General features: G+C 35.3%; 5 protein-coding genes across 12 annotated transcripts; 3 read left to right on the forward strand and 2 right to left on the reverse strand.

The window, feature by feature from the left end:
- Positions 1-1027: 1027 nt before the first annotated feature.
- Positions 1028-7877, reverse strand: LOC133292221 (diacylglycerol kinase 1). 4 transcript variants are annotated; one of them, XM_061490606.1, is made up of 8 exons: positions 7693-7877; positions 5921-7445; positions 5238-5607; positions 3851-3927; positions 3071-3190; positions 2410-2574; positions 1834-1971; positions 1028-1407 (listed from the first exon to the last, which is right to left on the reverse strand). In XM_061490606.1, the coding sequence occupies exons 2-8, from the start codon at positions 7088-7090 to the stop codon at positions 1258-1260; spliced, it is 2190 nt and encodes a 729-aa protein (XP_061346590.1). In that variant the 5' UTR covers positions 7091-7445; positions 7693-7877; the 3' UTR covers positions 1028-1257. The 4 variants fall into 4 exon arrangements, with proteins under 4 accessions (XP_061346590.1, XP_061346589.1, XP_061346588.1 ...); XM_061490605.1 differs by lacking the exon at positions 1028-1407 and having other exon boundaries at positions 1432-1971; positions 5921-7120; positions 7211-7445; XM_061490604.1 differs by lacking the exon at positions 1028-1407 and having other exon boundaries at positions 1432-1971.
- A 13305-nt stretch (positions 7878-21182) lies between these two features.
- On the forward strand, positions 21183-29575 carry LOC133292269 (uncharacterized). 3 transcript variants are annotated; one of them, XR_009748890.1, is made up of 9 exons: positions 21183-21477; positions 21734-21818; positions 25191-25232; positions 26385-26553; positions 27453-27505; positions 27606-27827; positions 28725-28771; positions 28874-28996; positions 29078-29575. XR_009748890.1 is itself a non-coding variant. In XM_061490664.1 (8 exons), exons 1-8 carry the CDS (start codon positions 21248-21250, stop codon positions 28926-28928), a joined length of 903 nt encoding a protein of 300 aa, XP_061346648.1. In that variant the 5' UTR covers positions 21183-21247; the 3' UTR covers positions 28929-29575. The 3 variants fall into 3 exon arrangements, 2 of the variants coding, with proteins under 2 accessions (XP_061346648.1, XP_061346649.1); XM_061490664.1 differs by having other exon boundaries at positions 28874-29575; XM_061490665.1 differs by having other exon boundaries at positions 27681-27827; positions 28874-29575.
- Positions 29576-30846: 1271 nt separating this feature from the next.
- LOC133292225 (uncharacterized) lies at positions 30847-41322 on the reverse strand. Of its 2 annotated transcripts, none has more exons than XM_061490616.1 (9): positions 41217-41322; positions 38759-39084; positions 35942-38574; positions 35686-35813; positions 33599-35296; positions 33192-33240; positions 32857-33101; positions 32413-32514; positions 30847-31592 (listed from the first exon to the last, which is right to left on the reverse strand). In XM_061490616.1, exons 2-9 carry the CDS (start codon positions 38949-38951, stop codon positions 31358-31360), a joined length of 5283 nt encoding a protein of 1760 aa, XP_061346600.1. In that variant the 5' UTR covers positions 38952-39084; positions 41217-41322; the 3' UTR covers positions 30847-31357. The 2 variants fall into 2 exon arrangements, with proteins under 2 accessions (XP_061346600.1, XP_061346599.1); XM_061490615.1 differs by having other exon boundaries at positions 33599-35392.
- Positions 41323-47638: 6316 nt separating this feature from the next.
- LOC133292270 (protein LEO1 homolog) lies at positions 47639-54221 on the forward strand. Of its 2 annotated transcripts, none has more exons than XM_061490666.1 (11): positions 47639-47753; positions 48284-48624; positions 49908-50049; positions 50135-50320; positions 50808-50984; positions 52031-52162; positions 52245-52424; positions 52509-52640; positions 52745-52849; positions 52931-53182; positions 53954-54221. In XM_061490666.1, the coding sequence occupies exons 1-11, from the start codon at positions 47652-47654 to the stop codon at positions 54089-54091; spliced, it is 1887 nt and encodes a 628-aa protein (XP_061346650.1). In that variant the 5' UTR covers positions 47639-47651; the 3' UTR covers positions 54092-54221. The 2 variants fall into 2 exon arrangements, with proteins under 2 accessions (XP_061346650.1, XP_061346651.1); XM_061490667.1 differs by having other exon boundaries at positions 52937-53182.
- A 6558-nt stretch (positions 54222-60779) lies between these two features.
- Positions 60780-64858, forward strand: LOC133292205 (chaperone protein ClpB1). The gene is made up of 7 exons (XM_061490583.1): positions 60780-61007; positions 61411-62567; positions 62700-62881; positions 63004-63626; positions 63720-63999; positions 64093-64290; positions 64384-64858. The coding sequence occupies exons 2-7, from the start codon at positions 61418-61420 to the stop codon at positions 64681-64683; spliced, it is 2733 nt and encodes a 910-aa protein (XP_061346567.1). The 5' UTR covers positions 60780-61007; positions 61411-61417; the 3' UTR covers positions 64684-64858.
- Positions 64859-71412: the final 6554 nt, after the last annotated feature.

Consider the following 71412-nt stretch of genomic DNA (forward strand, 5'->3'; position numbering starts at 1 on the left):
TTAAATGTAAAAGACACGCTAACCCAATAGATTATTTTCAATTCCATATAAGATTATGTATGCCTCATTGATAGAAGTGTAGAGAAGCGTCTCACCTGAGCTTTTGAACTGATGTTACATAGGGGAAGTCATTGAATTTTTATATAGACCTAGTTGCTTCGATATATATCAAAGGGGCGAGAAAAACGGAGAAAATACTGCAATCACCTTGCCAAAAACATACTTATCGTTACTTTCAATGCAAGGCAACAAACTTCCACCTCTCTTGAACAGTACACATTCTGAGTTTTTAATACCAAAATACAATGAAAAGTAAGCCTGAATGATTTGGAAGTGGTTAATGGCGATCTAAATTTAACCCATTCCTTCCTCAGTCATGGAAAATTTAGAGAAAGAGGAAGCAGTGGCTCCTTCAAGGAGACTCAACTTTCAGTACAATGGCAGTGACTTGTACGACTCGTTTGAGTTCAGACAGATGACTTTACAACTCAACGAGGCCATTCAGGCTTCAAATGCATCTTCACCAGCTTACCAAGAGATGACATACAAGCTTAGCAAGGTCATTCAGGGCTCTAATGCCTCATCGTCAGCTTGTGTCTTCCACCTAAACTCCCCTTTCTATCGACGTCACCTGAACCGTATCTATAGAGAAAGCACAAAGACACCAAGAAGAATTTTAGGCCCACAAGTATCAGTCAAACAAGCATGCGAAAAAGGCTTTGTAACACGTCTGTGGTTGAAGGTTAAAGAAGGTTTGCTCGGGAAAATGCATGAAACCGATCCTAGCAAACATATTTGACAAGGTCTTCCTGTTGATAGTAAGAGTCAATCGCTAATCGTTATGCAAAGGTAATACTATAACCTCAGGTGAAAAAAGTTGCAACTTTGCAACTATTTACTATTTGTTCAATAAAATCTATGACAACTTGTAATCTTTTCCTTCATTAGAATCCGTAAAATAATAATCCTCTCCTCGCAAGGGAGTACATAAAAAAAATGGACATGCAAGATGGAAGCCACTTGATGCACAGCTCATGGTACAAATTACTGTACATGCTATATGTGTTCCAACACCAATGGAATTTGACAAAACCAACTGAAAAGCTATCTGATTTCATTCTTTCTCTTGATGTGTAAGATTGATATAATATACAAGCCTGCTTCAGAAGCAGCAGGTAGTTTAGACAAGAGTTTTGAAACTGAAAAGTAATACACGAAGCGTGCAAAATATATTCAATGGGTGCAAAGCCAAATTTTCTAGGACAGCCTCAGTGCCATTTCATGAAGAAGAGCTCGCTTTTGTGAGGCATTAATTACATTTTTTGTTTCAGCATTCTCAAGTACATCGGCAATTATAGCAGCTGCATGACCAAGAGGTTCTTCAGCCGCCCTCTTCAACATGAAGGCCTACGCAACCACAAAAAAGGACAATAAGCCAACAGTTGTTGATGCATTTTATTTAGTTGTTTGAACAGTTAGAAGGCAATAACTTAAGGGCAACAGAAAACAGAAACATTGAAGAAAAATGAGACAAGATCATGTTCCATCATACTAAAAATTCTTAGCACCATCAAGCATTTCCTGAGATATATGGAAGTTGTGAATTTCAGTGGCAGAGGTCATTTTCATTACGAAAATCATTACAAATGGGTAAACATGTCCCTGCCAGTCTGTACAGGATTATAAAACATGTAGAAATCCGGTTATATAAAGTGTAAGAAAATACAGATATAAGGATATCAAATGCAAAGTAAGATAAAGCAAGTGATAGTTAACACAAAGTAGGTGATGTACCACTTGTGATGCACAGTGGAGGAGTTTTAGAATAATAACCTGGCCATGATGGGTTACGGATATTGTACAGGGCTGCTGAAACCAAGGTTCTCCATCAATTTGTACAGGGAACATAGCAAACAATTGTACCTTAATTGACTGTCCTTGTGCAAGTCTTCGAGCTCGAGAAAGTCCAACCTGTTTTGACAAAGGCAATGTAAGAGGAATTGAGCATCCATGATTTCATAGTTCAAATAAAAACCTAAAACTCAATCTAGATAAAGAAATCATGTCTCCTTCTTAATCAAAAGCGTGTCCTTTTAACATCAAAGAAAACTTAAATAAAATAGGACACTGAACTAAGTCAAAAGCATCAGAGATCACAGACTAATTACAACTGAGATGTGGTTCCACCTCCGTGCAAAACAGGACTTAAACACACACACTTCCATGCTTTAGTTCTTAGTTCCACAGTTTTAGATTTAATTCGAACAAAGTAAAAAAAAAAAAAAAGAGGTTATCTCCTGCCTTTTCTTTATATCAATATCAAATCTCAAGTAATAGACCCTTTAATAGATATAGCATGACATAAATCCCAAAGTTGCATATCATGTGGGGACTAAGAATTCATTTCACCTGAAGCTTCCCGAGGTGCCATGTTCCAGATATGCTCACAACTTCAAGTACCTTATCATGCATAGATTGTGGATCAAAATTATCATAATTTTCATCCTCATTTTGCCACAAATCTACACCTCCCATGTAGCTTCCAATATTCGCAACAAGCACGCCTTCTGCATCCTTAATGAATTGAAAACCAAATAGAATAATTCAGCAAATGGACTTGCCATTATTTTTGGTGGGGTAAGGTTGCAGTGTATAAGAAACTAAAAAAGGATGTTCTGATATGAAAATTTGAGTAAATTACTTACACCTCCCCACCCCCAAACTTAAATAGGCCCCCTTTGTTCAAAACTTACAAATACAACCCATTTTGAATTATTACACAACAATCAGCCCCTTCCATTAAGTATTTGTCAAAAAAGTAACCCCATACTGGCATCAGAAAGGATATTAGAAACATAATGCCAAATTTAAACTTGTAGTTACGAACTCAGTATGCTAGAAGTAGAGATGGTTAAAAGTGTAGGTAATTTGCTCTAAAAATTAACTGTCTACCTTTATCATATAATTAGAGTTGGTCATGCAAATGAAAATAATAATAATAATTTGAGCAACTATGCCAGAAAGAGAAATGTGAACCAAAATAAAGGTTATTTATGCTTAACAGACTCACCTCAGGGACCTCAATTTCAACTCCATCCACCTCAACTCGAATCTGCCAAGGAAAATCTGCAAATGTCCTATCCATTATATTTTTAGCGCCTTCTCTCGCATATAGAACTTTATTCATAAACTGCATATGTTAGAGTACTTTCAGCGATGAATCTTAAAGTTCCAATACATAAGATCATCGTAAGCATATTAAGATAACTGTGGAACAAGACAGCAGCTAATATTAACAGCAATATTGAAACCTCTACTTCAAGGTTCTGAATGATAAAATTCACGTGACCACCAGTTCATGCAAATGTGTCAGATAATGTTCTAAGTGTGAATACAACAAACTTCAAAGGAAAGATCATTCATTACATGCAAGGAGGTCAAATGGCTCAAAATCATTGCTTGACAAGCTCAACAAAATGTCACTAGATTCAACCCAGTATAGCAACTACATAATCTTAGCCTGCTTATAAGATTTTCCTTAGAGTAGTCCCAGATCCTAGTAAATGATAATTAACAAAATAGGTCATTTAACAGCATATACCTTTCTCAATATTATGTCTTAAGCCAAGAGTCAATTTTAACATTATGCTAAAACTAATCCAATGTAATTAAGTTTCCACTGAAAGAGGAAGCAATCTTAAACCACATACCCATCCAACAAAATTAATAATAATAATAATAATTTTATACCACACAACCAGCCTCCTATTTTAAACTTCCCGTCTTGCTTAAATTGAAGCTTCAAAATGCCAAGCAATTCAAAAACCAATTCGATTTAGACAGTAAATACCTGGTTATAAAACTTATCTGGATTCTCTTCTCGCAGATTATGAATGTCCAAAGCAACCTTTGCATCACAACCAATTCCTAAAACCAAAAAGTTGTTAGATTCAGAACTAATCAAAAGTTATGCAAGAGATATTCATGACTTGATAACTAGCAGATGAAGTAATGTAACAAAAAACAGGGGCTATACAGATGATATCTAATTAAGTACTCAGAATCAAAGGCTGATGAAGAATTGCAACTGATTATAATTCAAGTAAATCCATGAGAACACAGATGAATTTGTAGTTGAATACTTGAAAGATATATGCTAAGCTTCACTTCAACTATCCAACACCGTCATGCAACCAACTCTCCCAAAAGCTTAAACTGTTATGTGAAGACAGATAAATGGTTTTATATTTTATATTATATTCCTAACATGCCCGCTTACACGAGCACATTAGGCTTGAAGGATGAACATTACAAAGGCCCACCTACTTGTGCTAAAAAATTCCACAATATTTATTAAAAAATTATTAGAAGAATGAGGAGCGCCAAGGATCAAACTCTGAACCACTTAGTCACAGAGGCTCTAATATCACATCATGCAACCAACTCTCCAAATAGCTTAAGTCATTAGGAGGAGGCACATGAATAGTTTTAATATATTTCTTAACAACACAATGTCAATAGAATCAGACTTGAGTACTTGACAGGATAAAGTAAGTTTACCATATTAATGCAAAAATCAATACAAACAAATCCATAGTAGTTAATAGCGCCGCAAGCCGAGCCGTATGGGCGTTGCGGTGCCTCTCCGCAAGAAACCGCGTCGCGCCGCATCGGAACGCAATAGCGACCATTCCGATCACATTTGCGGCCATATTGCTGTCATAAGGCAAAATGTCAATTTTGTCCTAAATTTAAGTGTAACAGAAAAATTTAAGGGTTTTTTAGTCTATCTGCGTCTCTCTCTGTCACTTCTGCTATCTCTGCCTTTAAAAATTGTTTCTTTTTGTCATTATTTCTGTCATATATCTATTCCGCTATTTCCGCAACCGCAACCCGCTATAACGCTATAGTGTTTTTCGGGGTTCGCCGCGACATGCCGCAATCCGCATTTGATAACTATGAACAAATCAACTCTTCAACTTGCCTCAACCAACTTTACATCAAACTAGTCAAACTAGTAGAGTGCCAGACCATGACATCAAGATCCAGACTCCTAAAGGCACCTGACTCTCCATCTATAACCCACCAACCCCCTATCCCCCACCCAAACAGAAACTAGTGCTCTATGTGTGTGTGCTTCTTAAAGTTTACCAGGCAGCAAGCCGACTTACCAGATGTTTAAACCTACACACTTTTATGAAATTTACATTAATCATGAGAAAAATGCATTCACATACCAAGATAGTTGTTCATAAACTTTGGTGGGTGGAGCTGTTGCTTTCCTTGTGGATTACTAATTGTTACCTTCCAGCGGTCAAGAATAGTAACCGCAGCATGTTCTATGTGATGCAGAAATGTGCTAAGACCCCCTTGCCTCTCCACTGGACCCAAGCCACCTCCCCAAGAGAGAACTCTAGCAAGATCATTTCCTGTACCAGCGGGAAGAATAGCAACTGGGGGAGGGGAAACAAAATTATGCTTGTCTATTGCATTCAAAACCCAACCAACAGTACCATCTCCCCCGCATATAAGAACTCTGAAGTGAGGCACCTTTCTAAACAAATAAAGTCCCATCTCTGGCCCCTGTGATGAGCTTAATTCAAACACCTAAATAAAACAAAGAAAGGTTTGATAATCACATTGTCAATAAGTATTTACAACAAGCAAGAGAACTATTTTAGCAATTTTCATGAGTCTTTCATGTATATCACTAGAAGATGATGAACTACTATGTAATCTTGTGAGGTTTAGGTAATTTCATAAAAAGAGATGAGTGCTTGATGGATAGTTGTGTCTTATTGGTTAACTCAGCCCCAAACCATGAATCTTATAAACAATGCATTAAAGAAAATTGGAAGCAACAAAAAATATATATATTCAAATGATACCATGCATTGTAATGTGTGGCAGAGTAACAAACCTGAACAGGATTTAGAAGAATATTCAGACGCAGCCTAAGTGAGTCTCCACGCTGGGCACCACTCTTCTTGTTTATAAAAACTAACAATGGTCTTGCATCTGGAGGTACATCGATCAACTCATATATCTGTTTCACTCCTAAAACATGGGACTCATCCTTCTGATTGATTGATGAATTGCGTTTAAGACTGGGTTTTCTTTCCATCTTTTTATCTGCTTCACCATCTTGATGTCGAACCTCCTTATTCATGCCAACACTATTTTGCTCCTCCGTTTCAAGATGACCATTAACTACTTGATGAGTATCACTAGTGCTTTCTGTGGATATTTCATCAATGCTCTCATTACTCCCAGATGCAAACGATGGTTCATTTCCATGCTTGTACTTTTTGCTCTTGTTCCTAATACTAGCCCGAACTGAAGATGCTATCTCATTTGCCCCATGAGTAATTGAACTCAAAAATCCACCGGGCAAGGGCTTGTTCAATTCCTTCACATACAGTGGTGATAGTATCAATCTTTTTAAGGGGCCCAAATCACATATATCACCCGTTTCATTAGACATTGTATTGTGACAATCAACATGTACAAAACGCTGGCACCACAAGCAAGACCATATTGGGGAACCAGTAAGGAACGTCCCACCACATGGCTCTTCACAGTGACTACAGAAAGTGGTTTCATCGGGTTGATCAGCTACATCTGTCCAACAAACAGCCCATTGATGCATGACATGCTCATATCCAATCATAGAAACACACTTACAGTCCTTGTGGGCACTAGAAGAACAGCTTAAATGAGCTACTGCACCACAAATACAGCAACGGTGGATAAAACTGTCAGAAGCTACTATAGGCCCTAGAGTTTGAGAGGGTGACATGGACTTAAAGCATACACAGCAGCTTAAATTCTTTGCACGACATACCGATTCTAGACTCCAAGTATGAGGAGCCACAGGAGCTTCGTGCCTTGCTTTTGGGTTTTTCTTAGACCTAGCTATGGCTTTTGTCCAACTTAGATTGATGTTCCTCCTCCACTGAAAGGCCGTGTAAGCTATGGTCAAAATTCCAACAAGGGCAGCTATGAAGCAAGACATAATGAAAAGCCGATCAGTTGGATTCTTGGTATTCCAACTGTTAAGTAACAACTCGAAATCTCCTTCATCATCCATTCCTCAACTATATAATCCTAAAAGCTGCAACTGTATTGGCAATAGAACTTGCTTGGTCTATAAATGCCTAAATAAGATCATAAACCTCAAGTGTGTATAAACAAAATCATGAAATCATACCCCATAAGTCTCATTCTTCAAAAAATACTCATATATAGGCAATGACATGTCATGCTGTGCAATACATAACCACTCGACCTTGCTTCTCTCGAGAAACATATTGAACAAGAAACAAGAAAGCCATTCATCATCCCCAATTTTTCTCCAAAGCATCTTCTGTTATTCTCTGTTTGCTTAACAAACTTCAAACTTCCCAGCCCCGGTAAGGGTATATGAACGCAAGCATGCAGAGCACCTGCACCCAAAACAATATAAATTAAATAATAGAAAAACAATTTTCTAACCTATTGTGGTAACTATGCGTGTCCTTGATCCTCATCGATTATTATAATAAATTTAAAAAAAGTAAATAAATTAAATGACATTTATTTAAAACTAAAATGCTACATTTTAAAACAAACAGACACGTTCCCCATCCCCAATCAATCAGCTATAGCATAAAACAAAATTAAATTATTATGAAATAAACAAAACTAGCTTACAGTTGCGGTTGCGCCAGCGAGATCGAGATCGACCCAATGGGAAGGAACAAACCCTAGTGGATCGAGAGAGAAATTTATAGTCGAAGATGGAGCGAAAACTGAAATAAAAAGAAAAAAGCAAATCCCAACAGAACGTAGCTTTTTTTTTTTTTAATTTTGGGGAAGAAAAGAAAATATTATGAAAAAAAAAAAACGAAAGAGCATTCAATTGAATTCGTTTTATTTCTTTTTTTGGCGCACTCAGTTATAAAAATGAAATTATTTTTAATGAATATGTAATTTTCGAAGATTCTTGTGTGGATGTGACCGGAAGAATCTGGATACGAATCGGATTCCTGTAGTTTAACGCCGTAACAGTAGGAAAGCACTGACATGTGGCATTATAGGGACTAAGACACGTGTAACCGAGCGAACAGGCCGTCCAAGTTTCCTTACTCGCTAAGACTAAGGACGCGAATATTTATATCAAAAAAAATAAATTATAGAAGCATCAAGAGGTTCGTCGGCAACGTGATGTCGTATCTTTCTGAACGAAGTGAACACGCGCGTCGAACACGTCGTCCAAATTTGCTTACTTAGAGTAAGCGTGCAGAGACAGATATCAATACCCAATTAGGAAGCCTTTGATTTTTTTAATCAAATTTCAAAACTATTTTCAGATTTGAGTTTTTTAACAAATTATTTATCAATGTAGTACAATTCGCATATTCTGACAACGTGCGTTAAAATCTTATAAGGTGTGTTTGGTAAGAGGTAAAAAAAAAATTTCCAAGAAAGTGGAGTAGAAAAAATCATTTACCCATATTTGATAGAAGTAAGAGCCGTTTGGTACAAGGGTTTTTTTAAAATTTTCAGGAAACTGAAAGTGATAATCTTATTTATCCACGTTTGGTACAAGATTTTTAAAATTTTTCCGGAATTTTATTTTGTGTGTAAATTTTTTTGAAAAAACCATCTAAGAATACCATCCAGGAGGTGGTATTTTAAGATTTCTATGGCAAGGAAAAATTTAATACAACTAAATATAACATCAAAAAAATTAACCCACTATTCCTAGGAATATGTTAGTCTACCAAACAACTTTTTGGTAACATTCTCAGAAAACTCATTTTCTCATCATATTCCTGAAAATCGTATTCCGGGATAAAAAAAAAATTCCATCATTTGCTTTTCCACATAGAATTGTCATAGAAGATTGCCATTGATAGGGTGAAAAAATTATCACATAGCATCAGTAAAATTAATCCAATATTTTCGAAAAAAAAATTGGCTTATCAAACACCTTTTAGTAACTTACCCAGGAAAAAAAATTCCTCACCATATTTCCGAAAATTAGTTTTTTTCGAAAAAAAAAAATTATCCTTGAGAGTCATGTTTTATGTGGCAACGCACGGAGATGTGCACGTCACGTCATTGTAGTGCATTTAAAGCCTAAAACTCCCAAAGACGCACATTAATATCTTCCGCGTCTATATCCACATTTTATAGTCTTATCATCATAAAAAGTTAAATTGATTTCAGTTCCTATTGTTTTTTTAGGCTACTTTTGAGGCTGAAAACGTGCCTGACACGCATTAGTGAATGCCATGAGGCTGCTTTTGCTACCAGTGAGTTTCAAGGTTGTGAAGGGGAAGAAAACTGTGAAAGCCTCGGTTGTGACTTTGTTTCTTGGAGCATATGAGGTTGTGACACTTTTGGAGCTGGAGTTTCCACTCCTTGGCCTTAAGAGGAAATCTAATTACGTGTGGAAACCTATTTCCAAAGATGGATTGGAATGGATTTGGAAAAAGATTATTGACTTAGGAAAAGTTGGATTTGTTTTCAATCCCTCGGTGGTAAATGTAATACCCCGTGTGCACTTGGTATGTTAATTTATTTTTGATATTAAGCGCAGTTAGAATTAAGAAATCATTAAGAAAATTACTTTTAATTTGTTACTTACACTTGTAACTTGGCCATTTAACTAAATATAAAAGTGTGAGTTAATTTTTTCCGTTCCTCATCATGATATTAAACTCAACTTAACTTATTCATACTCTATATGGTTCACATAGACACTTATTCAATTCCTTTTTTCCATTGATTAGAACTTTATCATCCCTTTTAGCTATAGGTATACATGTTATGACCCTAAATTATGGCGGGAGATGTTTATCTAACTCCTTTAAAGTCCTATATCCTAAAAACATCAATTAATAGCACAAAAGAGTGCACAAGTCTTCCTACTGGAGAACAGATAAAAGAAACGAACTCTACCATTATACTAAGTTCTAAACAATCATTATTAGTCTAAAATTTGGGATTTCATGGCTTTACCATCAGTTCTAATATTTTAATATGATAAATTAGACCTCTCAAGCTTCCTAAATACATATTTTATGCTTCAATTGGATTTGTACATCTCAAGTTTCACAAGTCAACTGCTTTAAAGCGGACTTCCGAAAATAGGGCAGCAATCTCAAAACAGAACTGACATGAGTCCTAAGATTTTACATAGTCTTTGAGTTAGCTTTACATAGGTTCAAGTCTCACTCAATTTGGAGCTCTCTAACTCAAGATATACTTCTTTTACTATGCTATGTTGAGATAGAGCAAAGATTCATTATGCTCGCTAAAAATGCTCGCTCTAGTGAGCAAGTCCAGAGCAAGTCTTTTTTCTAGCTCTGCTAGCTGAAATGCTCATTATAGCGAGCAAGTCCAGAACAAGTTTTTCTTCCAATTCTACTCGCTATAATGAGCAAGTCCAAAGCACGTGTGGCTTCCTTTTGTGTGCCCTAAACTCCATCCTAGGTCATCATCTCAACTCCCACCACCTAATTGACCATGTTACCAACTATAGAAGCAAACCAATCACTACATACTCATTCCAAATGATTTATACAAAGATTCATCATATGTTGAGCATATACAAGATACGCATCCTTGGTTTCAAGTACATTACATCCCAAAAGATATCATCCATGCATTCAATCCATAACATTCATCAATATTAGCTTGTACTACAAGTCATCAGAATATCTACAAGCCTTTCCCCAAAAGAATAGTTTTACAATAACTATACCCCCAAAAGATTTACATGTAAAATCACAAAATGGCATATCACCATAAAGCTATATAATTAGCCTCAGGGCTAAGCATGTTGTTTCCCTCGAGACGGACCTATCCCTCCTTCATGAAAACCTAAAACATATTCCCGAAAGGGGTGAGAGATGAATCTCAATAAACTAAGAGCCTTTAGAGATTACTATACCCTTAAGTTTACTTGTCTGTATGAAAGGTTATAATAACATGGTATGATATAACATTATATAATGAGGTAACATAGAGTTGATTCGTCCGTACACCCAGTGTACAAGGACCACTTATTGAATTGTCACTCAAACAAGTGTCCATGTGGTACTTCCAAAAGTTTGACCTCTTAGGATAATTCCCCAAAGGGAAACCCATATCATATTCTTTTGGCCAATGAACCTACCTATGCATGAATGCCCTATGTGTACCTAGTACACTAAGATCACTCAATGAATCGTACATCAAATGAGCATTCATATGGAACTCCTAAGAGTGAAACCTCTTTGGATACATCCCTCAAAAGGAAAGTCCATACTATATTATTTTGACCAAAGCCTCAACCAATCAACTCATGATTACATGGCTATACACGTAAGCACATCATATCACACATCCAACCTCTACTGCTTGTTTATTAGATCACACACCAACAAACAATGACTCTATATGAATGCACAGTATACCATACTCTAACAATCCACTTAATCATTCAAACAATAACCATTATCGCAACAAAGGGTATTGTGGAATAATGAGTGGGATTAATCTCAAGATCTAAAAGTTTACCTTTTCTTGAGTTTAGTTCCAGAACTTTATTTTGCTCCAATGGTCACCAACAAACAACCTATTTCCATGTAATTTAACCATTCAATAACATGTTCAATACATGGATTTATCAACCAATATTCAAATACATCAATACAAAGAGTGGTTTACTTACTCCTAATTCTTGAAATATCAAGATTGGAACCCTAGTTGAGGGAGGGCTCCTAGGGTTATTCCGATACAAAACCTCTATTACTTTCAACACTCCTACATCATAATCATAAGATTCAAGCATCAAACATAACACCCTTAATCCAAAACACCAAAACCCCTCAATTTTACAACCCTAAATCATGGAGTTATCATGAAAACATAAGGAAATTAAAAGAGGACCATTAACCCTTACGTCTAACACTTTAGAACTTGAGGAAAGGTAGAATTTCAAGCTTTAATGAAGGAAAATCCCTTCCTTTGTAAATGGCACCTCCAAGAAATATCCAAGAGGAAAGTGGATTTCTAATCTTCTAAGACTTCAAGGTTAAGGAATGGTTAGCGGGTTTTAGTTTCTAAGTGGGGTGGGTGTGGAGAGTAAACCAAGAAGATGAAGGGAGAAGTCTCCTTCCATGGTGGCTTGTTGAGTTTTCTTCATAGAGAGAAAAGGAGAAAGAACTGTATATGGTGAATAGGAAATGGAAAAGATGAAGAGGGAGAAAAGTAGATTTGATATTAGAAACATCTTAATCAAAGAAATGACCATTTTACCTCTAGCTCTTTCTCTCTTTTACAAACGAACCATTTAATTACTTAGTTAACATTTTGGCTAAGTGAGCTTAGGTGTAGTGTGTCCTATAATAGGACTTAGCTCAAATTAAATTTTCCATCTAATAAACCTTATAATTATACCTTAGTCCCTAATTAATGCCATTGAATTATTCGGGTTATTATAATAAAAATGATAGTTATTTTTGCACATTTTTAGACCCATTAGTGTATGTAATGTAATCTATAGGATTATAACCAAGCTAGTGGCTAACTGTTTTAAATTATAGTGATGCCAAACCAATGCAACTTTTTTTTTTTTTGGGTACATAGAGGGCCAATGCCCAAACAAAGCAAAGCTTAACTAAAAGGGAAAAAAGTCCGAGGAACACTGAGACTAGCAGAAGGTGCTAATCCAGGGTCCCAGGTATCAGCTGCAATAAGAGAACACAGCTCCTGATTTGGAGAAAGGAGAACATGAAGACCAAATTCTCTACTCAAACCATATTTTGCTAACCAGTCTGCACATTTATTGATGGATCTTGGAACATTCAGGCAGGAAACATTCCAAGCTTTATCCAAGCAAGCTCGAATCTTGGCAACCAAAGGAAGTCTTCGAGCATCATTACCATGAGCGGTAAGAAGACTAATAGCTTGAAGAGAGTCACTTTCTAGAACAATGGTTCTATATCCCAGATTCCAAGCAAAATTTAATCCATGATATATAGCCCACAACTCTACCTGTAATGGGGAACAAGAACCTAAAAACATGGAGAAGCCATTGATCCAGGAACCAGAAGAGTCCCTAAGGATGCCACCACAAGCAGCCTTATCCCCTGAGACAGCCCCATCAATGTTCAATTTTACAGAATTCTGGTCCGGCCGAGTCCAGGAAGGTTCTGTTATATTAAGAGACCCTTGAGAGCTATTCCTTTAAGAGAGAAAGAGATTTTCCAGATAATTTGAAATCCACTGACTGAGATTCACTGGTCTCAGAAAGTGCTCATCATGCAGCTCCTTATTCCTCCAATTCCAGATCAGATTGCAAACTGGGAAAAAAATATTTCTCTAATCTTTCAAATGACCCCTAGCCAAATTCAGATTCATGAGCATCCAGTCTTCAAACAGAGAAATCGAGAAGAAACCATCTGGAAGGGGCTGAAAGATGGCAGAATTTCAAATGGTGAGAGCTTTAGGACAATCTCTAAACACATGCAAACCAATGCAACTTCAACTAAGGTATACAGGGTGCAAATAATGTCATTATAGCTCAGGAGCTTATTCACTCGATGAGATCCAAGAGAGGACCAAAGGGATGTACGACCATCAAGGCGAACCTAGAAAAGGCGTACAATAGGATAAACTGAGACTTTCTTATGGACACACTTCACGATGTTGGCATTCCCCATCATCTAATTAGCCTCATTATATGGTGTGTACATCCTCTAGTCCATGAATGTGTTATGGAATGAGAGGTCAACCCAAGAGTTTAGGCCCTCCAGGGACTTTAGACAAGGAGATTCGTTGTCCTGTATCTCTTTGTCTTGTGCATGGAAGTATTGGCACACTTGATTTTTGTGGTGGGCGGAGCAAAGACATTGGAAGCCAATTGTCATAAAAAAAAGAGTCCCTCTGATATTATATCTATTTTTTTGCTGATGATTTGCTTTTGCTCGTAGAAGCTACTCATGAGCAAGGGACGTTTTGTATGTCATCAGGACAAAAAGTGAATCAAGAGAAAACAAGGGTCTTATTCTCTCATAATGTGGACCACTCGCTAGCCACTGATCTGAGTTAAAGAATAGGCTTATCCTCTACTCATGACTTGGTCGCTACCTAGGAATCCCACTGTACCACAGATGAGCTCCGGGTGGTTCATTCATTTGACCATATACTAGAGCTACTTTGGATTCCGCAATATTTTTTTCGTTAATTGTGTGACCTTTGGATATGTCTTGGATAGGATTTCACTCCAAGCTCAATTCTTGAAGCCACGTCAGGCTATCTTTAGTAGGTAAGATTGCTCTCTCCAAAGTAGTCCTCAGCGAACCCATTGTATCTAATCCAGACAAGTGTTTTCCCTCAAAACATTTGTGCAGGAAGACAAATCTAAAGCTTTATGTAGGGCTCCTCTAGCTCGCGCAAGCGTACCGACCTTGTACCTTGGAGTCATATCGACATACCCAAATCCCATGGAGGCCTAGCCATGAGAATAAAGGAAATGAATAATACCTTATTATGAAGATATGGAACAATATACTTACCAAACCTGAAGTCCTTTGGGTCAAAGTACTTAGAAGCAAGTACAATGTGGGAGAGGGCATGTTATAATCCATTTAAGAACTAAATAATAGTTTCAACCTATGGAGCGGTCTTGTGCATTTCTGGACGAAGATCCTGGAGTATGAAAAATCTCCTTAGGAGATGGTAGGAGTGCCCATTTTTGGACTGACTCGTGGCTGCCACATATCGGCCCCCTTCTTAATCATGCCATAACAAAGGTCTCCCTTAAAGATAGGAATCGCTTAGTAGCGGACTATGTGGACGGCGTGAGGCCTTCCCTGGTCACATAGCAGCTTTCATTGCCAACACCATTCCACCTCTGCATCTGGAATATCAAGATCGAGCAACATGAGCAGCAACTCCTTACGGGATATTCTCAATGAGATCGACTTACAAACTCTTGATAGAGAATGGCGGTCTTGGAGAAAATCTACTTTGGACCAAAAATTGGGATTGGGAAGGGCCGAAAGAAATGCGTACCTTTCTTTTGTTGTTGATGGGGGAGAAACTCATGACTAACACCAAACGGGTTCAGTAAAACATAGTGTCGACAGAGGTGTGCGCTAGATGCCATCGGGGGAAAGGGAAACTGACCTTCATGCTGTGAGGGACTGCCGTAGGTCCTTGGAAGTTTGGAAGTTGATGGTGAATCCCAATGCTTGGTTCAATTTCCAGAACTTAAACCTCCAAGACTGGATCTTGGTAAACATTGACAGCAGTACAAAGTGGAATAGTGACACCAACTAGCCGCTCTTATTTGGTATCACTTCATGGTGTCTCTGGAGAGCCAGGAACAAAATGGTGTTAAAAAATTCTTACCAAGTAACCTATGGCCTCGTCTGAACAACAACAAGGTATCGAGATAGCGTACTATAAGCCAGAGACATGCTGGCCACTGCTGGTCTACAACTAAGACGAAGAACAGAGAGGATGATTTTATGGACTTGCCCACTGGATTAGTGGTTGAAGCTCAATGTATACGGGGCTTGCTCAGCGGACTGTATGCGCTTTGGCTCATGGTGTGATTTGCGAATGCTCTGGCAATTAAGTTGTTGTTTTCTGGAGGAATTTAGGCCGAGGCTGTGTGCTGAACGCGGAGCTCAGGGCTTGCTTGTCAGAACTGGAGCTAGAATGGCAAAAAGGATTCAAACAACTTTGGCTAAAAGGGGGACTATTCTCTTGTGCAGCTTCTCATCCAGCGAGGGTGCAGTCATTTTCATACCTCATTTTTGTTGGTCCATCGCATCTAAACTTTGCTTAAGAGAAACTGACGTATTTACATCTCGCATTTCACCATGAAGGAAATGGTGTTGTGGCTTGCCTTATATTCGTATCAGTTTCCATAAACAATCCAATAATATGAAGTGTCCCTACTAGAGTGCTTAGGCAGGTTATTTAGTGATAAAATAGTTGTTGGTTAGCTTGGGCTTTATGCCTAGTAGATCTTTTGTGTTTGGTTTTTTGTTGTTTTTGTTTTTCCTTGTGTGTCAAAAAAAATCTAAAATATAAAATCTAAAAGTGTGTACTTATTTTTGCGGGTCTTTGCCAGAGACGCTCGTCTAGCTTCAGTGCGCGTTTTAGACACGATGCAGTGACATATGTGATTCTGTCTATCATCGCCATATAGGCCGTGACCCTCACCCATACACGTTAAGATGCGTACTATCATGTGCATGTTTGTTCGCATTACAAGGGTCAAAAAGCCCAATAAGAAGCATATCATAATTAAATATATATTCAGTCAATAATTTTTTAACATTTTTTTTTGAAATTGTCTATTTTTAAAATTAGTTCATTTCATAAAAAATATTGCAATTAACTTAAAGTAATTTTTTCGCTTTTAGGATCATCAATTTTTTTAGTAAAAAGGATCATCAATTTTCATCCATTTAATTTAAAATAAAAATACCATAAAAAATATTAACACTGCTACAAGGCATATATATAACATCCCGGTGGCTGACAAGGGCGGGGAGTGATCGCGGTGCAAAGAGGCACAGACAAGGAGCGGCTCCTAGCAATTAAATGCAATACTAATAGTCATCCATATTGGAGAAGGTTAACTCCACTCTTCTAGTACTGGTCCCGAAAGTCAAGTCCCCCACAAGTATCACTCAATTCAGACCAATCTCTCTCTGCTCGGTTATATATAAACTTGTTTCTAAAATTTTAGTCCAGAGACTCAAGCCAATTATGGTCAAGCTTATTTCTCCAGTACAAGCTAGTTTTGTTCCTTGGAGACATATTCAAGATAATATAATAGCGGTACAAAAGTTGATCCATACTATGCATAAAATAAGAGGAAGGAAAGCATTCATGGCAATTAACGTAGATCTGGAGAAAGCCTACGACAAGCTAAATTGGAATTTCATCCATAATGTTGCAGAAGAAATAAGTCTTCCAAGTCATATGATTACTCTTATAATGGAAGCAGTGAACACTCCTACCATCAACGTATTATGGAATGGTCAGAAAATAAATGATTTCAAGCCATCTAGGGGATTATGTCAGGGTGATCTCCTCTCCACATACCTCTTTGTGACGGGTATGGAGAAATTGACACATATTATAGATACAGCTGTTAATGGGGGATTATGGAAACCAATCCAAGTGGGGGAAGATGGGCCCAAAATTTCGCATCTTGGCATAAAAAAAAACTTTTGTTGATGAATGATGCATTTCTAGCTGAATGATGCAACAAAAGGCGAGATTATGAACTTTTTGTTAATAAAAAGGGAGACTCTCGCCTTTGAGTGAATATTTGTAGAATGTGGAAAAGCCTAGAAGGTTGTAGTGCTTGGAAAGTTGGAGATTGAAATCAAAAAAGATTTTGGCAAGATAAATGGCAAAACGATGATCATAACCTTTTTGAGGTAGCTACACATATGGTACCAAATACGGAAGTTCAGAAGAAAAAAATGTCATAATATGTCAACAGAGAAGGAAACTAGGATGTAGAAACATTAAAACATTGGCTACCAGAGTCGGTATTGTTAAGCATTCAGAGCTTCCTCCCTCCAGACCCCCAAGATGGCTCTGATAGAAAGATTTGGGCCCTAAAAAGTGGAAAATGTGTCACTACGAAAGCAATATATGATTATTTGGATGATATGAATTAGTCCTCAATTCAGCAAGTGAAAGAATGGAAGATTTTATGGAAATGGAAAGGTCCACAATGTATAAAACTGTTCATGTGGAAGGTATTGCATCATCGTCTTCCAACAAAAAACTTCACTGCGACTTGGGGGATTTCGAGTCCCGTGTGCCCAATTTGCCATGAGTTTGATGAGACGGTGCTTCATGCGATAAGAGACTGTGATTATGTAAAAAGATTGTGGGATGAGTTGCTACCTGTGAGTATAGATGGGGATTTTTATAGGGAAGATTTAAGTTCATGGCTTTCAAGAAATTTGTCGAGGGAGTAGTTCCAGTTAAAGGATATCCCTTGGATAACAATTTTTTTCGTGACATGTTCATAAGTCTGGAACTGGCGTAATGCGTATGTTTATGATCAAACTATTGATATTAGGATGAATAAGGTTGCTGTTATTATTTCATCCGCATCACAGGTGAATGAAGCATTTCGGCTTCAGAGTGGATCTGTTCCGAGGAGTAGCATTTCTGAGGTAGCTATTTCATGGAATCCACGAGAGAATGATTGGATAAAGATAAATATTGATGGAGCGTCAAGAGAAATCCGAGTTTAGCTGCATGTGGGGGTATAGTAAGAAATCAGTTTGGCCACTGGATGGGAGGATTTACGTATAAGATTGGTTTATGTTCTGCTCTGGTGGCAGAATTATGGGGCATTCTAAAAGGGATGGAAATGGCTTGGACTAAAGTGTGGAGGAAAATAATTGTTGAAAGTTATTCTAGTAATGCAATAGCGGTGCTCACCAAAGCTGGTGATGCTGCTCGTGAGTCTCATTTGGTGACGCGTATACGAGCTTGGCTTTCTAAGGATTGGAGGGTTCAATTTCAACATATCTATAGAGAAGCTAATCAATGTGTCGATTGGCTAGCTAATCTGCCCCTGAAGAGTCAACTTGTTATAAGTCATTTGTTTTACAAGAAAATATAAATAGAATTTAGAAAACACTAGCAACAATTATTCATAGGCTGAAACATAAACTACTAAGCAAAAGATAAACACAATAACTCAGCAATGCGAAGTATGAGCCAACAAGAGTCATCATCTAAATACGAAGTATGAACAAGAGAGATTTATTTTATCACAAACCAATAAAGGGGCCAAACTTTAGTTGTTATGAATTAATTCCAGAAAATAGTAAGAACACTAAAAAAAATGAAATTTGTTTCCAATTTATCAGTGAGAGACAAAAAGAAATATAAAGAACGTTAAATAGAAGAAAATTAAATGAAAAATGGTAAGGATAAAACACCAACAATGGGGAACCCACCAACACACAATAGATACAATACATAATTCATATCCCAGTCTCGAAAGTTCAAATATCTGCACTCTAAGGGGGTGTTTGGTTCAGGAGAATTTTTTTTTACTAGGAAAATGTAATTACTAAGGATCTGCATGGAAAGTGAGTTAGATAGGAAAGTTTTAAAAAAGTTGTTGGGTTAGGCAAAATTTCACCAGGAAAATTTAGTAAAATTCTTGAATGTGTGTTTGGTTGAAAATAAAATATTGATGGGAAAAATTATTGAAATTACAAAATTATCCTTTTAAAAATAATACTTTACAATCCAAAGTTAGGGGTAATATTGTCACCGTTTTGTACCACATTATTAACTTATTCGGTTTTCAGAAAAATACCACCTTCCAAGTTGCATTCAGGAACCGTGCTTTGTCGATTTTTTAACATGCAATTCAAGAAAGCTAGGCAACTTTCATTCATGGGTAAAAATTATGAGATCCGTGAACCAAACGTGGAGATCAGTTAAAGTCGGAATCCGAAAAATTTTCAAAACTCCTGAAGCAAACACCCCCTAATTGATAGAAAAAAAATTCGGATACAAATCGGAAACGAAAAAAGAAGAAGAAAAATTATGAGAGATTTATTGCACACATAATTTGGGTGGAGAAACATTAATCTCATTCTTAAGAATAAGGTTTACACATCCTATCAGAGGAGAAGGAAAGTCCTTAAGATGCCACCATGTTTATATTCTCTTATTTCTAGTCGGTGAGGAACCTAGTTTCTTTCTCCAAACGTGTGAGTGACAACAACACATCAATTCAACTTGAATAACTTCTGGATTTAAAATAACTAACAGAGACAAGGGATGATGGACGGAACATCCCTTTCGCACTAGAGTGCTTTCTATGTTTAAATTGCAATGAAAAGATATAGTAGCAGTGTCGATAAACTTTTTCCGTCTTTTCTCATTAGTAAGCAATTGATTACCAGAAAATACAAAATTCTTTCTCATCTGCCAAAAGTGAATCTATGGAAGTTCAGGATACACTTAATAATAGAAAGTCTAGACTAGTTGGGGGGGGGGGGAGTTGGGATATTTTTTCCCTATCACATTTATCTCATTCTTACTACTAACTAGTGTTATTACTAATATTATTATAAATTTATTTCACTGTTAGATGGATTATTAGAAAGAAAATAGAAAAGTATAAATTGTAACCCAATTAAATCAAATTGGAGAAAAAATTAATAAAATAAAATAATTTTTTTTTGATACAAAATGGTAACAAAGTGTACAACCATTCCAGGCCTGGAGGTTATTTATTGTAAAGTGCTCCCCAAATGAGTGCCTTTAGCATTCGAACATTTCTCACTTCATAGGCAATTTGGCAAGAATACATTCAGGAATCTAGCCAATCACTGATGGACCAACCCATTTTGTGTAAATAAAATAAGAATTCATTTTTTTAAAGTTACATTAAATAGTTTTATCTAATATTCATCGAAACGATATTATTTAGGGGCGAAAATCATGATATATTTATAATTTTAATTTATTGTAGAGTTATAATAATCTTTATCAATTCAATTTTTTAATTTTTTTAATCTCAAAACGCCGTGTCATTCTAATGAACATCAGACAATGAAAATTTAAGTAAAATTAGATACTTTTTCCATAAAATAAAGTTAAAAAAGAGAGGAAGAATATTGTGACAATCAAGTTGTGTTACTACCAAGTGACTATTAATTAATCTCAACGTTAGATCGATTATATTGATCCAACGATTATATTTATTTCCATCTTTGTATGGTCATGATTCCCCATATTTAAAGTGAAAGTACTAAATATGAGAAATCATAACCATACAAAGGTGAAAATAAATATAAAGTATTGAATTTAAATAATCATGACCATACAAATATGGAAATAAATATAATCATTAGATCAATATAATCGATCTAATGATAAGATTAATTGGTAGTCACTTGATTAATAGTAAGTTGTCACAATATTCTTCACCTAAAAAATAGCAAAGCTATCCACTAGGATTAGCCTAGTGGTGTGGGGTGTGTTAGGTGTTTGTAGTGTAGTGGTGTGTGTTCAATTCCCGTGAAAAATAAAAATAAAAATAGCAAAGCTGCTCAATGGAAGTTTTGCGAGTAAGAGTGGGGTATAATACTCATTTCATTATCGTGCATCCCTGATGGAAAGGCTCTTCTTGTTCTGTACATGCACTCTCTAACGGCAAAGCGAGTTCATCGATGCTCAACTCAACTCAACAATGGAAACCCTAAACTCAGCGACATCGTCTCCTTCGAGAATCAGTGATTCTAAGCCTCAAAGTTCTTCTCCACTGCCGTCATCGGTTCTCAGGCTATGGAGGCAAGCTGCGCAGCGGAATCTGAGGAACCAGTGGTCACAATTGGCGTCGTACAGGGATAAATGGTCCTCTATTTTTTCCGCCGGAAGATCTCATGCAACTGCTCTTGTCAACTCTCATATTTCCCAAAGGTATTAATCCATTAAGTTCCGTCCTTCTTTTTCTGTCGCGGGTTTCGTATTCAAAACTAACAAGAGAGCAATGAAGTGAACATTTATAATTTGGATGTTATGCAATTGCAATGGAATTTATCGTGTGTTTGTTCCAGCTTAAGCATTCCTGCTTTAGCGTCTTCTTCTTTTTTCGAATATATTCACAAGTTGTTTTATTGTGTTTGGCGTATGAGATGCTTGTGGTTATGCTGATGTTGTTTAGTAATTGATGTAGGTACATGCCTGATATGAAGTTAGGTGTTTTGAGCGATATGCCTGATATAAGAAACAGAGCTTGCGTGAAACTATTTAAGCAGCAGGTATTACTGATTTTTTTATTTATTTTTTTACTTGTCTTTCTAATTCAAGTTTTGCAAATCTTTCTCAACACTATTATTTGAATTTTGGATTAATTCCATTGAAAATTTTGCATTTAGTTTTTTTATGGATTTAGCTTTTAAGCTATTCTGAATATCTCTCAACTACACCAAACTGCATTTCATTATGCACTTTATAGGGGAGTAGGGGGCGGGGGAAGAACTATATGCGCCTGGGTTAGGCTTGAGTGGCTGGGTTGATTAAGGTTTAATTCTTGTTGTGCTAAAAAATGAAAGTTACATTTTGCATCGGAGCGCTAAGCAATCTGAATTTGTATATACTATATACTTGGACACTTTTCTACCACCCCCTCACCCCCTTATGTGTCTACTACAGCTTACCAACCCTTGGAGAAAAAAAAAGGATTCTTTAATATACTGAACGCCAGGAGATTTGTTGTATATTGTCTTTTGCATCTGATGAAACTGGCAACTATGGGCTTCATGGGTTATTGCTGATAGCACTTAATAGCAGATCAACACTTCTTTATTGTTGAAATTATATGATTTAGGTATAGATTGAGGAGAAGAGATAGAGAGAATGATAAAGATTGAATATTATGTGTTATGAGGTGATTGATGTGATTACAAACGACAAAGCTCTAATCCCTATTTTTACTAAATAGGGGCTCCTAAAATAAGGAAACAAATCATAAAATATAAAGAAATTAGGAAACTAATCCAAAGAGATCTTCTAGGATACTCTAAACCATATTAAGGTATAATGTTAATATTATACAGTATCTTTTAGATATTCTAGCACCCCCTCAAGCTAAACTCACTAAGCTTTAAGCTTGTTGCAAATAAACCCTTTAAAAAAAATAACCAAATAATATATTTTGAGCCCCACAAAACAAATCATGGATACTTGAGACGTTGGAGAGATAAACATTATTGGAAAGGCAACTCAACAACATGGCTGGAATGACCATAAGTCTAAAGAGCTGGTTGAAACATTGTGTGACCAAAAAGAAGAAAGTTTGATGGACTGGGCATCGGCGGAAATGTCTTGGCAATCAACTATACACAACAAAAACCTAAAACTTCTCCAAGTTCATCAAAAATAACATTTGGAAGCTTCAACCATACAACAACATAGGAGACCCAATCAAAGCACATCTGAGACAGGCCAAAGTGCAACTTTCTAACTTCTCCGAGGGTTAGATGAACAACAAGAAGGCCTGGACAACAATAAAAGGTATTGGGTGAATGCCGAAAGGCCTGGACAGCAATGGAAAGAGCTAGACAACCACAAATGAACAACGAACAAGGGAGGAAAAACACCTAACATCGAAAACGAAGGCCGAATGCATGATGAACAATACACCGGCGAAGGCGATGGTATGTTGCCGAACGCGGCCGGAAGATGCACAATTGCTGCCAGTCGTGACTCCACACACCCAAACACGTCGCTTCTCAATTTTGTCACTATTTTATGGTTGCCACCTACCACTCTTAGTTGTCTTCCACTGTCATCAAGCGAGCTTTCTAGCCGTTGATAACACCATCAAACTTGTCCCATCTAGATCAATCCATCCTTGGTGGTTTCAGGTTGAACCAACCTCCCAGGTGCTCTAACACAAAACATTCCTTTTTCTCTCTTATCTACACCACCACTGTTGAAAATTTATCATTGTCTGAGTGTCAACTCTATCAGCCAACCACACCATCGTCTTTAGCAACCTCTAGTCATCCAGCCCACCAGAGCTCTTATATGCCGCCGAAGCCTGTCGAGCTGTTGTTCAATTTTTTGGCGTGAGGGCACATCTGCCATCATTTTTGTTACCACCTGCATATGTAGGCTCGCCTCATTGTTCTCTTGCAGATCTACCCTCTTCTCCTTCAACCAGCATTGTTTAGGTAATGGGTTGTTGTTACCTGCCTCAAGCCTCTGATAAGCAGAAAAATCTTTGTAAGTATTTTCCTTCTTTGATTCCTTAAGTGTCTTTTCTTCCTTTACAAGCTAGCCCGCAATAACAAGAATAGATACTAAGTTGTTATATGTTGTTTAATCCCCGATAACTCAGCTTGAAGTGACCCACAATTCTTAACATGTGAACTTGACTTTGTCGGCTGCGGCTGATACGACCAGAAATCAAGAAAAGGGCTTGAAGAAGTCATACACTAGAAAGAAGAACAGAAAATAGTGTCTTTATTGCTGAATTGTTTGCAAGGATTACAAAGCGGGACTATCTTCTCCAAAGGGGAAATTCCCCTTCATAACTAAGCACTCTCAGTTACTCTCTATGAAATGTAAATGTGTAGATGTGTGTGATAATAGATAAGTCATTTCGTCATATAGCACCTACTCTTGAATTGACTTTACAATTGACTAACTAACTAGTTCAAACTCCTAATAAAAGCCTCAACTAATGCAACTGACTGCCTTCTGATATAGATCTCTAAGTCCTGTGTTCCCTTGTATTTATGTTCATAACAGTGGCGGTGGTGGGGTTGCTGATGGATTGTGTAAAATTCCTATCTCCATGATTGTTGTCGCTGATTTCATCTTTCCTTGATCCACCATTGTATTACTTGTGCATCCATCCAAGATCAACAATGGAGGCTTGGCCTGCAAATGCAGGACCTACGACCCCTCTGCCAATGATCTCTCATCCATCTCCATGGACAAGTTTGAGTTCGCTGGCTTTGTTGGAGATTCCTATCTCTCTTCCTCATGTGTCTCCTTGCCATCACTAAATTCTGGAAACCATGACCCATCATTGCATCTTCCCCTTCATCTTTCGCCTCAAATTTCCCCCTACCTGATATTGGCTTCAATACCGTTCATCTTCCTCCCCTTTTCCGACCTTCTTTTTTTTGTCCTTCTTCCATCTCGGTGCCATGCTCTGTTTTGCATCGCAAATACCTATGACAGAAGATACCTCCTCTTGTTTGGGGTTCTTGGTGAACATTGGGTGTGCCCAACATGCTACAGAGCTTTTTTCATGATACGTTTCAAAGGCTTTGGCAGGAATAAAGAGGCCAAAATTTTGTGCATGTTATTTATACGATTATTGGGTATATTTGGTATATGGTAGGAGCGAAATGCCTGCATTCTCAATGAGGTCTGTCTGCCCTTACATATTTTGTGGAATAAGGTTGTGTATGTAGCTCCTTTCTAATGCTTTACTATGTGTTTGGATCTTCATTTTCTTTTTGTTTTTCTTTTCAGGTGGATATCGTATTATCCTTTCGGTTGTATTATTCTGTTATCTCTCTAATAAAATTTCTTCTGTTATTGAAAATGATAAACCTTAAAGTATATCACATCATTTAAATATCTACAGAATGTGCTTTTTGTTGTTGTTTCAGGAACTTCAAAGGAGCGAATTGTTGTTGTCTTATAAGGATATGGTATTTTATATCCCTCTTGTTTTATTTCAAACTTGAACTAAAGATATATTTGTTCTTGCAAAGTATTGTAAGGAACATACAATTTGGCATGTATTTATGTTAAGATCTGTCAAAATATTAGAGTAAAACGCAACTAACACCGGAGAAATGGCCCAGAAGAACTGGATTTTATGTATGTTAATCAATGGAAGAAGGTACAAACAATATGAGACAGTAATGAAATAAAGGAAAAATACAAGAAAAGCTAAATGGTTTCCAGAGCAATTAGAGAGTGCTCTGGTTCTCTCCCAACCTGGTTTCCCAGCCCAAGTCCCAAGTTCCAAAATATATGCTTCACATCCTTCCCCTTCCCCATCTTATACTAAGCCTACCCTCCAGAATATTCTAAAGTTAGTTATGCCACCTCATTAGTAGCACATAATCCTCTACAACCCACCTTACATACACTTACATATATATTCCTACCAATTTACCAAAAATAATTGCTTTAGCCGCTCACTCAACTGAAAATTCGGAAGTGTTGTTGATGCCATATAATATTATTTTCAGTGTCTTTCAAATGTATGAAACGGGAAACAAAAAACACACACAAAAAATGACATACAAAAGCTGAGCACCTCTTTAACTGCCATGTTCATGGAAAATGGAAATTTGCAATCTATAAAGTTTGGTACTATAAAGCCCCCGTTCTGTGCAGGATTCATGAAAGGGGAAAATCTTCAGTGCTCCCACGGTACATAGTCCTTTACTAAAAATAGAAATAAATGAGACTCATGTGATACTAACCATAAAGGAATGTGTAGAATAAATACAATTAAGTGAGTTATTTTATTCTTTTAATGCATTCAGTGTTCAATACTACAGGAGTAGTATTGGAGAAATATTATCAGGAAAGGGTCAAACCCGTTGTGGGGATCTATATTAGGCAACCTTGCGTTTGCAAGAGGCTGATTACATGAATCAGACCTGTGACCTCTGGGCCACATGGTGACAACACCAACTGTTGTCCCAAGGTTCCTCTTCTATTGCAATTTATAAAGAAGTATTTCTGCAAAATTTAGCTGTCACATACTTGTATTTATCAAAGGCAATAGTTTACTGAATAATATCAGGTGTATTGATGTATTTCTTTTAATTTTCATGTAACTTCAGGTGAGCGTTGCACGTGACATGATCAATGTTAGCAGATCAATGAAGTGTTTCCTCAAAGGAGCAAATAATAGTTCAATTTTACAATTTTCTCATAACTCTGAAGACCAGAGTGACTCTGGAGATGGTGGTGGGATTCCAGTATTTGCATTTTTGTCGATCTCTTCACATGGTATTACAATATTCACAAATTAACATCTTGCATTGATCATTGATACTGTTGTACAATTCTTCAGTTGATTTGCTAGTAATCCCTTTTTTTCTTTTTCTTTTTTTTCATTTTTGTTTTATGCATATATTTTCACCCAGTGAAGTAACATATTAGATTAATATTAAAAAAAAAAAAAAGTAACATATTAGATCTAGCTAGAATAGGCATATTGTATAAACTTTTGATCCTTTCGAAGAACTTTTTTTTGTTTTCTATATCATAGAGTGACCAGATTGAATTTATGTTTCATCAATAAGACTGTATTTCACTTTTTCCCCTGTAAGTTGGGTAAACTTGCAATAAAGGAAAAGAAAAGTTTATAGAATACATGCTTGTTTCTGTCTTTCTAATAGAGTTGTCAGTTCTTAAATGTACTATACATGGTTAGACAATCAGAGGACAAGCCAGCTCCTTTGTGACCGGAATATCATGGGTTCGAGTCTGGAAAACATCATTTTACACAAAAAAGCAAGGGTAGGGCTGCATACTATCGATTTTCACCCCTACCTTCGCAAAGGTTTGCCCTTTTACACGGTTAGACAATCATCGAGGGTTTTAGTTTTGGCTAACCTAAATATAGTAGAATTTTGGAACTGTTTTGAGGGAAGCATAAATGAATGCGAAAAAACACTTGAATTCATGGTTATAAGTTTTAATTTAAAAGTTCCATCAGAGGAGTTAGGCTAAATCTGAGAAAATATTACTGAATTATAATGAAGTTTCTTCCACTTACAAATCAATGTACATCGTTAACTTTGTTTCCATTTAACATAACAAATGGGGGAAATCAGAGTGCAATGTATTAACTGACATATATTTTCCTGTAAATTATGATAAAATTACACGTTTTGAAATCTCAGAAAAATTTGCTGAGGAGCTGGTTCAGATGTTTAGCTTGGAATTGCGTTTGAAGGTGAAATATAATTTCTTTGCAGTTGCTGTGCTTTTTTTTTTTTTCATTTTATATTTGATTGCTGATTTTTCTTATTGGGGAACTTATTTCAAATGGGCAGCGGTTACTTGTTCTTGGTTTTATGTCCATTGGTTATGATGCTTCACAAGTAAACCAGTTGCATTGGTCAGCTCAGCTTTATGCTGATGAATTCAAAGATTTGAGAGACTGCAATCTGTACTGTGAGGATACTCATGGGCCAGTTCCACCAAGACTGAGAGATGGGAAATCTGACATGGTTGCTTTAAGATTTGACAACAAACCCAACCCTGAGATTTTACAGGTATTATATTCAATATGGTATATGCTCTTGAATTCATTATAAAGTGTCTATATTTGAGGCAAAGTTATCAAATGCGGATTGCGGCATGTCGTGGCCAACCCCAAAAAATGTTATAGCGCTATAACGGGTTGCGGTTGCAGAAATATCAGAATAGATATATGACAGAAATAATGACAAAAAGAAACATTTTTTAAAGGCACAGATAACAGAAGTGACACAGATAGACTAAAAAATCCTTAAAAATTTTCTGTTACCCATTTAAATTTAGGAAAAATTGACATTTTGCCTTATGACAACAATATGGCCGTGATTTGCGATCGCAATGGCTGTTGCGTTCCGATGCGGTTTCTTGCGGTGAGGCACCGCAATGCCCATGCGGTGTGGCTCGCGGCGCAATTAACTACTATGATTTGAGGTTTAAAATTGATATGTTAGCTATCAATTTGATACTCCAAAGCTACACTATTATAGTTTAGACTGATTTTAATGGGAGGAAGAATAAATTTCTTAGCCATCTGGTGGAGTAAGTATCCTCTTCCTGGGTAAGCTAACATGACAAGAGTCTGGTGCTGGATCTTCTTACTTCCTATACAATGTCTTTGTAAGGGTTGATTCACTGTCACTTATATTGGAGTCCTTTCCTCTTTCTGATTAAAAAGAAATATGTGAAGGATACATTTTAGCATAAAGAAATGGGAAATTTACATTTAACATATGAAATTACTGATTTGGTAAGCAAGTTTGAGAACAGATCAGATAGGGATACTGTGGTAATTATTGTTTTCTCCCTACTTTTAATCCTTTGAACTTAAAATAATACATGTTTTTTCTCGTACATATATAATTTATAGTTTCCTTTCTATCATGGGATTGTCTAAATTTAATTCTAAATCACAGGTTTATTTAACAACATGGCTTGCAGAGGCGAATGTCGACACTTTCAGGTTGGACTACAATGAAATGTTATAGTATAAATTTATATAAATATATGTGGCTAAAATGCATGTTTATCTCCCCCATCCTTTCCTGCCCTCCCTTATTCACAGGGTGAACGAGATATTTGCAGTTATTGGGGAGGAAATGCATATTAGCATATGTTAAAGCTGCTGTCATCACGAGTGACGTCTCAGTACTGAATGATGAGCATGTTGTTGGAGTCAGAATGAGTGGTTAGACCTTAGTGCTCTTTCTAAAGATATTTTCTATACCAAAAAAGAGTGGTAAGAGATGTTTATTGCTTGCTGCTGCAGTAAAATCCATAATCAAGTCATGGAGATGAGTAGTTTTAGTCTCATTCTCATAATAGTAACAAGTTGTGAACAGACGAAAACCAGGTTCTTCATATGCGGATGAAATTTGTTCAAAGTCAAACTTTAGGAATTATGCGGGAGATGGGTGGGTGTTCATATGAAATTCTTCATATGTGAGCAAATGGGTGTCTGCATTGGATGCATCATATGCTCAACTATATCGCAAATATGCAGGAGGTACTTAACTATTTTACTGTGTTTTTCTTCTTCCTGTTTTGACCTTCAGGGAAGGTTTATAACATTTTTCTTTTTAATAAAATAAAAAAAAGGCTGCTAGTCTTACTACTTCATTGTCAAATCGGAATGGGCCAATTTTGATACGTTAGACACCCATGTGTCCAAAGCTATTATTAAAAAGAAAAAATAAATTGATGTAAACAGAAATTTAGCCAACAAAATGTGATGCTGATGTTAGTTTAATTTTATATCATCTTTTGATTTAATATATTTTAAAAGTGCACACCGTAGATAGCCGGTGTAATTATGCATTTTAGGTTTGTTTCCTTTTGGTCCCCACTATTTGCTTATTGTAATATAGCTGTACAATGGTGACAAAAACAGTTTTTATGTTGGTTGCTTTCATTAAGATACGGCCTTTACGACTCTATTTGTGAGATACCGGCCTTTTCTGTTAAATCCAAATTCCCCATATCTGATGTTTCATACCAAAAAGATCTGTGAATATGTTGTGACAGCAAATATTAAATTTCTTTTTCAATGCTTTTTTGAGTTGACTATCATTATTCTTGAAGTTGGCATCTTTCTTTGGATGTGCCCATGTACGACAAAAGCTTGAAAATACGATGATTTATACACTGGCCCTGCCCCTGCCCCGTGGCATGTTTGGTTGACTACGTTGGACGTTGGTCACGACACCATCGTAACATTAACCCGTAGCATATGTGGGAGTTAACCAGCAGAGAGAAACTGATTACTTCCTCCGGTTTATTAACCCCTTTTTTATTTCATTTTTCAAAACATGCTTTAGTAAACATTTAAGTCAAACATCAACTCATTTGATTAAAGACATTCTGAAAAATTAAAAATGATTGCTCCAACATCATAGATCGGAGTCCATGTAAAATGTGCACTTCCGAAGATGGGGCATGGAGGTAATCGAGGAAGAAATAAACATGGTGTAACCCATTTATACCACTATATTATCAAACTATTATCTTAACACGCCGGACATTTTAATTTGTTGAGATTATTTCCCACATAATACATCGAGGCAGTAAAAAAAAAGCCGTCAAACTTGAACAGATCATTGTCAAAAACAAGGAAAATTTTTACAACACCTAGCTAAAATATAAATCCCTTATGAGCGCTTTACAGACAATACTCTAATACAAATTTAAACTTCTGAGACAATCAAGTGTTCGATTTTAAGTATATTTGGGTCAAACCACAAACTAATAAGGTATAGCCGTTACTGAAGAGGCAATTCTCAATCTGAACCTGTTTATATTTTGAATTGTAGGAACCAAGAATGTTCCCTAGAGGCCTTAAATTTATAGGTGGTGGTTGTGCAAGAACTGAGGGCTTAAAAAGCCCACGGGCAGGGACTACACGGGGAAATACAGGAAATTTGAAATTTAAAGAATAAATACATAAATGATTGAGTGAAGCAGAGCTTATGCTACACACATTATCTTACAATATACAAATACAGGAAAATGATTTGAAATTGAGAAAATAAAAATGATTCAGTAAACACTAAACTTCTGCTAATTAACCAGACAACCAAGCCAAATGGCATTGTTAAAACTAGGAAGATGCATACATTATCTTACTAGATACGAATACAGGAAATGATTCAGTAAACACTAAACAGCTCATGCTTTATTAAATGGGGGGAAGGGGGAAGTAGAAGTGGAAAGAACTAACTTATGCTAAATTCAAACCGAGCCAATGGTATGGTTAAAACTAAGTAGACTGCATATATTATCTTACTATATACAAAAGGCTTGGAACCTGAAAACCAAAAGTAAAAGATAACTAGATTGCAAAGATCTAGACATACATACATATATAGATTGCAAAGATCTAACAGCCTCCATTGGTTGAGAAGGCAATCTAGTACCATTCTTCTCCTACATTGCCAGTTGTATGGTTCTATGGCGATGAAGTGCAATAATATAAGTTGAAAGAAAAGAACCAGAAACGGGAAGTTGTGGAGACAACTGACCAAGAAAGATGGAAAAATGAATTAATAAATTATCAAAGTGAAAGACATTGTACCCTGTCTGGGAGATTTCTAGGCATTGGAACAGCAGTAACATATCTCTGGGGCTGTGATTTCTGAGCATTTGCAGTTGCATCAGAAGATGACGAAGTCTCCGCCCCATCATTTTGCCCCCGTCCATGGAACTTGGCAAATCGATTGATCACAGAAAATCTTTCTAAATCTTGACACTCCAATCTTAAGTCCAAAACTGAAGCTCTGCTATCCAATCTGCTTCATAAAGTTGAAAAATATAAGAAACGAGAGTACAACAAAAATTGTAGCTTTCATGTAAAAGACAAATGAAAGCGGTGGGTTGAAACAAAAACCTAAAGACAGTAGCAGAGTAGAAGGCAACCCAAATAAAGAGGAAAACACAAGGCCAATATTTCCATATCCCGGTATATAAGCGCTATGGGATATTGCAAATACCATCATTACCATGTAAAATCAAATTGTTAAAGGCAAACCAATAAAAAGGTATAGGCACAGTACTCCAAAAATTTTCATCATCTGTCAGATAAGCACCATTATATTCTCTTCCCTTACAACAAAGGGTACGAGTTATCTTTATCAACACGTTGATCTAACTTCACTTCTCTTCTTTTTAATCATCCATCTTGCTTGAGAAGAGATACAAGTAAAAACACAAAACTACTTCCATTTTAAAGACACCTCTTACCACTTATGCCAGCACAGTCTGTATCTCTATCTCATGAGCAATTGAGCCCCATTCTAAGAAGCAAAAAGAACGTAAACCAGTCAAAGATAACAGCTCCATATTTCAACTTCGTCTTCCAAATCAATTTTTCTGTGAAATTTTATTTTTTATAACCACAAAAAAGAAAGAACGGGAAAAGGCAACAAATCTTATAAAAACCCTTCAACACTTCTAGACATAATATCAAAGCATCTGTTCTTTTGCATTCATACACACAGATGAGCCTGCATATGAAATTTGTAACTTATATAGAGCAGCCATACTATTTGCCATTGATTGAAAAAATAAAATTATACATTGAAAGTATCAAACTGAACACTTTGATAGTACCTCAATATATCATTTTCCAGTTTTCTTGCTCTACCAACAAAGTCTTCCACTTTGAAAATGTACTGATCAACTTTCTTGGATGCATTAAGATTATCGGGCAGGCTACAGAATATATCAACAAAAAAATTCAGAATATTGTATGAAGCACGCATCAAGTAAGAAAAGTAGTTTATCGTGAGAGTGAGATGAACAAATCCTAACCATTGGATTGTGCATGTAAGATCAAGATTAAAACATAAAAAGTCATTTGACTCTTTTAAGTGGTCATTTGACTTTCAAATAACTTCTAATCATGACCATTCATGTTAAATTAAATGGTCAAGATCAGTTTTTCTCACATCTCACAATAAGATAGCGCCCACTTGATAGCATCCAATGACCTGTTCACAACCATTATATACTCACTTCAAAAGAAAAAAAGAAAAAAAGAAAAAAAAATCTTACAGGTTTTTGCTGCCAGGGGGTATGAGTGTGTCACTTCCAGAACATGAGACTGAACTACATGCATCTCCTAACACTAATCTAGCAACAGAGTAGACCACACTTTCATGATGCAACTTGACATCTGCAGAGAGAACTGCTGCTGAAGGAGAATTGAGTAGTTGCTGCATAAGCTGTGTAGTCAAGACAAGTCTTCTTTTTGACTTCATTGTTGGTGATTCTTCGACTAGCTCAGCATCGTCCTCAACCTAAAATTGTATATGGAGCAACGTGAACTCACTCATTAACAAATGAATGTAGAGATTCAGTTGCATAGACTGAATTGATTATGAACAAACCTTCTCAATCAATCTATTTGCAGCTTGGGCCCAGTCCAATTCTGCCACACTGCCAAATAATCAGAAACCACAATCTTCTTAGAAGAAAAAAAGCCATAACAAATTAATGAACACAAAACAAGACCAAAATATATTCACGTAGCAAATGTGCAAGGCATAAACTACTTAAAGGCAATTGAAAACACATAGTATCAACTGGAGAAAGCAACAAGATCTTTTCCTACTTCAAGTCATCAGCAATAGCAACAGCAAATTGTAAATGCAGTAAATGTTTAGATTAGCTTATTTTGTGTTAAGAAAACTTATAATCAAAATTGTCAAAAAGAACTTTTGACTAAAAAGTTGTTTTTTGTGTAAAAATTAATCTAAACCAAGCATATGCTAAATCACATAATTTTGTCAACCACCTGATATCTTGAAGCCTTTCAGAACCTTGTCTCAGTTCTTTATGCCATGGCATGAGTTCAGATGTGGCACTTTTACGCTTCATTGATCTCATATTAAGCAAATCAGGTTCAACAGCAGCAGGAGGCAATAACTGAGAAGGCAAATGCTCACTTGCAACTGAAGTAGGCATTGAACTTTGCCTAGAATTACCAAGCTGACCAGCATCATTGAGACTATTAACTTGCTCCATTGCATTACCAAGATGCAAACTACCAGATTGGTTCCTTACAATGAAAGGCTGGTCCATAATTTTTGGAGGAGTCATTGTCCGTATATCATACATTGGCAACATTTTACCATTTTTAAAAGTTCCATATTGCTCAAACCATGATGGAGCCATCTGAGGATTTATCACAGAATGTTCACTTCTACCAGAAGTTGCTTTGTTACTATTAATGACATCAAGAGCATTTTTCTGGCTATATCCAACCACCTCCTGAGAAGATGCATTAGTGTCTCGTCCCTCACCTGGCTTTGTTGGAAAGCTTAGTATATTCGGATCTGATGGTGGCACTGAAGAATTATTTCCTGACACATCTTTGATCATTCTATTGTATCCGTATGACAGTTGTCCACGGTTGGAATCCGCCTGCTGTCTGCCCACCACATTATCTGAAATTTTGAATCTCTTGACATCTTGATCACTAGGATCAATCTCCATATTTTTTGTGGACTGGACTTGATTTAGCATGGAGAAATTCTGGTGCAAAAGAGTGTTTGGTCTTAACGACCGGCCAAAATCTTCAATATCTCTAGAGGTAGCAGCTGGGCTAGATTGAGATGTATCAGGCATATATTTCGCAACATGTTCCTTCACATGTGATGCACTCGCAGTCTCTTCAGCAGCATCAACACTCTCAGGCAATACCCGCTGCCCAGAAAGGTCATTAACATCTTGCTCTGAATTGTCAATACCAGGCTTCTGTGGTCCTGTTGTAGTTTCACAAACATTAATTGGTTGGGGACGTGATGGAATCTTCAAAGCATTGGGATGTTGCTTGCTAGAAACACTTGTCCAAACATTGTGTAAAACTTTAGAAGGGGCGCCATGTAGAGATGCATTAAATGTAACAGAAGGATGAGGAGCTGTGCCAGCCTCCAATGCCGAAATTTGCATGGCAGGATCTACAGGACGGATTTGGTCTATACCACTGAGTTGGGACATTTCCTGAGCAGATGCCAATTCAGACTTACTAGTTTGAGCTCTTTCACAATATTCATCTATCTGATTCATGGAAGCTGTCCGATCAACAAAAGTTGCATTATCACATTGAGCATTAGCTACTTGTCCACCAAGATTAACCACATTCTGATTTTGAGTATGGATCCGGGAGAAAGGAAAGCCAGATGTGAAAGCCTGTGGAACATTTCCCAGCACACTGTACTGCAAGGCTTTATCAAAAATTTGTCCTGAGGAACCAGAAATGTTATTCCTAAGCTCATTAGACGACTCTCGAGAAGGAAAAGTCTGAGTAACAGCCAACCAAGTATGACCCTTATCTGCTGTCTCAGATGCAACTTGTGGTGTAGCATGAGAAGATGCCATAGGAAGCCTTTGAGTAGGAGGAGCCAATTGTAAACCAAAGCCTTGAGATGAAGAACTTTGACTTCGTTGAGGTTGTACAGAAGACCCATCAGATGATTCAGTATCCAGCACCCTGGAAGATAAATGGCGGTTAGAAGTGCTTGTATTTGTTGCAATGCCATGCTCCCTTGACTGATCCACTTTATGAAGAAGCTCAAGAATATTTTGACTACAATAATTTTAACAAATCAATGTAAACAGTTGAGCTAAGGTCGCCATGTATGATGACATGGAAGAGTGGAGTAGTAGGAAAAGGAAATAAAAAGAAACCAGTAAACAAGATTACAGCACCAATTAGACCAGAAATTAACTAATGAAAAAGTAAAACAAGCACATGTCATGGTTACTTCCCATTAAAAATGTTTGAGCAAATAATAATTTAGAAGGAACTACCAAATCATGACACACAAAATTCATGAGCTCAAAAGAAAAGCAAGAAGAATATTTTCGATGTTCAAGTACCTGGGTGAAGAAGTCTTGTTTAAGGCATAGTTACCAACACTTCTATCAAATGGAGTCAATGTTTTCTGTATATGACCACCAGGCAGTATGCTTTTTGAAGCATTATCATCCAAAAATTTTGAGTCATCCTGAAAAGCAGGTGCATACCTCTGTCAAATTTTAAAGAATTTTAACAAATTTTGATTCTCAAGTAGAGAAAAATCTGTGCAATCAATAGAGTGATACTTGCATAATAAGGGTAAAGTCTTAAAATTACCTTCTCCATTTCAGTATAATTCCCATCAGAATAACCATATTTTGACTGCCCAGGATAGCTTTGGTCCTGACCTTTTAGTCCTCCAAAGGGTTGGTGGGGCACAGGCTGTGAATTTATGACATGTTTGTTTCCATAAGATTCTACGTCAACACCAACATCCCCCATTGGGTGATACTGAAATTTACGAGTTACAGGAGGTCTTCGATTTCCCTGAGCAGATAACTTTGGACTACACAAATCACTTCCATCAAAACTAGGATTTTCTCTCAAACCACCAGCTCTTTGATGGGAATGATTAGAGCCAAGACCATCAGCTGATTTATCCTTTTTGTTCGAGTTTTCCACATCATGTGCCTCACCTTCTGACTTTTTGTTTTTTAATGACTCCAAAACTAAAGGGTTCTTCTCCATATGATGCCTATACTTTCCTGGATCTTCATTTCTTCTGTATCCCCCCATCGAATCTGCATGTCTCCACACATCAACATTAGGGAGCTGCTGGTTGGTTTGCCGGCTGACCCATGTAGCACCTGAATTTGGTATGGCGGCAATACCATTCATACCAGAATCTTCCGCACAAACCGGCACATTACCTGCAGACTTTACATGTTCCAACCCAACAGATGAATTAGTATCAGAATCAGGTTCCCACATAGCAGGGACCTGGCCCATATCCTCTTGCATAGCTCTATCACGATGGCGCTGCAACACATTTTCATTTTCACGGGTTCTCAAAGTAGAATTGTTATCAGGCAGGGCTGATTTGATAGGATTCCATCCATTAGATCTATTGAATGGCTCACCACTGCTATTAGGGGATGGTAGCGCATGTTGATGGGTCCAAGAACCTGAAATAACCTTTTCATTTATTTCTAAACCTGAGGAGTTAACAGCATTTCCATAAATATGACTCCCTTCTGCAATTGGTTTTTGCTGAGGGCTGCAATCTAACCATTTGCCTCGTTCTAAAAACTGTGGAATTGATCTTTGAGAAGAATCAGTTTGTAGCCTGTCATGCTGTTCCTGTACTGTATCAGCACCTGATTGATGAAATCCGGGAAGACCAGAATAGTTTACAGTGGTATTGGGCCTGCTAAGATCATTTGACCGAAGAAAAGGTCTTGAATTTATATTGGGTGCTGACTGCAAGTTATTGTCAGCCCAGACTGATTGCTGTTTGCTGCTATGAATGGTTTGAGGCCGCTCATTTCCAGATGAACGTTCAGTATTCCGGAAACTTAGACCACTCCATTCTTCCTGTATACCCATTTCACTACTAGAAGTTTCAGCTACAGCAGACTGCATAAGTGCACTCCAACTCCCACTCTGGACAGATGGAAATCCACTAATACTATCTGTATCATCCAGCATATTGAAACCCGTATTCCTACCAAACCCATCCCAAAGGCTGTCATCTGAACCAAATAAAATCTTCTCTTCTGTTGGATCTAAGGTAGCCACATTCTGTGAAGGAGGAACCTGCATTACCACTTTGTCCTGAGAAGTCTCAGAAGATCCAGCTAAGTCCTGCCTCCCATGAAAATCTTCAAACGGTACATTTCTTTGTTCAGAATTCACTTGCTGCAAGTTCTCCATATTTAGTCCACTACTTATACCTTGAGCAATAGAACCAAACAAACTTTTTCCTTGAGTATCCTGTCTTGAAACTGAAGTTCCATCATTTGCATTAGTCTGATCTGAAACACTAGCATACTGATGAGCTGGAAATGAATTACCACTGGCTGATATATGTGGCAGTGCTGTCTTGTCAACTTGAACATGAGAATACTGGTGTTGGTTAGAAACCTGAGACACTGCAGGCTTATCTCCTTGAACATGAGAATACAGGTTAGTTGTACCTCTTGAGCCAGAAATTGGAAGCCCATAAAGAGACTGATCTCCCTGATTAGGAACCAAACCCATCAGGCGCAGTTGTTCAGGAGATAATACAAGTCCATTAGAGGAACCTTGCACAACTGGAGATCCACCACGCTGGAGCCAATTAGCATTAGTTGCCATAACTTCAGGCTGCCAGAGAAGGTTAGATGCCTCATTGATGGGAATACCATTGATGAGAGATGCAGAATGGCTCGCAACTGTCTGTTTCGAAATGGAGGAAGCTGGAGTCATAGAACTCTGTTGCCTAGCTTCTAGATGATGAAATTGTTGCTGCCTTTGAATTTCTTGCATCTGGTTGAGTATCACTTGCTGTTGTAAAAGATGCATGTCATTCATCCCTGACTGCTGTCTGGGAAAAGATTGATGCAGGCCTGAATAACGACCACTTGTTGGCTGTTGACCTCCAAAAAAATCATAATTGACAGGAGACTCAGCAGCATCAGTCCTACTCAAGTTTTTCTTGTAGAGTTCAAGACCAGCCCCTTGTTGTGAATCTAGCACTGATACTCCTCTTGATAGACTTGATACGCCCTGCATATCAGCTTCTGTATCCACTCCCAAAATGTTTGCTTCGTTTTGCCTAGACTGGAAAACCTGATGCCCCTGCATATAGCCATTAACAGCAGTAGGATGGTTTGGGGATTGATTTCTCCCAGAGTCAGGCCTCAGATTTGATTGTGCCAGGTTCAAACCATGTCGCAAATGTGGAGCACTAGTGTGACCCTGCTCAGAATCTTTGTACAAGTAAAAGGAAGTATGATTAGTAACCAAAAAAGGAAAAAAACCACATAAACGTCAAAATCGCAATTATAACTTATGTTAAACCCGTAGGGGTACAAAAGTGTAATTGTGCAAGCGAATATATTATCATTGATAAATGATTAAGAAAAAATTCAAACATATATATAAAACTTCTACCGGATTGCTGTGGATTAAAATTCTTCAAATTGGAAATAAAAGGTGCACCAGTTGGTCTCTGGCTACTAGCCCATAAATTATTGCTTAGCCCTGGCCAGTTCCCGTCAACTGCCTGTGAATGATACTGACCCTGGGACAAGTTCTCTTGACCAAAAAAATTATGCACCCTGTCTCCTACTTCGTTTCCAGGCATAGATAACCCAGCCCAAATTTTCCAGCAGATAACTATTTATAAGAAGGCCTACTGAATCCAGAAAGATCAACAAAAAGTTTCTCCAAATATTATGCTGTCCAAAAACACACCTCTGAGCAACTATCATTTACTCCTGGAATTTAATAAAGAAACAAAATATTAGCTGATAGAAGAGTTGTTGAAAGATATGAAAGGATAACAATAACTGATGTCTCAAGCAATATGCCATACTCAATCACCAGGGCACAACAGTGAAATGCAAACAATTCACACACATAAAACAACACAAGTTTTCATGATGCAATATGATAATCATGGTGTTGCCAAATGAAATTGCAAAGTTAAAAGCAGCCATAAAGCTTTTTTCCTTGCAGGCCAGTTTAGAACATGCTTATAATGCAATCAAAAGAAATTTTGGAACATTACTGATTGATCTAAAACACATGACTGGAAAGTGTAAGCCGAAGCACAGAGGCTCATCAGGTTATATATCCAAAATTAAGGTTCTCGGGGTTCCTTCTTAAATAAAGAAAAATATGGAGAAAAAATAATTAATGAAAAAAGGATTGCATTTCTGAGTTCTATAACCAGAAGTATTACCTGTGTCACAAGGTTGAATCACAGCTTATGTGCATAAACCATAATTTTTGGTTTCAAATACTTTTTATATATTCACATAATCACAGGTACAGGATGTTCTTCCTTACCTATACTAGTACTGCCATCCTAGCTCAGCATCAAAAAAGTACTAAAGGTTCAAAAGAAATTATCCTTCTCTGATAGTATCTACTTACAAAAAGTATTCTTTCATCATGAAACAAGTCTCAACACCACTCAAAAATAAATAAATAAATGAACAAAATAATGAAATATGTTGGCCTCCCTATTAGCTATATATACATATACAGCTAATATATATGTATATATAGCTAATACTCCCCCTTCAAAGTTTATATCCAATTGAAGGATTGGTGCACACGACTGACACAAGGAATCAAAATGGAAATATTTAAACAGGTTGTGACAATTTCCTAATCAGTCATACCAATGAATCTTAAGAAAGAAAGAAACACAATTATGAAATAGACATGCAAAACCTCAAACATGTTTCCTACACATTTTTGCGTTGGAAAAAACCAGAGTCCTGCAAAAATGGGAAGAACTGCAAAGCTTCTATTTTGCATTGCCTATACACAGCTTCATCTTTTCTATTTTACAAATGGGTGTTGTTCTAGTAATGGCATTCAATATTATCATCTGCGCTATGAAATACTTGTAACCCTTTGTTTAAAACTAATCCTATAATTTATCATCCTCGAGACATTTGACAATTGCATCACATTTACGGCAACTGGCAGTAATTCTTAAAAAATAAAAGCAAACTCCAATTAATTGCAAAATCATAACCAGTAAACATCCCAAAGAGCAAACTTATCCAAAACTCCAAAACATCCACGGTATCAAATTTTTCCCTTTGAGTTCTGTGTGTACACATATACTTCAACAACAACTATAAAAAGAGGTTCACCGCAAAAACCCATCACCTCTGTTCATGCCTTGCAGTTCCATATTCATCTGGCATCCACATGGATATAACTTGAAGTAACCCATTTTTAATACCAAACCCAAAATTAACCGAGTATAATCTACTTACATAAATCACTTACACGACTCAAATTGTCAGTACAAGAAACCCTCCCCCTTCATTTTCCATAGACTACTACGGGAAGGTAGACGTACATGACACTAATTTCATATTGGTATGCCAAGAATTCATACTCTCACTTCCTAATACAGCAGCAACCCAAAACTAGGAAGAAGATATTGAAGCAAATACTAGCAGACGGGGAAGATGAAAACCACAACCAAAAACGAAAATCTAAAATCAAAATATGCACAATTCACCTAAGCTGAAATTTGCTCACTTCTTAAAGAAATGGGAGGAGGCAAAACAAACACAACTCAATTACCACTCCTTTTTCCCTACTTTCCCAGCATGTGTGCTCACCCCAAAACCGAAAATCACTAAAAAAAAAATCTCAAAGTTATCACCGAAACGCAAAAGATCGGAAAACAGCACAATTCGAGCTCACAATCCGCATTCAAATTGACAAAACGACACAAAACGACAAAACGAGCTTCCAAAATCACGCCCAAGACGAAACACCAAAGACCGAAGCATAGATTTGCTTTTTAGTTTCTTTTTCCCTGAACAAACGAGAACACTAGGGTTTATAGAGATAGAAACATAGTCCATGAACTCACAGTGACATTGAGAAGCCTCCATTGAAGCTCAAAACTGATCCAGCGAGAGTGTTGAGAAGCCAAGCGTTAGGGTTCGAAGCGGTGGAAATGAAAAAATAGGTGTCTCTCAGCTCACACAGATAAAGTGATCGAAATAGTGCGAAATTTTCAACGAACAGAGGAACAAAGCTCAGGCTCGGCCCGAAGGTAAGCTTCGGAGGACCTTAGCTAATTGGTTCGGATCCGAGGCTGGACCGTTCTCACTTCTCTCGCTAAAGATGTGTCTTAGCTATAGACGGACAGCCCAAGAGGAAAGATGGCATGTGAAGAGTTGTTGAGAGTAAATAGGACATCGAATTGAAATGAGACACGTGGTATGATGACGGCACAATTATTTTTTCTTTAAGCTGCTGGGCAGAAAAGCCCAATGCCTTTTTCTTTTAACGGGTTAAGCTATTTTTTATTAGACCTTGTTAAGAAGATCTTATTATTAAAATGATGTTTAAAAGATTTATGGGTCTACGTTTCTTATAAAAGTGTATAAGATCAAAATGAAATCATATAAAAAGGAGAGAAAGAAAAAAAATGGACCTACATAATTTTTTTGCAGTGTTTTTAAACTCAGTTCAGTCACTAATTCAACCGATTTAATTAAATTTATATTAAATCATATGATAAATATATTATAAAGTGCATTTTGATCAATAATTGAGAGTAGCCTAGTGGTAAGCAATAACACTACTCACTTCCATAGGCTGGATTCGATATTTCATCTAATAAATTATGCTCACAAGACCAAGTTAATTAAAATCGAGATTTTACCTAAAAACAAAAAGGAGAAATAAATCAATTTTTTATTGTAAAAAATCGTAAAAAAAATAAAAGCACTTGAAATTTTGATAAAAAAAAATCATAAAAACACAGTTCTAAAACTATATTTTCAACTACCATATGCACAAGACAAGTAACCTTTATAATTAAGTAAATCAAATCACACTCATCCAATAACTTTTTTCTCTTTCGTTTAAGGTGAGAGCTTTTTTGGTGCTACGAGAGCACCATGCTCCCTTCTAAAAATAAAAAAGGGAAGGGTTTGAAAATGGATTATGAAAAAAGAAGAGATTAAAATGAATCTACTTTTTTCTATTTTGAAAAAAAGACCACCCAATTATTGGTGATCCTGGATCACTGGAAATTTTCCCCGTCTATGACACCTTTCCCTTTTGTCGCAACTTGGAAGTAATACGGTTATATTTTTCATCAATGCTTCATTAGCGGTGCATGTTGTAACGCTCGTCCGCTTCAAGAATCAATGACTAGCCCCACATACTAACACGAGATTTTTCAGTGTGCTTTTTCCTCACTCGGAAACTTCCCGAGAAAACTTCCCAGGAGGTCACCCATCCCAGAATTGCTCCAAGTCAAGCACGCTTAACTGTAGAGTTCTTCCGATCCGGGCTACCGAAAAGCAGATGCATCTTGTTAGTATAGGTAGTACCAATTAATTCTTATAAGTTATCCCAAACTGTGCAGTCTTATACTTGCACAGCCTTTGAAATCTCTCTCTTTCGGGTGTTGATTCGATTCATTCATGCATATAACCCCCGCTGGAAGTCTGTCAGGAGCCGTTCCACGTCCGTGCTTCTTTGCACCGGCGATTACTCCCCGCCCTCGTCAGCGCTCGGGATGTTACACATGTTTTGTTTAATTTTCACATAAAATTATACGGGATATGTTATTAACTATTTTTTCTGTCTATCTTTTCTTACCACTCTCCGAAATTATTAGATCATAATCTCAACTATCTTTACTATTTCTCTCTCCAATTGAGATTCTAATCTAACGGTGTTAGAAAATAATAGGCAAAAGTAGGCATAAAAAGAGGTAAATTGAATAACATATCCCAAACTATACATTAGTGAGAAAAAATCTCAACAACATTTTAATTTTTTTTTATAAAAATATAAACTAATCAAAACACTTATTAAAGTTATGAATCCATGGGAGAAACAAGTGGCATAATTTTTATTTTTATTTTTTATAAAAATATAAACTAATCAAAAAACTTATTAAAGTTATGAATCCATGGGAGAAACAAGGGTTTTTTCACCTTTTTGCCCCTCATTAATTATTTAATAACCATTTTGCCCCTTATTGCAAACTATCTACCAATCTGCCCATATTTAATCGATTAAATCAAAAATTTAATCGATTAAATGGTCAAATGAAGATTTAATCGATTAAATCTTCAACTTAATCGATTAAATCTTCCTCTTTATCATAAGAACAACCTTATGTATGGGAGATTTAGTCGATTAAATAGGAAGATTTAATCGACTAAATCTTCAAGTCAACGATTTTTGTCTATTTTGATCATTTAATCGATTAAATTTTTGATTTAGTCGATTAAAGAGGAACAGATTGGTAGATAGTTTTGAATAAGGGACAAAATAGTTATTAAATAATTAATGAGGGGCAAAAGGGTGAAAAAGCCGAGAAATAAGTGGCATAGTTTTTTATTTATTTTCTGGGAAAAAGTGGCATAATTTAAAGTGGAGAGAATAAAGCTTGTTTGAAAATAATTTTGCTTTTGAAAAAGTAGGAATTAAAAAATAAAAAATTATTTAAGTACTTCTTTTTTATCTGACTGTTTTGAAAAAAAATAATTTATTTTTCATAGTTTATTTTTAAAATATAAAAGCAATACAGTAATATTTTTTATTTTCTTTAATTTATTTCTATTAATTTCAAATCACCTATATTCCCAATTAATTTGAGATAAATATATTGTTAATATTAATGGTGATTTCAAATTACTATACCGTCAAAATTGTGGTTTACTTAAATTTTTAAAATTCATTCTTAAAACTATTGGATTTATCTAGTGTGAGGAATTTGAGTATTTAAAAACTCATTCATGCCCCAAAAAGGGTCCAAATTAAAAAAACTTGGTGGAATCTTAATGTTAAGTATGCAGACGCTGCTAGATATGGTGGGCCGTGTCTTTGGTCTTAAACTGATTGTTTGTTATCCTAGTATATACTGATTGTTTGTTATCCAAGTATATACTGATTGTTTGTTATGCAAGTATATGGAATGCCAATAAACCATGTGATAAATGTTTTACATGAGCCAATTGCTTTGCTACCTCTAGATGTTGACTTTGAGAAAGTATACGTACAAATTTTGTAATCTATAGGTGACATGGTAGCAACGTCATGATTATTCAAAGAGATAGCAACTCTTTGAAATAAATAACAGTATAATAAGACATTTATTCGAAGTTTCTATAGCATAAAGTCAGTCCATTTATTTTTTATTTTATTTTAAAGATGGGCGTTATTAGTTGTCGTTTGGGGTTTACATTGATGACGATTTTATTTAGTTGGCTTACTGTTATGACTTATGACGTTTAGCCAGGTATTACAAATAAATTATATTTTATTTAAATAAAAGTGATGCTTGTTTTAACTCATATATTAACCTTTGAAATTTGCATACCATATGCTCTTGACCTTTAGATGCAAAACCTTCAGACTATGTTATATACATCTCCTCCTTTAAGAACCTGTTCAAGAAGGCAGTCTTGACATTCATTTGAAGTTCTTTGGAAGACGATCCGAGTTGTCCTATCACTACAAACCACCTACCTAAAGCTCAGTAATTTGCGTGAGTTCGAGCAAGTAGCTGCCAAGCTAATTTGGAAGAAGGAGAAGCAACGTTAAATATTTGAGATCTGATTTGAGAATTAAGAGAAACAAATACAAAGGGTTAACCCTCAAAAGAGAGGGGGTTAATGGACCTTTAACCCATTTTGACCCGCACAAAAGCGAGACGGGTTACATGGTTGGTATGCTTAAAGTCTCATCCAGCCATATTTGGCTGGCGGGGTAGGATGGGGCGGTTTGCCGATTCGAACTTGTTTTGCCGGCCTTAGTAACCGTATTGGTACCTAAAAATTATTTAACATTTTATAAGTAATCAAGATGAGCCAAAAACTATATTTTCATTATTTTTTTGTTTGTTTATTGGTAAAACCGATATTTCATTATTTAACATTATTTTAAAGACAAATATCATTTTTTTTAATCAAACAACTACAAAAGTACATGATATATGTAGTTAAATTAAAATAATATTTCAAAGTGCAACTTATACTTCCAGTGAATTATTTTTTTAAATAACAAATGTAATTTTTTAAAATAATTTTACATGTTTTTTTTTTACAGTTTTAAATTTTTTTATTTTGTATTCTATAATTTTATATTGGACTCAAATTAATTATATATTTTTTCAATTTTATTTTTATAATTAATTTTGTTTAATTATTCTTAAAAGTAAAAGTACACATATAATATCCAAAATACTTAATAATTATAATAAACATGAAGCCCGAGTTGTAAAGACCATTTATCTATGGATTAATTACCTCAAACTTTGCCAACATAACAATGTTTTTAAACAATATTTCACCATGTTTTTTTTCAAATTTAAAATTATATTTTTATCAAATTAAAATTTTATATTTACGTGCTATTTATTTTAAAATTATTTATGTTGACAACTTTAATTGAAAAAGAAAAAAAGTGAAACATACATACAAAAAACCTTAAAAGGTATTGGATTAAGATTTTAAAAGATTATTTAGAATTGGAGAGACATTAAAGACTTTTTTAAAAGTCTTTTTTTACATCAATATTTCATAAGATTGAATTTTAAAGGATTTTAATAGAATTTATAAGATTTGAAATGACATTGTCGATTCATAAGATTTTAAAAAATCATATAAATTTTTAACAAACATTCAAAATTACAAGAGTAAATAAAAAAGGGAAAAGTTATACTTACAACCTATTTTTGTTTACAACCTTTTACAATCATATCTTAACCGTTGATTTCCATCAATCAACGGTTATCATTCATTGCAAATTAAATATTAATCAGTAGCTTACAAAAAAAAAAATCAATAAAACATAATATAATTTTTAACAAACATTTAAAATTACTAAACAACAACTTTTCACATATCTAAAGTTATACTAAGCATTAACATTTTCTCGTTCCTGCTCTTGGGTTTGACCCATGAGTTGAAAATTATATTCTTAATTTGGTATCAAAGCTATGCATATATGATTATAAAACCAATTTTTTTTAAAAAACCTAAAGTTCATGATAAATTTTCGTTTGGAATTTTTTGCAATTGATCTTGAAAACTTTGAGATTTTTGTTATATGTTATGAGAGTTTTATAACCATATATCATATGCATATTTTATTTGAATATTCTAAGAAAATTCTGAATTTGAATTTTTAGGTTTTTTACATGAAAGTTCAGAAAATTTCTCAATTTTTTTTCAATCGATACATGGAAACCTTAAATTGCTTTGGGATTTTTGAAAAATAAGTTTTTAGTTATCTATTGACACAAAAATTGTTTGAAATCATTTTCTATATTGAAGAAATTTCGTTCACGAATGTATTATTACGAAATAAGGGTTCATATTATGAAAGTTTCAATACTTCTTTAAATTGATATTGTTTCATTGATGTAAAACGAAAATTGGTTTGAGGGCTTTAGTTCCCCTATTATTTTCCCACTGTTTTAATTTTTTTAATATAAAAATCACACCTTTTTTGTGCCAAGAAAAATTGTGACCCACAGATTGAAAAATCACTTTTTAAATTTTTCAAATTTTTTCATAAATGGCTTTAAATTATGTTATTTTTGAGATAGATTATATTAAAATCTCATTTGTTTGTTGTTTCTGGGTTGTTTTGAGATGAAAATCGCTAAAAAATATGTCTTTTTTGAGTTTTGACGAAGCTTCCATGGCGGAACCCGATTTCGAGCGGGTCAACCTACCAAAGGAATAAGAAAACACTGAAATAGAGAAATCTCAGGAAATCCTAGGGTTAGAGTGAGATTGTAAGAGAGACATCCTATTTACATTTCTTTCTAAAAAGTTTCACGAAATCCACTCCAATAGAAAATTCATTAAAATCGTTAGATTTTTGAATACCACAATATTATTTTTTCATTGTATAAAATCTGAATTGAATACCAACGGATTTGAACGGACTCTAAAATGATCTTTTAAAATCCTGATCGAATAACACGTTACTTTTTTCAATCCATTAAAATTTTAATTGAATACCAATGAATTTTTTTGTCAAAAATTAATTTATTAAAATCTTTTGAAATCTCAATGTAATACACTCCGCAAGAAGTTAATTTTGACAACGAGAAAAAGCTATTTCAAATTTTGTCAACAAAAAATTATATTTATCTACTTTTTATAATGACGTATTTTTATTTTTAATTTTAATTTTTTGTTAAATGTCATGAAAAGTGGGTGGGGTGAGTAAAATCAAAGAAAGAAAGAAAGAAAGAAAAAAGAAAGACGTGAAATAAGAGACGCAGAGTTGAACGTTGCGAGTGAAGAAATCGTGGGAGAAGATGGGAGAAGAGAAGCGGCACCAGATGATGCAGAACCTCTTCGGTGATCAATCGGAAGAGGAAGATGAAGTCGAATCCAATCCCCGACCCTATTACGCTTCTGTAACATTCCAATTTCCTTATATCTCATCTTAAACCCTTGCCTTTGGTTCCCCCCTGATTTTCTAGCTTAGGGCTGCAAACCTCTCTCATTGCAAATTCTACATTTATTCAAGTGCCACACGTTCTTCTAAGATAGCTTGACATAACTGTATTGTATGTACGTCTGTTATTGCTTTTGTGAACTATATTCTATAGTGTAAAGAATCAATTCAACCTGTTAGGTGAGAGTCTTTTTAATGGTTTATATTGTTCTATAATATACCTACGCAAGAGCTCTTTGGACTTAAAGTATCGAACTCGTGACTTTATGATCACTGAAGTTCTGATACCATGTAAAAAATCAATTTAACCCAAAATCTTAAGGTGTTAGGTGATGGTCTTTTTAATGGTTTATATTATTCTCTAACATATAGTAATATAGTTGTTTGCTTTCTGTGTCATTTGTTTTCCATAAACTGTGTAAATATGAGTATGTTGAAGTCATTGCACATTACATGAATAATTGCTTTAATTTTTTATTTTTTTGTTAGGATGAAAGAGAGGGTGGGGTTGAGCCTGAAGGGGAAGGTGAAGTAGAGATTCATGGAGAGGTAGAAGTAGACAGTGAAGGTGATTTGCTTGATGGAGATCCTGATCCTGGTGAAAGTGAAGGGGAGACAGATCCAAGTTCCCAAGAGGTGGAAGTTGGTGATCAAAGAGAAGAAAGTGAGTTAATAGACACGGATAGTGGTGCTAAAGACCACTACAGCCCGAGAGTAGTGACAAGCAAACACAGGGTCGTGGTCGAGAGTGTAGTAGAGAGATCAGAGGAGAACGAGAACCATTACCCCATCAGTGATGATGAGGAAGTTGACGAAGCTAGAAGTTCAAGGTATCTTACGTGTGGTTACTGTAGAGCATTTATCTGTTGTTCTTACTTATCAAGTCTCTAAGTTGTATAGTTTTGATGGCTTTACATTATTGTCAATGGTTTTGTTCTCTCTCTATCACTCACACTCACTCTATTGTTTATGGTTAAGTAAGTTCTTGCTGATTTCTGTTGCTAAAGCAGTCCTTCTTACCCTCTTGTATGAGTTTATCACATCTTAGAGTTTGTGCAACATTTAGCATCGTCCAAAAATTTGTTGGTTATTTATTTTGTCTTCTTAGAATACTGTCTTTTTGGTTAATCTGATTTACACATTTCAGTCCATCAAATATTGACAAGTTCCTTTTAGAAGCCTTCTGTACACACGTAGGGTGTCTATCTGTCTACACATAATGCATACATGCCAGCACGCTGAAAGAGTATGTTCAAAATTGCCTTTGAATCAATTGTTTCTTAGCTTTATTTGTATTATTGTATAACCTTTATCAAACGATGGAGGTTCCTTTTCCTGTTCTGTGGAGTTGTGTTCATAACAGTGGAAGCTTCACAAGTTCAGTACCTGACAATTGAAAACAATTGAAACTATTTCCAGTAGAAGCTCCCTTTTCCTATACAGCAGAAATATGTTCATACAAGTGAAATTTCACAAGCTCAGTACCTAGATATTGAAATTGAATTCCGTTTTCTCTGATAGTTAAGATTTGAAGGGTAAAGAGAGAAAATATATTTGGGATAGGGATTCAACAGGCTATTCTTTCGTTCTTTTAAGGATACTGCATACTACCTGATAGCTAGAAGTTCTTTTCCTTTAGAGGTTTGAGACTTGATAGGGAACCTTCGATCTGTCCCCGTCGCCACAGCATTGTTTATTTATTTGTTTATTTTTTGGGTGGGTGGGGGGATGTTCTATTCTTGAGGAATTCATGATATATACCTTTCTTCTGCTTCATCTTCTGGGTTAAGTAATTTCTATTGATTACTGATGCTACATTTGCTAGTTATTGGAGATGCCAGCATATTCACAGGAAAGGCTAAAATATCCGGGTTCTGTAACTCATTTGATTTAACCAAGGAATTGAAATATGTGTCTATGTCTGTTTTCTGGTATGGGTTGTCCGTGCATATCCTCTTTTGCATTGTCGTGTTGGTCTGTTTGTAAAAAATTACCTAAATACTTGATAAAATAGAGAAAATTATTGATAACCTAATGTAAGAATTGGTATGTAAAAATGATTACAACTGTCGCGGTAAGATTTAGTGACTGAGAATTTTCATTTTTTTGGTAGTGGATCACCCAGAGATGACAAGGATCAGATTCCTGATTTGCATTCTGTTCCTGAAATTCGTGATGTATTTGGTGATTTTGATGATGAAGAAGAGGAGGAGGTGGAGTATGCAGTTCAGCATGACATTGAGCAAGATTCAAATGTGAGTGCCAGATGCCAATATTACCAATATATTTCATTTGTCCAAATTTTAAGAATTAATGGTATTAAGTAATTTCCTGCCTTAGAGATATCCTGTGGAAGAGGAAGGGAGCTATGAAAAAAACCTGAGAGCAGAGGATGTACTTGCTGATGAAGATCATCAGTATGAGTCAGAGGAAGAACATTTTGAGATGAAACCTAAAGAGAAACCACTTGGGCCACCGTTGGAGTTAGAGGTTCCACTGCGACCACCTCCAGCTCTTCCAGAAAAGGTCTGCCTGTAATTTATATGTTTGTAACTTTGTTTGTTATTTGGGTGGGATGCCTGTGTTTTTAATGAACTTATCTTTTAACTTACAGTGGCTGAAAAGGCACTTGAATACTATTCTTCTTTTGCTTAGTTTATGTTATGTCTTTATTATTTACTTGGCATATGTAGGGTGCCTAAGTGAATGTCTGAATTTTTATATGATAACAAGACCGTATCTTTAGGACATTTTCGTGAGGAAGCGTGTTAGAGAAATGTAATATAAAATCATTAATGTTACCTTCCCCTAACATCTTAAGTTTTGGATTGAGTTGGCATTTTACATATACAATCTAAGATTATGACAACATGGTCACGGCAGATACAGTTTAATATGCGGTTTCACTTTAGGGGATCATATCTGCATAATGAAATGAATTTTTTATGATGATGTGCATTCTGGTAAGAAATGTTGAATTTCAGTGCTCAGCTCCTCACTTTTTTTGGGACAGATGAACATGATTAAAGTTTCTAATATTATGGGTGTTGACCCAAAACCATTTGATCCTAAAACATACGTGGAAGAGGATACCTTTGTGACTGATGAAACTGGAGCTAGGAAACGCATACGCTTGGAGAACAATATTGTGCGCTGGAGGACCATCACAAATCCTGATGGCACAACATCTGTAAGCAATTGTATACTAGTATGGTTTGTTTTGCAAGCTACAATGTTCAAGTTTGTCATGGATAGGAGATGGAAAACATGCTGATATGCTTGTGAATACCTTATATTTCCCTTCGTTTTTGTCCTGATATTCCTTTCTACTAGCTTTACACTTTAAGGTATTTTATGAAAACTGGTTTTTAATATTAAGCTTGGCAGTTGGCACTATGATGCATTTAAGATATTGAGTTCAGGTGAATGCTCTCTGATGATTTTGGAATTTACACTTTCTTTTGTTTGTATGGCTTAAATTCTGACCTTTATTGCTAGTATCGTATATGTAATTTTGCTGCAGATGGATGGAAAAGGTTTTTTTTAGTGGGTTGAGACTTAAGGAAGTTTATGGTATTGTGAGGATTTGGTGGATGAAATTTGGACTTCAATTTGATATTGATAAATGAAATTTAAGGAAGTTTATGGTATGTGCTACCAAATGAGTAGGTTAAATTAAAATGACCAAGGTTTATTTGATAGTTAGCAACAAGTCTTGTACGGGCCTCGTTTCATAATGCTTCGGTGATATTCAACTGTGACAGTTGGTAATACAAAGTAGGAATAAGATGCTCTATGTTCTTTGAATGTTTTCGGTTCTTAAGTAATGTTTGAACCATAGATTGAATTGGTTCAATATTATGGGTACAGAATATGGCCATTTCAGTTTTCTTATGCGTGTGCAGAGTCGAATTTTAACTAGTTTATAAAAGATGAATTCACAAATTGCCTGAGCATGAATTAAGTGTTGTTAATGTTGAGATGGTGCAGAAACTATATCTTATGACTGTGAATATTAATCTCTTGCATTACTCAGATTTATGTCAGAATGTATGCAAAATGGATGCATGTGTTCTTATTTTTTGTTAACTGTACCTTCAGCCTTTAATGCTGGAAAATTTCAATTGAAGTATCGCATGTATTCTCTATTAAAAAATATCATTCATGATGAAGCTGAAGTATTTTTTATTTATAATTTTGATAAAAATAAGTAACAATACTTTTCTGTTGTTTCAGTATGAAAGCAATGCTCGCTTTGTGAGGTGGTCTGATGGCAGCTTGCAGTTATTAATTGGGAATGAAGTTCTTGACATGTCAGTGCAAGATGCACAGCATGATCAAGCGCATCTTTTCCTCAGACATGGGAAGGTGAATTCTGATATTTCCGTATGTTTTCTTTATGAGTTTTTGATTGCTTACCCTTCAATGGACCGTATGTAAATGCTTATAGGGAATCCTCCAATCTCAAGGAAGGTTATTAAGAAAAATGAGGTTTATGCCATCTTCCTTGACATCGAATTCTCATCGGCTGCTGACTGCTCTAGTTGACTCGAGGCATAAGAAGGTTTATAAGGTTAAAAATTGTATTACTGACATTGATCCTGAGAGAGCAAAAGAGGAAAAAGAGAAGGTATAATTAATTGGATCAAGTTTTTACTTGCCTATATTATGTCTCCTGAATAACCATTATCCAGTTTCCTATTGGTTTTTGCAGGCTGAAAGTCAAACAATCAGGGCTAATGTACTTCTTAACCGTAAACGTGAAAAGGTGAACCGGAAATATCCTCACACTGTGGAGAGGAGGCGTCAACTTTCTCCTGGATTTTTGGAGGATGCTTTGGATGAGGTACAGTTTCCAGATATTGTTTCCTCTCACTTTAATGACATTGTAGTCTTTTATTTGTATTTGATTCCATTGCTCTATACATGTCCTCCCTTCCCTCCCCGAAGGATGATGAAACAGATTATTATGATTCTCGTCGTTCTCAACGCCACTTTGAGGAAGATTTGGAACTGGAAGCTCGGGCTGAGAAACGAATTATGAATGCTAAAAAGGTATTATTACTCAGTCTTCTGTAATCTTACATTTCTGTGTTTTGCCTTTACCACCAGTGAATGTTCTTTTTTGAATCGTAGTCACAGGGACCCAAAGATATCCCTCGAAAATCTCCCTTGCCGCCTGCCAAATCTTCCCAGCACCCAATGGATTACTCAGATGATGATAGAGAGGAATCTGAGTATGAAACTGATGGGGAGGAAGATGAGAGGCCTCTTTCACATAAAAGGGAAGATACTGAGCCAGAGTACGAGGGTGAGGAAGAAGAAGAACATTATGAAGAAGAGGCACAAGTTAATGATTCATCAGATGAGGAGGAGGAGGAAGAGGAGGTATTATTACTTTATTAAAAAAATTGTTTGCTTTAAATTTGACCATAGAGATTTTTTAGTTTCATATTGCTTCTAATATGTCATGACTGTTAATAGTGTATAAGGGTTTATATGTGATTAACATATAAATTGGTTGACATAATTTGGTAGCTTTTCTAGTTTTTCCTCATTTATCACTGTTGCCATCCTGTGTTACTGTTTATGGGTTCATGACTGCGAGACTATTTGAATTTCTGTTTAATGGGCTATTTTCTTTATTTCTGTCTTCTCTATGCTCGTACATTGTTTTGGGACTGGGGAGGATGGCTTACTGCTTATTACGTGTATATCTTTTGTGGGCAAATTTTCTACGTTATGGTCTGCAGTCTCCTTAGGCTGCCAAAAGGAATAATGGTACATTGTCTTGATTAAACTTTGAAAATGCTGCTTGAAGAGGTTGGGGACCTTGTGTTTGGGAGCCTGAGATTCTTCAACAGTGATTTGAATCCTTATATATGCTTTCGTCAATATATTCAGAACATTGGAAGGAAAATACTGGCTTGGATTAGTTCACCATTTAATTGAGTCAATATATTGGGTATCCTCTTTTTTTAGGGTTTTTTAGGGGTTGAACTTATAGGGTTAGCTCTCGAACCCCCAAACTCTGAGAATTGTACATATCTATTGGGCTAATTGCGCCCTATTTGTTGTCGTTTATCAAAATTATAAATTAATGAACCATAACTGGATTAATTGCTGTTGTTTCAATGCTGTTTGAATGTCTAATTGCAGGAACCAAAGCAAAAGAGTAAGCAGTTTAGAGGCAGTGTCAAAAGGAAGGGATTTGAATCAGATGAGGACTCTCCATCTAGGAAAACAACAACAGTCAAACGGCGAATGGCAGTGGTTTACGATAGTGACGAGGAATGAATTTCTTCAAGCCAGATTTTAATAGTGACTAACCTTAGCCTTCAATGCAAACTTGAGCGTTGTTATTATGTTCTTGTGATGAAATGCGCCATCAGATTTTCAGTGATTTATTTATCGCTGTGTTTTGTTATTGGTTGTTATTTATTTTTTTTTTGGTAAATATATTGGTTGTTATTTTAATGTGCTATCTGAATGGTTGTTCCCTTCAATTTTTTTATTTTTTTTTCTTTCGCCTGTATGCTTGATTGATAAACGGGGTTAATTTGATCTAGGAAGGATAGCAATGAATTTTGCTGTGCTGTTCAAGTGAAGTTATCCTTTTTATTTTCTCTTTTATTCAGGAGCTTTCAATTGGGATTGAAAATAAACAATGTACATGGAGACAGTGTTTATGAAGTCATTTTAATTATCACATGATACAGTGGCAGGCTCAGAAAATATTATTTATGTCCGCACATTTAATGACCGGGTTCGGAGGCAGTACCTCCGAAATTTTTTTTTAAAGAAAAATTTAAATGTATTAAAAAATAAAAAATAAAAAACAAAAAACATAAATAAGAAAAGAAATTTTTTTTAACTTAACATAAAAAATTATTTCCAACACTTTTTTTTTTAATCAATTTGATTTATTATATAGCATCATAAAATATCCAATAAAATATATGACATCTCATTTCATCTTACCGTATTCCATTTATTTACATTCTATTTCTCATTATATATCTAAGTAAAGCCTAATCTAATCAAATCATGCTTTACTATTATGTTTAAAAAAAAAAAATTCCATGGATTCATGTCGGCGCAAGTGCGGACATGGGCGACCAAACAGGTCCGCCACTGACATGATACACTCTTATTATTTGAAAATTTAACCCACAAAGCTTCATGAACATGATCCCCCTCTTCCGTTGGACGTTCCTGACCGTGTTATTTGGAGCAAATCCTCATATGGGATTTTTTTTTCAGTTAAGAATGGCCTATAAGGTTCTAAGTAGCTACGAGGATACCAATGGTTCATTTCCTTGGATGACTATTTGGAGACGTTTCCTTTGGCTAGCGATGGGGGAGAAGCTAATGACAAATTCGAGGATATTCCATTGCAGATTGGCTGATAATGAGCTTTGTCCGAGATGTCACCATGCTAGTGAGACAACTATTCACGCCATCAGAGATTGTAAAGTTTCCCTAGGGGTTTGGAGGCTGCTTATAGATAGCAACCATTAGGAGGAGTTCTTGGAGCTGAATATCCACGATTGGTTCTTGAGGAATGTGGAAGCTACTAATTGCTGGAATAGAGATCCCCATTGGAAGCTTCGTTTCGGCATCACTACTTGGTTCCTTTGGCTTTGCTAGAAATGACATGATCTTTAACGACTTCGTGTGTAACTCGGAGAGCATGATGAGAGCTGCGCTGGGTTACAAGGATAATGTCCTGCAGGCTAGAAATTGGCTGTCGAAATGTTAAAAAAAAAAAAAGAAATTGGCTGTCGTGACGGGTGAAACATCCCTTAATATTATGGAAAGCATTACGGGAAATCATAACCATACAAAGGTAGAAATAAATATAAAATATTAAATTTGAAAAATCATGACCATACAAAGATGAAAATAAATATAACCGTTGGATCAACATAAGCGATCTAACGGTGAGATTAACTGGGTGTCATATGGGTGTCACATAACTTGGGTGTCACAATATCCTATCCCAAGTAATATTACATGATTTCTTTAAATTTATGTTTCTCTTTATGTATAAACAGTAAGATATAAAATGGAGATGTATTAATGTTATTAATTAATATAGATTGATTTATTAAATTTTAATATTGATGATAAGAAAAAAAAGACTATATAAACATCTATCAATATTACTTTATGGGTTTTATAATTCTCATTTAACATGAGAATTACAATTTTCCTACCCACCCTTCGATTTTCGTGCTGACATGTGTCCTACATATAATTTTTTCTAACACATGGGTCCCACATGCTTTTTATCTCTACAACAAGAGATTTCAATTCTCCTTCAACATGAGAATTATAAAACCCTTACTTTATACATAATATCAAATCAGGTACATACGAAAATTATTTTACATGGGTCCTACCTTCTACTATATATTACATCACTTTAACTTATATTTTACATCCTGGCATCACATAATTATACAATACTAAAGTCATATCCTAATCTAATCTATAAGTGTAGGTCTCAACACTTTAAGCATAAAATATTGCAGCAGCTCCTTGATTTCCTACTACAATATAGAACTCCATGCGATCCTCGTAAGAGTAAACATTGATACTCCATCCTTCACCTGATAAGCTTAGACTAGGCATTATGATTCTTTAGAAAGGTTAGCATAAAAAAAAAAAACACACGTGAGAAAATTCTCAGTAATATTGAGGTTTTCTAACTATAACAATTTTCAGCCGTAATAACGGAAAATACCATTCTCTCAGATAATTTAGTAAAATGAAGTAATATAATAAATAATGCATTGTGTAATATTTAAATGAAGCTAAATATTTTTCCAACTTTGCAGTTCTCTGCATATGAAATATTTATTGTGGAGGAGCTCAAGTCACGATAAGACGTCCCTTACCCTATAATCGTTTGAACCTAAACTCTGGGGTTCAGTTCATAGCAGTCTTCATTAGTTAAATTTACACATTCTCTTCATAATTATTTGGTACCAATTAATTACTCCACTAGATAATCAGTATGTGAAAAGAAATAAAATTTTAAAGAAACTAAAGATACTGTAAGAAATGAAATCATTGAACGAAATCAAACTATTGTAAAGAATAAATAATGAGAAAAGTTTGGCAAAACGACATTGGCTTGTAAATTAATCTTTGTTTTGAAAAATTAAAAAGAACGAGAGAACGTTTTTGATAACCCAATATTACCTTCTTTTGATTCTGTTTCCCTTTCTACTCCCGATTTCTCTTGTTTTTCTCTCTTAAGATTTCCTTATGTTCTTTTTTAATCTCTGTCTTTGATTTTCTTCCTTTCATTGTATGCAGGGACATATTTATATAGAGAGGAATGTATTATGTGTACAGATTACGTAAACTTATATTACGTAATCTCTTCTTTTCCTAGATAATATCTATCTCATCTAATGATTAATTTGTTAAAAGAGTCCTATACTTTCATTGTGCTGCAGACTCCATAGCACGGACACGTGATTTTTTTGAAAATTTACGTGTCCGACACGGACACGCTCGGACACGCGTCCGACACGGACACGCTCGGACACGCGTCCGACACGCGGTCAACATTTGGGGACACGCGGTCAACTCTCTGACACGTTCTGACACATTTTTCCGACACGTAGTCAACTTTTTCGGACACGCGGTCAACGCTCGGACACGTTTTTATTTTTATTTTTTATTTTTTTTTTAAATCTTAATTTTATTACTTTAACTAAATATAAAATAAATAATTTATAAATTAATTTTTTTCTGTTATGAAATTTGACATGAAAATTTAACAAAGTACGAAAAATTATTTATATTTATATTTATGTTATGAAATTTAAATATTTGATTAGTTATATGAATTATTATACACTTTTATATGTATTTAATACAAATTATATTATATATATTAAAAAAATTATTTAATATCAAAACGTGTCCCAACATGTCGAAATATGACATTTTTTAGAATTAACGTGTCGGCGTGTCGTGTCCCGTGTCCCGTGTCCGTGTCCGTGCATCATAGGCTGGAGATGTGGGCTGTTATCACTTAGCATTTTTAGTTTCTGCCATTTATTTTCAATTTATTACTTTGTTCTGCATATATATACTTATATATATATATATATTACTTTAATATTTTAATTTTTTATTATATTGCTTTATATTTATTATTTATTTATATTTTATTATTTAATAATTATTTTACAATTAATATATATATATATAAGTAATTATATATGTATATACATATCCAAGCTAATTGCGCTTGTACAGCGCTCAATGCCTCAATTTTGGGCACAATGAGCACTGCCTTGGCGCTGGGAGCATAGAAAAATTTTTAATTTTAATTTTAATTTTTTTTTGAAATTTGACCATTACAACGGGAATGAGGCCACACTCTAGAACGGAAAGACTTATAGCTTGGACTTTTCCTCCTCTGAATTGGACCAAGATTAACGTTGACGGAGCTAATTCTGGAGATGGCTTATACTCGAGTTGTGTGGGTGTCCTCCGAGATAGTTCGGGTGGGTGGATTGTTGGGTTTTGTAAGAACTTGGGAAGTGGAATGACTCTGAATGCTGAGCTTTAGGCGACTCTAGTAGTGTTGAAGGTGGCTTGGATAAAAGGTTTTAGGAATATGTGGCTAGAAGGTGACTCTCAATTAGCTCAACAGCTAATTCTTAAGGGGTGTAATTCTCCTCACCCATATTTTAGGCTGATATTGCGCATCAGAGGAATGCTTTCCAAGGATTGGAATGTTTTCATTTCGCATGTCCATTGTGAAGAAAATGGTGTGGCTGATTGGTTGGCGGCAATATCAAGTAATTTCGCTTGACATGTCCACATGTCCAGTTGTTGGAGATTCCTCCTCCAGGATGTTTGTTTCGCTTGTTGAGTGACTAATTGAGAATCCATTGGCCTAGACTTTGTGCCCGTCTGTCTTAGTTTTTAGTTTGCTTTCTTTTCCTTATTATATCAAAAAAAAAAAAATGACTATGTCAAATCAAATAAGGGTAGTTTAATAATGATAAGAGACACGAAGCAAAAAATATAAGAATAGGAAGTTACAAAATTATCACCTTTTATCAGTGATTAAGATCCTCTTACATTATATGATTATATTAAATAACAAAAGAGATCTCTGATATGATATATCACTTTTTTGGAGTCAACCTATGTATATATTGATGAGTTCTCAATCTATTCTCTTGACATTCAACTGGGTTAGGCCTCAAACTTTAAATATTATGTTCTCAGTTCACTCAAATCCCAGAATTAGCCCAATAAGTATAATACAAAGGCATTCAATTTTTTCAAAAAAAATAGAAAAAAGCACAAGCAAATAAACTTTAGGCACTGAGCATGTTTAGGAGGTGTATTGGATTGAAATTTTTAAGAATTTTTTTAATAAATGATTTGAAAGAATTTTAATGAATTATTTTTAGACAAAAAAATTTATTCAATTAACATTTTAAAGGATTGAAATTTTTTTAGTGGTTTTCGATTTTTTTGGAAGCATAGTTTTTTTTTTCTCTCTCAACATAATCATTAGCTTATTCAATTCTTTTTATTATTATTATTTGTTTATTGAGCTATTTAACGTTGGTTTGGTTTACTACTTTGAAATTGATAAATATTATATAATCATTCAGATTTGTTAGATTGGGTTGGTGAGTACCCATGGGTTATATAACCGGTGCCATGCTATTACTTTTTCATCTATAAACCCAATATTTATACTGTTTAGAAATTGCACAAACAGTATATTGCCGATAAATATTTCTCAAGTCATAATAAACAATATAAATTCTTGTGAAGAGCTGGTGTTTAGTAGGATATCAAGTTATATCAAATTACTAATTGAGAAAATTATATTAAATTTTACTTCTTTTAATTAATATTATTGCATTTCTTTGTTATTTTTTTATTAACTCTTGTAATTTTGAATGTTTGTTAAAAATTCATATAATTTTTTAAAGGATTTAATATTTTTACAGTGAATTTAGATAAGTTATCTACATTCACTCTTAAAACAACGTCATTTTGATTAAAAATTATAATGAGAAAGACTATTATAACTCCGAAATAAATTATAATTACAAAAATACCTTAATTTTCGTCCCAAAACAACTTCGTTTTGAGCTCAATGTAGATAAGTTATCTATATTGACAGGAATCCTTTTTTAAAATCTTATAAATTCTATTAAAATTATTTATAATTCAATCTTATAAAATTCTAATGGAAAAAAGTCTTTATAATCACTACAATTCTAAATAATCTTTTAAAATCTATAAAATAATTTTATCTTAAAATATTCTTTTAAAATTCTAATCCAATACCTCCAATTAGGCACCCTTCTTCGAACTGATATTGTTAATACTTGCATAATTTTAACGAAATCATTATTACTATGTAACTAGATACATAAATAATTATAAAACTCTTAGATCGGATAATCATTTTATAACTGAATCATATTATGTTAGTTATTAATTAATTTACCCAATGGGTGCAGCTCAGTTGGTAACTTGACGTTGAGTTAGTGAGATTGGATATGTGTTCGATTCCCGAATGCATTCTTGGGGAGGGGCTGAACCTTTAGCCATCACTGTCCCCCGTACTCCGGATTAGTCTCATAGCCGGCTCAAAGAGTCGAAGCTCGTGGAGATACCGGAGGGAGCCAACTCGTCTCAAAGAGATAATTAGGATCGGATAACTCCAAAAAAAAAAAAAATTATTAATTAATTTAATCCACTCAAATTATTTAAATAAGAGAAACACAATAACTAGTTATTAATTTCTACATGGATGGCCCACGCTAGTGGATTTAAAAAAAATGATTATGGTTGATGATGGGAAAAAGAAGAGAAAAAACGAGAAGAGAATGGAAAAGTCTAGGAGTTTCTTCAGCATCCCACTTGGAACAGTCGAGAAGCATTTAGATGCATCTTCTCCGTTAACAAATACGCACGCCTTTCTTTCTTCCTCACCGCTTCACTTTCATTTACACAGAAACGTTCATTACCAAACACACTCTTTCTTACGCCCTTACCAACATTTACGCAATTCTAAGCATTTTCTTTTTTCCAATCCTCACTCGCTTCATTCGATCAAGGCGTTGTTAAACGTTCACTCACTTGCTTTCAAGGTTTTCTTCTTTCTCCCATTCTCACCAAGCCTCGCTTTTGTCTTTCGCAACCGAAGGTACGTGGAACTCTTGTTATGTTTTGTTCTTCCTTCCACGGCTTGCTCTGTTTTCTGGTGGTCTTAATTTTGGACAGAAGTTGTGATTTTAGTCTTATTATGATTTAGGATTTGTAACGGATGGCTTTTATTTCTGTTAACTTTGTGTAAGCATAGGTTTTGTGTTGAAACTTATGCTTTAATATAACGAAAATATTAGGTTGGCATTTGAAGTGTTGAAAACAGTGCTATGACAAGCTTCGAGTCCAATTAGATACAAAGGTTTTTTAATTGCTGGGATCTTTGGATTTTTTGACTTTTCATTAGAGTCAGAGTTCCCAAATACTGGGTTGTGTTTTGTGTTTCAAAAGCTTATGATGGTGTGGTCAAGTTCTTTTTTTTAATTTTTTTTTGTTTAATGCAGGTTGTAAATGAATCCTGACAAGTTCACCCACAAAACCAATGAGGCTCTTGCTGGGGCTCATGAGCTGGCAATGAGTGCTGGACATGCACAATTCACTCCGCTTCACCTTGCATCCGCTCTGATTTCTGATCCCAATGGCATTTTCTTCCAAGCAATTTCCAATGCCGGTGGTGAAGAATCTGCACGTGCTGCAGAGAGAGTTTTGAATCAGGCGTTGAAGAAGTTGCCTTGTCAATCTCCTCCTCCGGATGAGATACCAGCGAGCACTACTCTTATTAAGGCTATTCGGAGAGCACAGGCAGCACAGAAGTCAAGGGGTGACACTCATTTGGCTGTTGATCAATTGATTCTGGGCATACTTGAAGATTCTCAGATTGGAGAGTTGTTGAAAGAAGCTGGTGTGGCAACTGCCAGGGTTAGATCAGAGGTTGAAAAACTTCGTGGAAAGGAAGGGAAGAAGGTTGAAAGTGCTTCTGGTGACACAACTTTCCAAGCGTTGAAGACTTATGGGAGGGACCTGGTGGAGCAAGCAGGGAAGCTTGACCCAGTTATTGGACGTGATGAAGAGATAAGAAGAGTTGTGAGGATTTTGTCGAGGAGGACCAAGAACAACCCGGTTCTCATAGGAGAGCCAGGAGTTGGTAAAACTGCCGTAGTAGAAGGCTTGGCTCAAAGGATAGTTAGAGGGGATGTTCCTAGCAATCTTGCTGATGTTAGGCTTATTGCATTGGATATGGGTGCATTGGTTGCTGGTGCAAAGTATAGGGGAGAATTTGAAGAGCGGTTGAAGTCAGTTTTGAAAGAAGTAGAGGAGGCTGAAGGGAAAGTTATTCTCTTCATTGATGAAATCCATCTTGTTCTTGGTGCTGGTAGAACTGAAGGATCAATGGATGCTGCTAACTTATTTAAACCTATGCTTGCTCGTGGCCAGCTTAGATGCATTGGTGCCACAACACTTGAGGAATATAGGAAATATGTAGAGAAGGATGCTGCATTTGAAAGAAGGTTCCAACAGGTTTATGTGGCTGAACCCAGTGTGGTTGACACCATTAGTATCCTTCGTGGGCTGAAAGAGCGATATGAAGGTCATCATGGTGTTCGAATTCTGGACCGTGCTCTGGTTGTAGCTGCTCAGTTGTCTAGTCGGTACATTACTGGTATGTATTCGGTACTCTTTTGGTGTGTGCGTGTTTTGCCCTTTTGATTTGAGTTGTTTCTCTTTTGAAAGTGCATGCTTTACATGGTGGTTTTGCTGGCATGATGTACTTATATTTTATTTGCTTGTTCAGGGCGTCATCTTCCTGACAAGGCAATTGATTTAGTTGATGAGGCCTGTGCAAATGTGAGAGTTCAACTTGATAGTCAACCTGAGGAAATTGACAACCTTGAAAGAAAGAGAATGCAGCTAGAGGTTGAACTTCACGCCCTGGAGAAAGAAAAGGACAAAGCTAGCAAAGCCCGTCTTGTAGACGTGAGTACTGATTTCACCAGTGTTGAGTTTTTTGATAAATGGTCTTTTTGTTTTTGTTTCTATTCCCCCCAAAACGAAACAAAAACAATTTCATTGGTTCTAAATTTTTTGGTTATGTGCAGGTGCGGAAAGAACTTGATGACTTAAGAGACAAGCTCCAACCTTTGATGATGAAGTACAGAAAAGAAAAAGAAAGGGTTGATGAGATTCGGAGGCTCAAGCAAAAGCGAGAACAGCTCCTCTTTGCTTTACAAGAGGCTGAAAGACGATATAATCTAGCCAGAGCAGCAGACTTGCGATATGGAGCAATTCAAGAGGTGGAAACTGCAATACAACAGCTTGAAGGGAACGCTGAGGAAAACTTGATGTTAACAGAAACTGTTGGACCAGAACAAATAGCTGAGGTTGTGAGCCGCTGGACTGGTATACCAGTGACAAGGCTTGGCCAAAATGAAAAGGAAAGGTTGATTGGACTTGGTGACAGATTGCACAACAGAGTTGTAGGACAAGATCAAGCTGTTAATGCTGTTGCTGAGGCTGTATTGAGATCAAGAGCTGGTCTAGGTAGACCTCAACAACCAACTGGTTCATTCCTGTTTTTGGGTCCAACTGGTGTTGGTAAAACTGAGCTTGCAAAAGCTCTTGCTGAACAACTCTTTGACAATGAAAATCAGTTGGTGAGAATTGACATGTCCGAATACATGGAACAACACTCTGTTTCACGATTGATTGGAGCACCTCCAGGGTAAGTGGATTGCTATTGCAAGTGAACTTGTGCTGATTGTTATTTATTTTGGTTGTAAGCATTATATCTCACTCTGTGTATTGAATTTTTCAGGTATGTTGGACATGAGGAAGGTGGTCAGTTAACTGAAGCTGTAAGGCGAAGGCCTTATAGTGTGGTACTCTTTGATGAAGTGGAAAAGGCTCATACATCTGTGTTCAATACTCTTCTCCAAGTTTTAGATGATGGAAGATTAACTGACGGACAAGGCCGTACTGTGGACTTTAGAAACACTGTCATTATTATGACCTCAAACCTCGGAGCTGAACACCTCCTAAGTGGACTTTCCGGAAAATGTACCATGCAAGTTGCTCGGGATAGAGTAATGCAGGAGGTATCTTTTGAAGGCTTATATTAATATGCTATGATAAATGTGTTTGTGGTTTTTCATACTAATAATATATTTGTATATAATTTACTTAAACAGGTAAGAAGACATTTCAGGCCTGAATTGTTGAATCGACTCGATGAAATTGTGGTATTTGATCCTCTTTCACATGAGCAATTGATGAAGGTTGCAAGGTTGCAAATGAAAGATGTTGCTAGTCGTCTTGCTGAGAGAGGGATTGCCATGGCAGTGACAGATGCAGCACTTGACTATATACTTAGTGAGAGCTATGATCCGGTAGGTATCAATATCATTACAGCATCTTGTTTTAGTATATGATGCAATAATATGTTAATGACTAGTACTTAAAAATCTTTTTGTTACTTGCAGGTGTATGGTGCTAGACCAATTAGGAGATGGCTTGAGAGGAAGGTGGTCACAGAACTCTCTAGAATGCTTGTAAAGGAGGAAATTGATGAGAATTCAACAGTGTACATAGATGCTGGGCCTAAGGGCACCGAATTGGTCTATCGTGTTGAAAATAATGGAGGGATTGTTAATCCTGCAACTGGGCAGAAGTCAGATATTTTGATTCAGATTCCTAATGGACCCAATCCTGATGCTGCTAGTGCTCAGGCTGTCAAGAAGATGAAGATTGAAGAAATTGATGACGAAGATATGGAAGAGTGAATTTTATGGTAACTGTAATTGCGTTTGATGCCCAGAGAGGGTCAAGTTTTAAGTTTTTGTTCCTTTTTGTATGTTATGTGAAATGGGTGTGATTAGAGAATGAATGAATATCTGTTGTAACAAGTACTTTTTGTTTCATTAATAAATTTTATTTCTGTAAATAAATTGACTACTATGTTGAGATAGATCTTCTTCGTTGTTTCTCTGTTACAGCAGGGCTGGCCTGTAATATTGTGATGTTCATTAATGATCTATTCGGCATTTGATTTAGATTAATTTTTGTGGCAATTCAACTACAAAGCTTCATTGTTATGGTTTTGTTAGAAAGCAGGCACAAATTGTGCCCTTTTATGATCCTCAGATTCCAATTGTGCGTGTGATATGTAAGGGGTTATTAGTGTACATAGCCAAAGATTGATGGGAATTGGCATTATACCTGATGTTATTTGTCCTGACGCGTTCTTTCTCACTATGATTAATAGAAGTCGCATTGTATCCCTTAAAAGGGATTTTGGACTACAATGGAAGTATGATATTGCTTTAGTTTTGTCTCGTATCTGAATGGCGTGTTTACCTAAAAGGAAGAAGCCTTTTTCCATAGCTTAAATGAAGATACATGAAGTTGTGGAGGTACTCGATGCAATAATATATTTTCTCGGGGGTCATTTATTTTTACCTGTTTTGATATATATAAAACCATTAATGTAGCCTCACCCAACAGCTTAAGCTTTTGGGTTGAATTGGTTCTTTACATGGTATCAGAACTTCGGTGTACCAAGTTCAAACCTCGCCGTCCTTCACTTTCTCTTGTGGAATTTCTTAGCACAGGTAGGCTGGGTCTGTTGCATCATCTACTCTTCAAGCGCAATGAGCTCTTGTGCGAAGGGGCGTGTTGAGATATATAATCCCACATTGGTTGTATGAGCAACTAATGTGGAGTTTATAAGGCTTTGGGCACTCCCACCCTTTGAGCTAGCTTTAGGGGTGGTGTATCCCAAGGTTCTTTACATGATATTAGAGCCTCGTGTCCCGGGTTCGATTCTCCCTCACTTTTTTTCAAGTGAAATTTCTTTGTTCGCACAGGTAGGTGGGCCTGTGTATTGTCCACCCTTAAAAGTCCAGTGGGCTCTCATATGAAAGAACGTGTTGAGATATATAAAACCATTAATGTAGTCTCACCCAACAATTTAAACTTTTGGAGTTTTGGGTTGAATTAGTTCTTTACAACATGCTTTCCAATTGCCTTAGGTTTTGGCTTCAAGAGATGCCATCAGGTGGTTTGGATGAACAATACAAACAGTACATTATATGCGGATGAAGGTTCATCCCTTTTCTTTTTTTTTGGATAGAGAGAAGGCTCATCTTTAATTTCCTGTTTTTTGGTTGTTTTCATTTAGGGTTATATTTCTCTCGTGTCATATGGGAGAAGTTAAGTTTTTATATACACAAATCTCAAGTGAGTATTGCCTTCATTTTTTCTTTTTCCTTTTGTCTATAAATACCACTTGTGATATTATTTCTATTACATGGCATGAGAAAATGATGCTCCACCGTTGATTAGGAAAAAAAAAATGTTAAATTTTGACTTTAGATATGTGATATTTTTGTTTTTTAAATATAATGATGATACCAAAGTGTGAATCTGTAATCATATATAAATTATTCAAGTCTCACTGTATTCTCAATGACTTAATGAAACTAACTGTATTATTAATAAAGCACAATGAGGTTTTATTGACCATTCTACGTGTAAAATAGAAATTGAAGTTTGAAAGCAAATTAAAATAAATTTGTTGGAAATGAGTAATTAGTGGTGGAGCCACTTATACGCTGGTGCCTTCGCATCAGTTAATTTTTAAAAATAGTATCGATTTTCTTCAAAAATGATGGTACATCCTTAGTATGAGTTGAGTTTTTTAAAATAATATAATATTGACACTGATTAAATTTTACCTTGTGGGTCTCTTGGCATTGTGATAGAATCCAAAAGGCTCAGAAAATCCCATGACTTGATCATGGTAACCAACCCATCTGTTATATTATTTGACATTGGTGTCAAATTTAAAGTTTGACACTTCATCTGAAATATTATTTTGTTCCAGACTTGTTATATTCTTTAAGTTAATTTAATACGTTGAATTGTTATTCATATTGAAATGAATCAAAATTGACAAGGAGTTGGTCAATGATGCTCGAATATGTACTTATTAGATCAAAAAAGATCAATAGTGTCACATGCTTACAATCAGAGTTATTGATCTTTTTTTATTTAACGGCTCTCAGTGAAGTGTCAAACTTTAAATTTGACACCGGTGTCAAATTTAAAGTTTGATACCTCATCTGAAAGTCATTAAATCAAAAAAGATCAATAATGTCACATGCTTACCAATCAGAGTCATTGATCTTTTTTTATCTAACGACTCTCAGATGACACTGGTGTCAAATGATCCTATCCCTATATAGGATCATATCTCATATATATATATATATATATATATATATATATATATATATATATATATATATATGGGTTTGATTCTTGTCATTTTAAATGACATAAGTTATGTCATTTTAGGAGAGAGATACTCTCAGAAAAACGGAAATCATGGGAGAGAGAAAGTGAGTGGTTTTTTTTAATTTAAAATTTAATTTTTTTGTGTTTGTATCTCTCTTAAAATGACATAACTTTCTGTCATTTAAAATGACAAACACTTTTCCATATATATATATATATATATATATATATATATCAATGACTTAACAATAGTGTGGAAAAACTTTTCCAAATCAAATTTAAATCTCATTATTATCTCATGATCTCATCCATGGAAAAAAATGATAAGGAAAATCAAGTTTTCAAGCCATGTGTTAAGCAAATATCTCCATCATCAAGATATATATCTTAGTAAATAATATAAATGATTAAAAAAGTTCTTATCCAACAATTAAGTTTTAGAGTTAAAATTATTTTTTATATGATATCATAGATTCAGGAATCATGAAATCATGAGTTCATTCTCAGCACTCTCCATTTTTTAGTGAAATTAAGTAAAACACAAAATAAACTAAAAATTTAGCCTTCACCCATCCGTTTAAATTTTTGGGTTAATTAATTTTTTATAATATATTCACCTTAGGATAAAAACTCTAAAATAAATCCAGGTGTGGTTCGTATATATAATAAATAAATAGTATTCTCTTGTTTTAAAAGTTTACGCTTACTCTTAGAACAAAGAACGTCTATTGAATTTAACTTTCATTGGATTCAGGGCTTAGATTTTCTCATCTGAAATTCAAACCATTACCTCATTGTAAGAAGTCGATGCGCCAACCGACTTGCATTATATTTTGGGCGACCTTTCAAACAAAGAACAAGAATGTGAGATAATAATTTGACGAAATAGCAATGATGCGATGGTGCATTACATGGGTATTGTTAAATTTATGTAAAACATATATAATAGTAAAAGAAATTTCTTAAAATTATAATTAATATATATATAATTATTTAAAAAAAATTAAAGATTAGAAGAGAAAATATTAGAATTATAAAAAATATAATTAATGTAAAATAAAAATAGTTAAGAATGATATGTGTTACTTTTTTTAGAAATAATAGACTGGAAAATATATTATTATTGAGAACATATATTCTAATTGAATGATAAAAGTGGATTAATAATTAGTATTTTTTTTTTGGGCGATGTCTTAATATATAAAAGTAGATTCAGAATTTATTTGTTTATTATTATTTTCAATGTTTCAAGCGAAGGCCGAGGATTATACGTTAAGATACTGGTGAATTTGAAATCTCAGGGTCCATCTTAAACGTGATTGTTGTCAAAAGTGCATGATTGATTGGTATACATCTTCCATTAACATAGTGCATTTAAAAGATTTTATTTTATTTTTTTTGCCCAATCTTAATTACGTCTTAGAACGAGTTAGCTTCATGCATTAAAATTCTTTGTTACTCTCCAAAAATACATTTGCTGGGAATTGAATCTAAATTTTTTCTTCACCTATTTTGCAGTATTGCCAACTGAACTGTATCCATTGAGTAAGAATTTTTTAAATTTTGATTAATGAACAATGCTACTTGTCAGTAATAGGAATTAATGAAATTCAACACGAATGAACAAGGCTGCAGTGCAACTGATCCACAAAACATCGTTTTAATAAGTTTTTAAAAAACAAAAAAACAAAAAGAAGAACTAGCTATTTCAATTTACTACATATTTCATGTTACTTCGTATTTATGTTTGAGACAAAAGGTATTAGAGGGAGACAAAAAAGGGCGAATTAGATGGTCTGTTTCCCTCAGTAGGATGAAATATTTTAATATAATGATGTAGATCAAAGTTTAAAAGATAACCAAACGGTGGTAGCTCAGTTGGCGCATGGGAGCTAAGCAGGTGGGGATGGGAGCATGTGTTCGAATCTTTCCAGTACCACTTTTGGGAGGAGTATAAAGCATCAATCCTAGACACGCCCCGAATCGGATTAGTTGCGAAACAATGAACCGATTGGAATATTTTCAAAAAAAGTTTAAAAGATAAAAATAATATCTCATCCATGAGCGAATTTACAGTGGTCTGGACCAAAAAAAATTTGGTGAGACTGAAATGAGAGAAAAAGTTGAGGAGAGAGAATAAAAAAAAAATTACTATAGGTGTTAATTTTTGAATGAAAGGACCACAATGATCCTAGAGCACACTAAAAATTTCTCTCATTTGTAGGCTAAGAGTCAAGGGGAAAAGTGTGGGCACATATGATTATGTGGTGAAAGTTATATTTTGCAGGTGAGTTAAATTTTCTACATCTAAAAAAGTCTCTTAGGACCTGTTTGGTGTAACGTATAAGACTTGATAGTATAAGCTTATACTATACGTTATAACATTTTCAGTTGTTTGGTGTGGCCATAGTATAGTATAAGTTTATACAGTATAACCCCTTAATATATCAAAATGATGTATAACTTAATCCGGCCTAAAGGGGTGGATAATGGGTTAATGTATTAATATTGCTTAAAATTACAATTCTCAAGAACTAATATATCATTTCAATATTAATATATTAAAATAATTTTTTTAATATATATTAATTTTTAAAATATTAAAAAATATTATCTTATACAATACCATACCAAACGCTAGAGAGAATTAAAATTTAATCAGGTCTTATACTATTAGGCCTTATACTATCAGGCTTTATCTATATTATTCTAAAGTAAAACCGTTTATTGGAAACTTTGATGATGTGTCGCATTCTTTTTGAATCTGAGGTTTGTGTTCACACTTAAAGAAATTTGAAATGTTTCCTGTTATAGTAATTTTTTAAATTATTTTTTAAGCTTAAAATTTTAAAACATCAATTGAAATCCGATTAAAAAACACAATTAAATTAAATTCCCACTATCTCTTTATTGAAAGCTGTGAAAGTTGAAAGCTGCAACAATTTATTGAACCTTATTGGGAGTTGAAAAGTTTTTTTAAAGTAGTGCCTTATTTGAAAGTTGATTTTTTTTTTAAAGTTGTGCCTTAAGGTACTTCTCAAATAATGCATTGAGTTTTTGTATAAATAGAGAATTGTTTCTTCTTCTTTTTTGTCTTGCCTGCATTTTTCTTTCTTTCTGTTCATGTCTGCATTTTTTTTACTTTCTGTTCATGTGCGTAGGGATTGTTCTATTGGTATAATTTTCGGTTTCTTTATGAACAAACCCTATGAATTCGTTTTCATAAATTTTTTACTGACACTGATTTATTCATTTTTTAGGGTGGAAGGATTCATGATACTGTGAGTGGTTATTTACATATTCAGCGTCTTCCACCTTCAATTGTTTCCATCCACGACTACCAAAAGAGATCTTTCTTCACAGTGCTAATTCATTCTTCTTCCATGGAACAGTGAGGGGCTTTATGCTTCCAGAGTCACCTCTTCCAATGACACTCAATCTTTCGAAGAAAAGTCCCTCAATGGTAAATCCTTCATCACGTATTCATTCTTATCTCTTTGTTCTTATTGTTCCATCCACTGAGAAATCTTCACCACCAACCACGGTATTCCTTCCTATCCACAAAATAGGAATGTTTGATCCATTTCTTTCTCGAGAAACAGATTGAGTTTCGTCCCTTTCTCTTGGAAGTGAGTCGGGGAAATTTAATATATGATTTTTCTCTTCATCAAAGAAAGAGATGCATATTGTAGAAGACAACACAACCGCACAATAAAAAGAAGACAAGGAACAACGCAGAACTGAGCAACTCAACAAAGAGACGAGCATTGCACAAGACTGAAGAAGATATGGGTTACCTTCTTTTGATTTTTAAATTTTGCAGCTTCCCTTTTTTTCTTTTATTTGAATATGTATCATACAATTGTGGTTTCATAATAGCGAAAAAGATATATTATTATATATTATTTCCTTTTCTTATTATTTTTTTTATTTTATTTTTTTCTCCACCGAACATAATTACTAATATCCTTTGTATATCCAAAAAAAAATAATAAATTTTCTTTATTTTATGTATGACTTTCATAATAATGGGTTTAAAAGTTGTTACCATTCATATTCCATGTGATAACTTGAAAAGTCTCTCTTATTGAATGCCTTTGAATTTAAAAAAAAAAATGGTTGATGGACGCATTGGAAAATGAAAAGCCTCATGTGTGTGAATTATAATAACATTAATTGCTAAACCTATTATAAGATAGTTGTTTCACTTGAAG

Source organism: Gastrolobium bilobum, unplaced genomic scaffold (genome assembly GCF_033153095.1).
Source record: "Gastrolobium bilobum isolate Gb01-03AN ecotype WA unplaced genomic scaffold, APGP_CSIRO_Gbil_v1 utg2182, whole genome shotgun sequence".
NCBI lineage: Eukaryota > Viridiplantae > Streptophyta > Magnoliopsida > Fabales > Fabaceae > Gastrolobium > Gastrolobium bilobum.

Bases quoted from the DNA above. Each gene is read 5' to 3' on its own strand.
- LOC133292269 (XM_061490664.1), top strand. From the start codon at position 21,248: ATGGAAACCCTAAACTCAGCGACATCGTCTCCTTCGAGAATCAGTGAT. The intron at 21,478-21,733 runs GTATTAATCCAT...TAATTGATGTAG, and splicing joins AACTCTCATATTTCCCAAAG to GTACATGCCTGATATGAAGT. The intron at 27,828-28,724 runs GTATTATATTCA...TCTAAATCACAG, and splicing joins CCAACCCTGAGATTTTACAG to GTTTATTTAACAACATGGCT.
- LOC133292270 (XM_061490666.1), top strand. From the start codon at position 47,652: ATGGGAGAAGAGAAGCGGCACCAGATGATGCAGAACCTCTTCGGTGAT. The intron at 47,754-48,283 runs GTAACATTCCAA...TTTTTTTGTTAG, and splicing joins CCCGACCCTATTACGCTTCT to GATGAAAGAGAGGGTGGGGT. The intron at 53,183-53,953 runs GTATTATTACTT...GTCTAATTGCAG, and splicing joins AGGAGGAGGAGGAAGAGGAG to GAACCAAAGCAAAAGAGTAA.
- LOC133292221 (XM_061490605.1), bottom strand. From the start codon at position 7,090: ATGGATGATGAAGGAGATTTCGAGTTGTTACTTAACAGTTGGAATACC. The intron at 3,928-5,237 runs GTATGTGAATGC...TTTTGGTTTTAG, and splicing joins GTTTATGAACAACTATCTTG to GAATTGGTTGTGATGCAAAG. The intron at 1,972-2,409 runs GTGAAATGAATT...TTGTCAAAACAG, and splicing joins GGCACCTCGGGAAGCTTCAG to GTTGGACTTTCTCGAGCTCG.
- LOC133292205 (XM_061490583.1), top strand. From the start codon at position 61,418: ATGAATCCTGACAAGTTCACCCACAAAACCAATGAGGCTCTTGCTGGG. The intron at 62,882-63,003 runs GTGAGTACTGAT...GGTTATGTGCAG, and splicing joins GCAAAGCCCGTCTTGTAGAC to GTGCGGAAAGAACTTGATGA. The intron at 64,291-64,383 runs GTAGGTATCAAT...TGTTACTTGCAG, and splicing joins TTAGTGAGAGCTATGATCCG to GTGTATGGTGCTAGACCAAT.
- LOC133292225 (XM_061490615.1), bottom strand. From the start codon at position 38,951: ATGCCTGGAAACGAAGTAGGAGACAGGGTGCATAATTTTTTTGGTCAA. The intron at 35,393-35,685 runs GTACTTGAACAT...AAATTATTGTAG, and splicing joins AACAAGACTTCTTCACCCAG to TCAAAATATTCTTGAGCTTC. The intron at 32,515-32,856 runs GTAAGATTTTTT...TATATTCTGTAG, and splicing joins CCCCCTGGCAGCAAAAACCT to CCTGCCCGATAATCTTAATG.